At 43.8% G+C, this 72,089-nt stretch overlaps 1 protein-coding gene across 1 annotated transcript; it reads right to left on the bottom strand.

The window, feature by feature from the left end:
• Positions 1–46,998: 46,998 nt before the first annotated feature.
• Positions 46,999–66,305, bottom strand: LOC132427898 (uncharacterized). The gene is given in 4 exon segments (XM_060015422.1): positions 46,999–47,751; positions 47,754–51,357; positions 52,477–52,685; positions 66,233–66,305. Coding segments are annotated over 4 exon segments (3,939 nt in total). The 3' UTR covers positions 46,999–47,698.
• Positions 66,306–72,089: the final 5,784 nt, after the last annotated feature.

Genomic DNA, 72,089 nt, shown 5'->3' with positions numbered 1-72,089 from the left:
ATGGTTACCAAAGGGGAAGGGAGGGATAAGTTGGGAGTATGGGATTAACAGATGCACACTACTGTATATAAAATAGATAAGGAGCAAGGATTTACTGTATAGCACAGGGAACTATGTTCAATATCTTGCAATAAACTATAATGGAAAAGAATCAAAAATAAAATATAGATATATACGTATATATGTGTATAACCAAATCACTTTGCCATACACCTGAAACTAACACGATATTGTAAATCAACTATACATCAATTTAAAAAAATTACTAACACAGGAGTGTGTTCACATGAAGTCATTCATGACAACTCATGGGTAAGTACAGTTTTTGTCCATTAAACCACTTGAAAACCACTGATATTCTTGCTATTTAAAAGAACTTGAGAAAAAGCCTTAGTTAAGAAAAAGAGAATCATCTTGTAATACAAATTATGACTTCCTATCTCCTTTCTTCCCTGAATTATGGTTTCTGTACATGGGGTTTTCTTAAAGCAGTTATTAACTCGGATGGTTGAGTTATTAGTGCCAGTACCACTGCACTGTATCACCGTTACTAAGATCTATAACATTAGACACAGCGTGCTGAAGTTTACGTGTGATTAAGCCCCCTCTCCTCTTGGTGAAGGCTCTACACCCACTGGAACTGGCCCATCAAGTCTAGGGAATGTACACCTCTTTAGAATTCTAATCCTCTCCTCACTGTCATATTAAAATAGTCGCCCTGAGACACTGGGACACTGGATTCTTTTAGTTCTATAACTGAGTTTTATTTGTCCAAACAGAAGCAGCCTTTAATTCTCAAGAGGACTCCCACAGGAAGAAAACGTAGGTGTGCTCTGAGCCTGCTGGTGATCAAAGAGAGAAACCAACTTTTGTGCCAGCAGCTCTTGATTATTCAGGGGTGGTTGATCCAATTTGTGGATTAGCTGGGCCTCTTGGCCTTTCCTGATTTCACTGATCATTAGCCCATGCCCCACCTCGGGCCAGGAAGATAAAAGGAGTGCCAGGCAAAGCGGTCCAGTGGCTTCTTGGCGGGTCCCGTAAAAGGGGGCAGGGCAGAGAGGCAGTCATAGGCAATGGGGAAAATGAGGTTTAGGGATTATCCGGATTTCAATGAGCTGGTTTCTCCATAGCTCCCTGGCCCCCCACCTGAGCGCCTAACTCTGGATAATGGATAGTTTACCTTGGATGAGGTGGAGCATGGAAATGGCCCAGTGGATTCTGAAAGTGATATTTCAAGTGCCCTGGGGGGCAGGGCTGTGAAGCTGCCCTTTACAAGGCGATCATCAGAGCATCAGGTTCCTCCCCGTTTCAGGGCAGGCATGGGGAGATGGGGTTGTTGGCTTTTATACAGGACATTTCTGCACCAGAACAGCACTGCTTTTAACCCTAGAAGGGGGAGTGTTCATCCTCTTACAAAGCACTTTCTAGGATTCCAAAACTTCCCAAGGAGGGTGGGAGGGGAGAGAGAAAGAGAAGGAGGGAGGAAAAAAAGGAGGAGGGAGGAGGAAGAAGAGAAAGAAATAAAGAGAGAAGGATGGAGGTAAGGGAAGAAGGCATGTGGTGGAGGGGAGGGGTAGGAGAAACTGCAGTCCAGCCTGGAGGGGTTTTGATTCCAAAAGTTCTAGAACAAAACCTTCTCAATGATCAGATCAGACTGATGAACAAGAGCCATGGGGATTGTAAATCCGGCCCCTCCACAAAGTCGAGCCAGGAAAGAGGGCTAGAGGGATTTGGCAGAAGCAGAGAGGGAGGTCTTCAGAGGCCGGATCTGCCACTTAGCCACTGCGTCTTTGGGTGAGTTACCCTCGAAGCGTCAATTTCCACATGTGAACATTAAGGATAATATGAGTGTAATTCCTTCATACTGAGATGCCTAAGTGCAGGTACCAGCCCAATAGGGGACACATGGAAAGCACTGGAGTTCCAGAAGGGGTGTGAGCCTCAGTCCTTACAGAGATGCCCACATCCTCAACACTCACATCCTGTTCCTGGCACCTGAGTGTGTGGCTAGCTCCATCACCCCGTGGCGTTTCAGCTGTTGATGGTAGGAAGGCATCCAGGACACCACTGGGCTCATTTATGGATTGTCCTAGACCCACAGTCTTGGGACAAGGAGTCTGGTCTGGGCATTTGAGATTCAAGTCTTGGATGATACTGGCTTGTTCTGTGATATTGAAAAGTCATATGCTTTCTCTTATTTCTGTGTTGCTTTTCTTTAAATGGGAACAAGAATTCCTCCTGACTCTATGAGGAGTTGAATAGTGTGAACTAAAGAGTGAAAAGCGCCATAAATGAAAGAATGATGCAGGAGAGTTAGAAACAAAAATTTTTAGTTACTCAAAATGACTTCCTATTTTTCAAAGTTTTTAGCGAATATTTATAGTCTAACAAAGGAACTCTATGGAGCCAGATGCCCAGAGAGTAACCTCAGGCCTCCCTCCTTGCCCCGAAGACAAGAAATTACAGGCAGTCCTCACAGGACACTCACTGACCCAGCGCCAGCAGCGAGCTCAACTCAGTGCCAGAAGCTGGAGATGCAGAGGTAAAGTCAACACTTTTCTTATCCAGAGGCAGAAGGACCAAGAGCTGCATGAACTTCTCAAACTTCCTGGTCTCAGTCTCCCTTTACATGCTTAAAAATTATAATGTGCTTACGTCTATTTATATTTATCACATCATAAGTTAAAACAAGTATTTAAAACACAAGAACACACAAGCACACGTTTCAACACCCATCAGAGGGATTCCATCCTCACAGGTCATGGAGCTTCTGGAAAATTCCCCCATACACTCGTGGGAGAATGGGAGTGAAAAAGGAAATACAGTTTTAGTATTAGTATGGAAATCGTTTTAACTTCTCAGACCCCCTGGAGGAATTTGGGGGATCTCCAAATTCCCTGGACCACACTCTAAGGGCCACTGCTCTGGGGGTGGTGTGGCTCAAATGTGCCGACACACCACCCTGGAATCATGTTAAATTGCAGATTCTGCAATTATACATACATACATACATACATATATATACTTTTCCATTATAATTTATTACGAGAGAGTGAATGTATTGGGTTGGCCAAAAAGTTCCTTCGGGCTTTTGCCCAACCCAATAGTTTCCTGAGCTATACAGTAGGTCCTTGTTGGTTATCTATTTTATATATAGTAGTGTTTATATGTTAATCCCAAACTCCTCATTTATCCTTCCTTCGCCTTTCCCCTTTGGTAATGGTGAGATTGTTTTCTATGTCTGTGAGTCTGTTTCTGTTTTGTAAATAAGTTCATGTGTATCATTTTTTTTAGATTCCACAAGGAAGTGATATCATATGATATTTGTCTTTCCCTGTATGACTTATTTCACTTAATATGATAATCTCTAGGTTCATCCATGTTGCTGTAAATGGCATTATTTCACTCTTTTTTATGACTAATATTCCAATGTATGTATATATACCACATCTTCTTTATCCATTCTTCTGTTGATGGACCCTTAGGTTTCTTTCATGTCTTGGCTATTGTAAATATTGCTACCACGAACACTGGGATATAAACTGAAGATTCTGATGGATAGGTCTGAGGTGGAGACCAAGACTCTGCATCGTTGCTGACAAGTCCCAAGGTGACACTGATGCTGCAGCACTTGGACCACACTTTGAGCAGCAAGGCCATACAAATCAGAGGAAGAAAAGTTCACCTTTGACTGAAGTGACCATAAATTGGGTCTTCCAAATTGGGCAATATCGTTCCAAATAGTGGGAATGGGTAGGAACGCCCTTCCAAGTCAAAGAAATGAAGTAAGTAAGTAAAGGCACAGATGTAGGAAGATGCAAGTTTGGCCAAAACATAGGGTCCATAAAACCTTTAAGTTGCCGAACACTCCCCCTCAAGGCCACAGCACTGTATGTAGCTTCTGGTCCAGGCAGAGAAGCAGTGGCCTGGGCATCTCAGTGTAGGAGTGTTAGACCTACTCCCACCCATCATTATCACCAATACATGTCTCCCGAGCACCAGTGAGAAGCAAGGAACTCCAGTGGACATTGACAGCCTTGCTTCCCCATCATCTAGCCCCATTTCAACATTCCCTTGAGATCCATCATTTTTCCACACTCAGTTTAAGCCGCTTGGGTGGGGCTGACCCAGGAGGAGCACATGATCCACGTCTGGCTCATGAGAGCACAGCCTCCCTCTGGCCACAGTGATTGGTTGAAGACTGGGCACAGGACCCAAGCAGGCCACTGATAGCTCCCCCCCAGGCTTCTGCTAGTTTTAGAAAAAGAACACGTGGGGAGACCACCTAGACAGAGATGCCCAAGGAGCCCCAGCCCTTAGTTTTCCCAGCCCAGACTCCAGACGCGTGAGTGAAGAGGACCTCAGCCCCAGAACCTTCTGACAACAATCATGTAAGGAACCCCAAGCAGGAAATACCTAGCTAAGCCCAGTCAATGCTCAGATTCATAAGCAAAATGAATGAGTCTTGCTTTAAGCCACAGTTTTTGGTGGTTATATATATATATAATAATATATATAATATATATTATTAATATAATATATAATATATAATAATATATATATAATAATATATATATAATAATAGGCAGACAGAACTGGTCTGCTTGGCTTACCTGTTAATTCCAGGGCTAAAAACACCGGGAAATGAATCAAAACTCAGGACAAGGAAACCACTGGACAGACAACAAGTTCTCCAACTGTCTTCACTTCGAACAAACATGGTATTTGTAGGTTTTGTCAACGGGCTCTCAGCCTTGGGTAACTGTCATTTGCTTAAGCATCTGCCATGGGGCCAGTCGTGTCAGGCAGTTCAAATGCTGTAAATGAAGTCTGAACAGAGACATATCATTACCCTATTTAGAGAGAAGAAAACTGAGGTGTAAAGAGATTAAGCACAGCTGGTAAATGATGGAGCCAAGACTTGAACCCAATGCCCATCTTCCCAGAATTCCAAGCTGTCTGTCCAGTGATTTCTTCTCTTTCCTGGGTACTTTAAACATTCCCCACATTATCAGCACTTTCTACTGTGAGGCAAAACTAGAAAACAATGAGACTCCTTTTCTGTTCAGCATGTCACAGGAGGTCTCATCACACCTGCAGATGCTGCGCTTTCCTATTTTCAGAGGTCTGTGTATCCCACTCTGACCCATGCATCATGCTGTTAAACACAGGAAGCTATGTGGTACCGGGAAGAACAGCAAGGCCTTGTGATCAGACGCCCTGATTAAAATCCTGGCTTTGCCACTTGCCAGCTGTGGGACTTCCAGGCAGTGACTGCAGCACTCTTTCTGGATCAACATCGTCCTCCCTAAAGAGGCACAGAGAGTGCCCCTTGCACAGGCTGGTCATGAGAGTTAAGCCCAATAGTCCAGGCTGCAGGGGGAATAAAGTGAACATCCTATAAAGTTTGGCTGTTTCCATTATGTTCTAGAACACTGCTCGCTCACTGATGCTTTACTGGTTTAGTCGGTTTCTTCATCTCAGATTGTGAAATCCTCACAGAATGAGACATTTCTAATATTTCTTCAGGGTCCCAAAGCCTGTGGTAGTGTATGAGACATGTGTTGGGTGCGTGGTTAACATTGAAACCTGGTAAGTCGACAGTTTGCCTGGTTTAAATCTCAGCCTTTATATTTCACATGGCAAGACCATGGAAGGCCACAAAGACCATGGAAGGCCACACAGGCCAAAAGGGTCCTTTGAGGGCTTCCCTGGTGGCGCAGCGGTTGAGAGTCCGCCTGCCGATGCAGGGGACACGGGTTCGTGCCCCAGTCCGGGAAGATCCCACGTGCCGCAGAGCGGCTGGGCCCATGAGCCATGGCCACTGAGCCTGCACGTCCAGAGCCTGTGTTCCGCAATGGGAGAGGCCACAGCAGTGAGAGGCCCGCGTACTGCACAAAAAAAAAAAAAAAAAAGTGTCCTTTGACAATATAGATGGTAAAAGCGTACAAGAGATGTTGTGCAAGGAGGGGAGACAGTGGGCAACATTTGTGTGACTTCCCCAGGCCTTAGAGAACATGGAGTTGGAGTTGACAGACATGGGTTCAAATCCTGACTCAGCCATCAGCAAGCAGGAAGCATTCAGGGAGTCTCCAGCCCTGCTAGTCTCAGCTTTCTGATCTGTAAAGTGGGTCTAACAATACCTACAAGGCACTGTGGTGGTTAAATGAGACATTTCATGTAAGGCATATGTTGGTATGTGTAGGCTCCATGAAAAGAAATGATTATCATTAGCTGTACCTTTGGGGATAAAATCCCTGGCTTACTCACTTGACATGGCAGTTTTGTGGATCAAGGGAGACTAGATGGCATGATGCTTTCAAAATATTTATAAAGTTCAATGCAAATGAAGTTATTAAAATCCAGAATAAAGTCTAAATCATCCAATATAAATATCCTTTCTGTTTGCACATGCAAAGCGGAGTACAGTATATAAGGAAGAAAGTGCTGGAGAAGGAGTCGCATCCATTGGTCTGGAGCTGAAAAGGACCTTCGAGATCATTCTATGTACCACATTTTTCAGGTTGGGAAACCAGGCCCAGATAGTGCCACCATACGGCCGAGCTCACACAGCCTGCTTGGAATAACCAGGAAGGGAACTCTGGACCCAGATGCCTAGTCCAGTGCCCTTTCACTATTTTCCATCCGTCTGGCTTGCATTGGCTGCATGATTATCCTGATATCTGCCCTCTGGAACATTTTGAAGCAAACATTGGATGCAACTGAAAAATAAGTAAATAAATGCAGATCAGTTTTAACACCAGAACATTTATTTCCTCCTGACGGGGAGTTGCAGAGAATATACCTCTGGGATATCGTTCTCTAACTTCCTTTCTCAGTAATGGTATAAAAATTGAAATGAGTGCTAAAAAAAGAATAATGCGTCTTGGGGAAAATATGCTTTCTACAAGCTGCTTCTCTGTCCGCCCCACAAAGACGCCGAGCTCTGAGATCCTGGCTTTAGGTCGCACTGACATTCAGCCTTGAGGCCAAGTGTTTGGCTTTGACAAAGAGAGTTCTTCAATGTTGGAAAAAACTCATCAGTGTCGGTATCTGGGTTCCTCTGTGGTCCTGAAGCTCTCAATATTTTAAACACTCTGTTTGTAATGCTGGATTTAAATGTTATTTTAATTCCTTGCACATAACGAGGCTGCCTTTTTTCCCTGGTCATCCAGGCTTGAAGGTCCTGTCACCTCTGACCTATCTCCCTGTTTTGAGCTCTACATCCGTCCAATTCTTACACAGTCATTTCTTCTTTCCATGCTCATGCCACTGGCCGGCAGCAGCCCTCACCCCTCATGCCTCCCACAGCCTGCCCACTGGGATCTCAGAGCCCACGTCTTCCCACAATCCCAAACCCTACCTGCATCAGCCCTAGATTCACCCCTGGATCTGTCACTTCAGAGCTCCCCTTGTCCACAGGCTCAAGTCCAAAAGTCCCAGCCAGGCAGCAGCTGTCTCCTCTTTCATTCCTGCCTTATCTCCTTCCATCCCTTGAAAAACTAACTGGCTGTTGCCTTGTGATGGCAAAAGCCTGCTGTTCTCCGCATCTTCTGTGTCCTCTCCCACCTCTACTTACCAAAATCTCACTCAGCTTCCAGCTCCTAGGAATCCCAGTGCTACTTCTTCCAGGAAGTCTCTGCTGGTTACTCTGGCCAGACATCCCATGTTCCCTTGTCAGAGCTGCTCTTCCTGCAGCCTCAGCCCAAGCCACCATGCCCCTGCACCCATGCCCCCGCACCCATGCCCTTGTTTGTCGAAGTGCCCGGAGAATAAGAGACGTATTCTCTCAGACTCAGGACCACATTCCATTGTTGACCCCTCACAACGCAAAGCACTTTGTCTTCCACATCCTAGGTGCTCAATAATTATCTTTCGATTGAACAAAAGGGAAAACAAACAATAAAAACCCTCACTCTTTAAACTCATTGCCTTCTAAGACACCCAGCAGAATTCAATAGGCTGAGAATTAAATTCACCAATTCCGATTTCTTCTCTGGATATGAATTTGAAAGTTCACTGGCTGCCCTGTGCCTCAGTTTCCCCATCTGTGACCACATGACAAAAACATTTCTTCCTAACCTACTTCAACCAGGCTATTTATTTTCACCCAAAAGGTGGCAATGTCACGCTTGTTTTGTTTTGTGTTCTGTTTTCTTTTTAAACAGGCTTAGTACACAGAGACCTGGAGGGCTCTGTTTGGAAGAGAAAGACCCTGGGCCCATTGCCTGGAGTTCAGTGCCAGCCCACAGAGGTCCTCTCACCAACCAGAAAGGAAACAGCTGTGGTGACAGATGTTGGTGGCGCTGATTATTCCAGGGTTGTTTGCATTCAGATTTCCCAGGCAGTCTCGGTTTTTTGAAGTCAGTCTCCTTTGACGGGTTTCCCCAGGTCTGGGGGTGGAAACAAACCACCCCTCTGCCCCATGCATTGCATTTGTTTCCTCTCTCTACTCCACAAGCACACAGATAAGGGACATCCACCCACCATGAGCGGTCCTCGTGCCACGTAACTTCGTTTTGAACATGAGCAGTGGCCTGGGGGAGAGAAACCTTTTCACTCCTCCTTAGGTCGCTTTGTGTTTTGGTTGGTGTTTGGGTTGGTGGGGGATGGTGTGGGGGTGGGCATGTCTGGCTAACCCTCACCCAAGGCCAGTTTCTCCAAAGATGTGCAAACTTCTGATCCCACTAGGGACTTCAACTGAATACCAAAAAGGGGTGTCTTTGTTCCCTTGAAACGGAGTATTTACTTTAGGCTGGTAAAATGAATTAATGAAAGGAAATGACACCTTCAGCTTCTGGGGGAGGGGCGGTAAGTGAAATCAGGAAGGAGGGGAGAGGTCCTTCCCTCCCCTCACATAAAGGGGGAGATGGGCAGATGAGGATGGAGGCTGGTGAGGGAGGGTGGATCCCATAGGGTTCTCTGAAACAGCCTCGGCTAGAAAACAGGTTACTCTTTTCTGGGATTAAAAATTGCCTCATAATACTGTAAGGCCCATGTATATGCAAGCAGTTGGCAGTCATTACAGGCCTAAAATAGGAAACCATTCGCTTGATCTTTTGCTTCAATCCTATTAAGGGCCCCCTGGAGCTCCAGAGAGATACCAGCCTGTCATGTCCCTGTTGCTGTGACGACCCCTTCTTTATAGAACAAGAAAGAGAAATGGTAGTGATTGGCAGACCTTGCTTGCCCCCGTATGTAACACAAAGGGCGACAAAATGAAGAGGAAGTGAGGCCCTTCTCCGAGGTCTGCGGCTTCTTAACCCCACACCACCTTCCACCTGGACCAAAGCGACCCCCACGTCAGCCCGCCTCTTCCAAGGGAAGGCGGGCGGGGGGAGGGGGAACCACCGACCTAATGTTGAGTGCTGAGGACCAAAGATCACGAGTTAACGTTTTTGTGTAATCGCGAGTAATACCGTAAGGTAAAAAATATATATACATAAAAGCCCGTCTTCTATCAACTTCTTCTGGAAGCGAGGACAGCAGCGGATGAGGCGTTCCCAGCCCAGGGCTAGGCCGGTGACATTGTCAGCCGGGCACTCTTTGCCCTACTTTGGGGCGGGGGGGTGGCGGCTCGGGGGCTGGAGGCAGCCCGGGCCTGATAAATCCCACCATATGGTGCCAGACTCCGGCTCGCCGGCCATAAATCACAGCCTCCCTTTTCGGGGTTTCTAGCCCGGTTCCTCCGTCCGATTCCCGCTCAAGTGGAGAAGTGCAAAAGGCCGTCTGCGCCCGTTTTCTCCGCGGCCTGCGCCTGGAGGGGGCGGGCGTCCGGCCCGTGGCCCCGAGACCGCGCGGACAAAGGCCCTGCCCGCCGCCCGGTCCCATCGGGGCCCGCGGTGGCAGAAGGGAAGCCAGCTGACCCCAGAAGCGAAGGCATCGGCGTCCGGCCTGTTCCGCACTATAGGTCCGGGTGCCCGGGCCCGACGCGGCCCGGCCGGGGTCCGGCCCCGTATGCCCCCGTAGCCCAGGCGCCGGCTCCGCGGCCGCGTCCCGCCGGCACGCTCGCCTCGCTCGGCTCCGCCGCCAGCCCCGGGTCCGCTCGGCCGCTCCCTCCAGCCGCAACCAGTTTGCAGCCTCATCCAGGAAAACTAAACCCAGAACCGTCGCCGAGGCCCCGGGTTGCCCTGAAATGTACACCGATTAGGAGTCCAAGATGCTTTCCGTGGGGGGAGAGGGAGAAGCTTTGTGCTCAGTCCTCGTCTCCCTGACTCTCTGATGGGGGAGAGGAGGGAGAAAAGGAAAAGAGAAAAAAAGAAAAAGAAAAGTTTCTTTCGGGGGAAGCAGTGCAATAGGAAATGAAGATCCGCTCTGTAGTTTAGCTGAAAGGAAACGCTGTCTAATCCTGACACGTATCGCATTTAAAATAAAACTCTTTTATCTTCAGGCGTGCCGAGCCCCCCAAACATTGTTCGGACTCCTAGAGGGGGAAGGACGTCATAAAATGAAAATTTGTTTCATTGTGGGTCTCTCTGCCAACAAGAGGCTTTTAAAGGAACGCCAAACAAAGCGGGTGCCAGGAGGGGGCCTTCCCAGGTGAGCCGGAGAAGGGCTCGCAGCTCCCGTCCGGTCCAGGCGAACGCCCGGGAAGAAGTTGGGGAATAAACTCTTCCTCCTCGTAAACCCCCCAGTTTCCTTTCCAAGACCCCGTCCCTCTCCCAAATAAATTACAAGCGACCGTCTTCCTACGCCAAGATCCCTTGACTTCACAATAAGCACCGAAGATTTTTAAGAAAAGATGTTGAGGTTTGGAAATGGGGAAAGCGGGACGTGGGACACGCCGCTGCCCTGGGTACAGTGTTGTCGGTTCCTTTTCCGCCAGGCGGGTTAAAGGAAAATATTTTAACTGCATCCGAGAAGCTTGTTTTTAATTCTTTGTTTTCCCCCCACCCTTTTTCTACTTTTTTTTTTTTTTTTTCCTTCCGAGAAACAGATCAAGAAAAACTAATTACAAGACACGGCACCGAAGTTAAATGAAAATGTAATCCGGCAATACAGAGAGCAAATTAATTTTTTAAAAAATAGATTTTAGTTAGGAAAAGGAAAATACATTGTTCTCCCTGGTAACATTTGTTAAAACTAGACTCGATTTGGGGCTGAAAAATCAGTACTAACCCAGAACTCTGAGGTCATTCTCTGAGTACGTTGTCTTTAGAAATTCTAATTTGAAAATGTTCAAGCTTTTCTTTTGGGTCTTTGTTTTGGTTTCTATATGGAACGGTTTGGGGTTTTTTTGTTTTGTTTGTTTTGATTCAAAATACTCCCTTTCTGTTTAGAATGAGGGGTCTTGGAAGCTGGGAAGATTTAGGAAAGGATTTTTTGAAAGTGCCCCAATTGATATTTTACTGAAATAAAAAAAAAATTTTTTTTCCCTTCCAGGTGGATGTCACATCTCTAAAAATGCTCTTGACTACTGGAAAAGTGGGCACCAGCCGTACATCTGATAAGTTGTTCTAAACTAGGGCTGGCTTCCAGCGGCTCCCCTCGCACCAAATGAGCAGGGTTTTATTATTTCTGCCGTCAATGATGGATTTTTTGTTTTCATTTTTGTTTTTGTGTGTTTGTTAAACACTCTTTTTGTGTTTTCTTCATCCTATGTTATCTTCCCAGGGGAAAGTTTAATTTTCATTTCAAAAATGCACAAGCTGCCACACAAAGAGGAAATCACAGTGCTTCTTCCTAAAGATATTGTTAAATGTCCAAATATTAAAATACGATAAGGAATATTTTCAAACGGAATGAAATGTATGCCCGACTTCTTGGCTGTTTGTTAGAATCTCCTACACGTTTCCTTCATGTAGTGTTTGTCTGAAGCCATTACAAACTCCATCTTGTTAATTTTCTTACATTAAGATATTAAAAATTATATTCCTCAAATCTTCATCCCATGTTTGTTTTGTTTTGTTTCGTAGTTTGACTCACATCAAACTGAGTTTGGCAACAAATTAGTTGACAGATGTTATACGAGTTATTTGGGTTTTTTTAAGGATGAAATTTTAAGCCTGTTTAATTTATTATTAAATATGGGACTCCCCACCCCTCCACCCCCCCGTTTTACTGTACTTGTACAGAGCAGGGCTGTAAAAGAAAAGAAAGCCACGTCCTCCTTTACTGTATTGGTAGTGAATCTGCGCCACCTTCTGGTAGGTTAGAGAAAGACGAAAACACTGCTGCTTCCATAAAAGAATGCTTTTATTCCCCCTGCTTCTGTGAACATTGTCCTTTTTGTATCTGGACTCACAGCACCAGTGAGCTTCTGTGAGAATTCGCAGCAGATCTCCTACAGCCTGATTTTATAAAGATTCTTTGAACCAGGAAACCATTTCTTTATCACATTCTTAAAAGAGCTCACAAATTCCCTTACTGGCCCCTGCATGTTAATTTACTGAAATGCCTGGCAGGGAAGTAAAGGATGGCTATAGAAGAGTCCTATTCTATTTTGGCTTTCCGCAGTAGAGTGCTTGAAAACAAATCGGAAGCTATAACTGTAACAGCAGAGAAACAAACGCTTCTCTTTCTTGGGTTCATAAGACCCTCATTACCCACAATTAATCATAATGACATGCCGTATTCAGGCTTCTTGCTGGGGTCTGGCGAGGAGCACACAGATGTGGCTTTTGCTGTTGATTTCAATCCCTTCTGCAATATGGATTTCAGAATAAAAAGCTTGTTAGTACACATTACCAGCTCCCGGGGTCTGCTCTTTCTCTCAAAAGTGCTGGTCAGCCCTAGCTTGCCAAGGGTTTTGTGGCCTTCATATAGGGAGCATTTTGTTCATGGCCTTCCTGCCTGGTGAAAACGGCCACGCAGTCCAAAGGTTGATACTCTTTCCTCAAATCTAAGCTATATTTTTGAAAATAGAATGTCTGTTCAATTCTATGCATATGTGTATATCTGTGTGTTATATCCATCTTCTCATGTGAGAGTCTCTTATTCAAAAAGAAAATGAACTTTATGATGAGCTTTAAAGAGTGTTGAGAAAATTAAGACCCTGTTCCAGTAGGGAAGTGCTGAAATGTTTTGCCTGCATAACTGAGTTCATAGAGAGAGAGCTGTGCAATTGGATGAAATTAGCGAAATCATTGGTGAATGGTTCATCTTATGTTAACCTGTAAGTATTCCCGAGCTCCTGGCATGTGCCAGGTCTGTGAGCTGAAACAGCCGTGGCTGGCTGTCACAGGCTAGTTACCCAGCAGGTAATATTGTCTTCACCTGGATTAGCAGGGGCTTTCCTGCAAAACTGTGTTTGAGGTGTCTACCCAGACAAGGCTGTTTTGTTATTTGCACAGCATTAAGACAACCCCATTAAGGGAGACCAAAAATTTTTTTGTCATCAGCATAATATCTTTACTACAAAGTTAACAAGTTTTCAAAGAAGGTATACAGAGAAAACTACAAACTTTCTTGAGGGATATTCCAAAATAGGATTGTTGTTGGGAAAATATGCTATCCATTTGTCAAAAAGGTTTAGCAAAAAATAAACTGCATATTGCGAAAGATTTATATGCAAAGATTAAATCAAAAAAATAAAATGAGAAAAAGACACAAACAGCCACCTTACAGCAGAGGAAACACACGAGCCAATAATACAAGAAAAGACCAGGCCACGCAAAGCAATTACATAATGAGATACCATTTTATATCCAATACCTATCCTGATGCTATATTATAGATACCATAACACTATTCATGTGACAAAAAAGTTTAAAAGTCTAGTGACACCAAGTGCTGGAGAAGATGAAGTTACACAATCTTTTAAACAATACTTCTTGAAGGAAAAGATATATAACCACATTGGAAAACATTTTGGCACATAATACATATAACTCAACAATTCTACTTCTTCGTGTATATCCAACAGAAACCTTTTAACCTGTACACTAGGGGAAAAAAATGTAAAAGTGGAAGGCAGACAGCAAAAGCAAGAAGAACTACAATCCTGCAGACTGTGGAACAAAACTCATATTCACAGAAAGATAGACAAGATGAAAAGGCAGAGGGCTATGTACCAGATGAAGGAACAAGATAAAACCCAAGAAAAACAACTAAATGAAATGGAGATAGGCAATCTTCCAGAAAAAGAATTCAGAAAAATGACACTGAAGATGATCCAGGACCTCAGAAAAAGAATGGAGGAAAAGACCAGAAAATGCAAGAAATGTTTAACAAAGATCTAGAAGAATTAAAGAACAAAAAACCAGAGATGAATGATGCAATAACTGAAATGAAAAATACACTAGAAGGAATCAATAGCAGAATAACTGAGGCAGAAGAACAGATAAGTGACCTGGAAGACAGAATGGGGGAATTCACTGCTGTGAAACAGAATAAAGAAAAAAGACTGAAAAGAAATGAAGACAGTCTAAGAGACCTCTGGGACAACATTAAATGGAACAACATTCGCATTATAGGGCTCCCAGGAGAAGAAGACAGAGAGAGGGGACCTGAAAAAATATTTGAGGAGATTATAGTAAAAAACTTCCCTAATATGGGAAAGAAAATAGCCACCCAAGTCCAGGAAGTGCAGAGAGTCCCATACAGGATAAACCCAAGGAGAAACACTCTGAGACACATAGTAATCAAATTGGCAAAAATTAAAGACAAAGAAAAATTATTGAAAGCAACAAGGGAAAAATGACAAATAACATACAAGGGAACTCCCATAATGTTAACAGCTGATTTCTCAGCAGAAACTCTACAAGCCAGAAGGGAGTGGCATGATATACTTAAAGTGATGAAAGGGAAGAATGTACAACCAAGATTAATCTACCCAGCAAGGATCTCATTCAGATTCAATGGAGAAATCAAAAGTTTTACAGACAAGCAAAAGCTAAGAGAACTCAGCACCACCAAACCAGCTCTACAACAAATGCCAAAGGAACTTCTCTAAGTGGGAAACACAAGAGAAGAAAAGGATCTACAAAAACAAACCCAAGACAATTAAGAAAATGGTTATAGGAACATACATATCGTAATTACCTTAAACGTGAATGGATCAAATGCTCCAACCAAAAGACACAGGCTTGCTGAATGGATACAAAAACAAGACCCATATATATGCTGTCTAAAAGAAACCCACTTCAGACCTAGGGACACATACAGACTGAAAGGGAGGAGATGGAAAAAGATATTCCATGCAAATGGAAATCAAAAGAAAGCTGAGTAGCAATACTCATATCAGATAAAATAGACTTTAAAATAAAGAATGTTATAAGAGACAAAGAAGGAGACTACATAATGATCAAGGGATCAATCCAAGAGGAAGCTATAACAATTATAAATATATATGCACCCAACATAGGAGCACCTCAATACATAAGGAAACTGCTAACAGCTCTAAAAAGAAGAAATTGACAGTAACACAATAATAGTGGGGCACTTTAACACCTCACTTACACCAATGGACAGATCATCCAAACAGAAAATTAATAAGGGAACACAAGCTTTAAATGACACAATAGATCAGATAGATTTAATTGATATTTATTGGACATTCCATCCAAAAACAGCAGAGTACACTTTCTTCCCAAGTGTGCACAGAACATTCTCCAGGATAGATTCCATCTTGGGTCACAAATCAAGCCTCAGTAAATTTAAGAAAATTGAAATCATATCAAGCATCTTTTCTGATCTCAACGTTATGAGACTAGATATCAATTATAGGGGAAAAAACATAAAAAGCACAAACACATGGAGGCTAAACAATACATTACTAAATAGCCAAGAGATCACTGAAGAAATCAAAGAGGAAATCATAAAATACCTAGAGACAAATGCCAAGGAAAACACGACGATCCATAACCTATAGGATGCAGTAAAAGTAGTTTTAAGAGGGAAGTTTATAGCTATACAAACCTACCTCAAGAAACAAGAAAAATCTCAAATAAACAATCTAACCTTACACCTAAAGAAACTAGAGAAAGAAGAACAAACAAAACCCAAAGTTAGCAGAAGGAAAGAAATCATAAAGATCAGAGCAGAAATAAATGAAATAGAAACAAAGAAAACAATAGCAAAGAGCAATAAAACTAAAACGTGGTTCTTTGAGAAGATAAACAAAATTGATAAACCATTAACCATGCTCATCAAGAAAAACAGGGAGAGGACTCAAACCAATAAAATTAGAAATGAAAAAAGAGAAGTTACAACAGACACCACAGAAATACAAAGAATCCTAAGAGACTACTACAAGCAACTCTATGCCAATAAAATGGACAACCGGGAAGAAATGGACAAATTCTTAGAAAGGTATAAACTTCCAACACTGAACCAGGAAGAAATAGAAAATATGAACAGACCAATCACAAGTAATGAAATTGAAACTTTGCTTAAAAATCTTCCAACAAACAAATGTCCAGGACCAGATGGCTTCACAGGTGAATTCTATCAAACATTTAGAGAAGAGCTAACACCCAACCTTCTCAAATTCTTCCAAAAAATTACAGGGGAAGGAAAACTCCCAAACTCATTCTGTGAGGCCACCATCACCGTGATAACAAAATGAAAGATACTACAAAAAGAGAAAATTACAGACCAATATCACTGATGAATATAAATGCAAAAATCCTCAACAAAATACTAGCAAACAGAAAACAACAGCACATTAGAAGGATCACACAGCATGATCAAGTGGGATTTATCCCAGAGATGCAAGGATTCTTCAATATACGTGAATCAATCAATGTGATATATCATATTAACAAATTAAAGAATAAAAAGCATATGATCATCTCAATAGATGCAGAAAAAGCTTTTGACAAAATTCAACACCCATTTATGATAAAAACTCTCCAGAAAGTGGGCATAGAGGGAACCTACTTCAACATAATAAAGACCATATACAACAAAACCCACAGAGAACATTATTTCCAATGGTGAAAAACTGAAAGCATTTCCTCTAAGATCAGGAACAAGACAAGGATGTCCACTCTCACCATTATTATTCAACATAGTTTTGGAAGTCCTAGCCATGGCCATCAGAGAAGAAAAAGAAATAAAAGGAACACAAATTGGAAAAGAAGAAGTAAAACTGTCACTCTTTGCAGATGGCATGATACTTTACATAGAGAATCCTAAAGATGCCACCAGAAAACTACTAGAACTAATCAATGAATTTGGTAAGGTTGCTGGATACAAAATTAATGCACAGAAATCTCTTGCATTCTTATACACAAATGATGAAAAATCTGAAAGAGAAATTAAGGAAACACTCCCATTTAACACTGCAACAAAAAGAATAAAATACCTAGGAATAAACCTACCTAGGGAGACAAAAGACCTGTATGCAGAAAACTATAAGACACTGATGAAAGAAATTAAAGATGACACCAACAGATGGAGAGATATACCAACTTCTTGGATTGAAAGAATCAATGTTGTGAAAATGACTATATTACCCAAAGCAATCTACAGACTCAATGCAATCCCTATCAAATTACCAATGGCATTTTTTACAGAACTAGAACCAATAATCTTAAAATTTGTATGGACACACAAAAGACCCAAATAGCAAAAGCAGTCTTGAGGGAAAAAAAAGGAGCTGGAGGAATCAGACTCCCTGACTTCAGACTACACTACAAAGCTACAGTAATCAAGACAATATGGTACTGGCACAAAAACAGAAACATAAATCAATGGAACAGGACAGAAAGCCCAGAGTTAAACCCACACACATATGGTCAACTAATCTATGACAAAGGAGGCAAGGATATACAATGGAGAAAAGACAGTCTCTTCAATAAGTGGTGCTGGGAAAACTGGACAGCTACATGTAAAAGAATGAAATTAGAACACTCCCTAACACCATACACAAAAATAAACTCAAAATGGATTAGAGACCTAAATTTAATACCAGGCACTATAAAACTCTTAGAGGAAAACATAGGAAGAACACCCATTGACATAAATCACAGCAAGATCTTTTTTGATCCACCTCCTAGAGTAATGGAAATAAAAACAAAAATAAACAAATGGGACCCAATGAAACTTAAAAGCTTTTGCACAGCAAAGGAAACCATAAACAAGACAAAAAGACAACCCTCAGAATGGGAGAAAATATTTGCAAAGGAATCATCGGACAAAGGATTAATCTCCAAAATATGTAAACAGCTCATGCAGCTCAATATTTTTTTTAATATTATCCAACCCAATCCAAAAATAGGCAGAAGACCTAAATAGACATTTCTCAAATGAAGACATACAGATGGTCAAGAAGCACATGAAAGGCTGCTCAACATCACTAATTTTTAGAGAAATGCAAATCAAAACTACAATGAGGTATCACCTCACACCAGTTAGAATGGGCATCATCAGAAAATCTACAAACAACAAATGCTGGAGAGAGTGTGGAGGAAAGGGAACCCTCTTGCACTGTTGGTGTGAATGTAAATTGATACAACCACTATGGAGAACAGTATGGAAGTTCCTTAAAAATCTAAAAATAGAACTACCATATGACCCAGCAATCCCACCACTGGGCATATACTCAGAGAAAACCATAATTCAAAAAGACACATGCACCCCAATGTTCATTGTAGCACTATTTACAATAGCCAGGTCATGGAAGCAGCCTAGATGACCATCGACAGATGAACGGATAAAGAAGATGTAGTACATATATACAATGGAATATTACTCAGCCATAAAAAGGAACGAACTTGGGTCATTTGTAGAGACATGGATGCATCTAGAGACTGTCATACAGAGTGAAGTAAGTCAGAAAGAGAAAAACAAATATCATATATTAACGCATATATGTGGAACCTAGTAAATGGTACAAATGAACTGGTTTTCAGAGCAGAGATTGAGACACAGAAGTATAGAACAAATGTATGGACACCAATGGGGGAAAGTGGCAGGGGGATGGGGGTGGTGGTGTGATGTATTGGGAGATTGGCATTGACATGTATACACTGATGTGTATAAAATGGATGACTAATAAAGAATAAATAAATAAAAAGTAAACATTAAAAAACTGACCAAAAAAATACATACGTGTATTCAGAACACTGCTAGGCATAATAGTGATGTAAATGTTTATAGAGGAGTGTAGGAAAAACACAGTGGTGTAGGAACACAACTGAGTGTGTACAGCCATCAAAGTGTATACAGGGAGACACAGTTACAATGATCAATTTGAGCAGTGTAATGTTAAAAGAGAAAAAAATAGTGCCAGAAGATTACATGTGGAATAATACTCTTTTTTATTAGAATTAAAACAATTCAAATACAATATATATGTCTTCCGAAGTCATGTAGATAGGATGAAGTTATGAAAAAAGAAAGGCTCAGCACAGACTTCTAGGTTTTCTAAAGCAGAAGGAGGAAGGAGGATAGAGTGAAGGCAGATCACAAGGAAGAATGTAAGTTATTTCAATATTCTAGTTATAATATTGTGTGGTGGGCTCATGGGTGCTTCTTACAGTCTTAAAATCAAAGGAATGAAGGCATATTAGAGGATCATGCACTCAGCCATGATAAGAGTGTATCATGAACAAGCAATTATTTTCACTCAAGGTTCAATAAAAATTAAAGCAAATAAAACAGGAAAAAATAAAGGTGTTTGTACAATTTTCTTATGAGAAAAGTTCTTCCAGACATAACACTGACACCAAAATCCATAAAGAAATTACTGGTAAATATGACTACCTTTTAAAATTTTGTATAAGGAAACAAACAAATTCATAGAAAAGAAATTAGATTTGTGGTTACCAGAGGTGGGGATAGGGAAAAGGGAATTGGACGAAGGTGGTCAAAAGGCATAAACTTCCAGTTATAAGATAAGTACTAGGGATGTAATGTGCAACATGAGAAATCTAATGAACGCTGCTGAATATTATATATGAAAGTTAAGAGAGTAAATCTCAAGAATTCTCATCACAAGAATTTTTTCTTTAATCTTGTATCTATATGAGATGATAGATGTTCACTAAACTTACTGTGGTAATCACTTCATGATGTATATAAATCAAATCATTGTGCTATATATCTTAAACTTAGTGCTATAGTTAATTATATCTCAATAAAACCGGAAGAAAAAAAAAACACAAAAAGAAACATAATTTAGAGTGTTAAAAGCTGAACAAGTTAGTAAAGATATTTCACCACATATGAAAATGAGTTAATAACCTTACTATATGAAAATTCCTTCAAAGCAACAAAGATATATCCAAATTGAGAAAAGGACAAGGGATATAAACAGTCGAAACACAGAAGAATATATACAAATGGCCAATAAATTCACAAAAAACGTGTTCCAGATCATTAGTAATCTAAGAAATGCAAATTAAAATAACAATGAAACATGGCAAAGTTGGATGTGGTTGGTAATGCCTGGTTCTGGCTTCTCGTACAGGCAGGTGTAAATCGTTGCATCATTTGTGGATTCCAGACATCATAATCAAAATGGCAACTAACATTTATTGAGCCTTTATTATATGCCAAACACTCTATCAAGTGCTTTCCATGTGTTTAATTCCCACAACCATCCCAGAAGATAGGTACTATTATTATCCACATTTTTTTTTTTTTTTTTGCGGTACGCGGGCCTCTCACTGCTATGGCCTCCCCTGTCGCGGAGCACAGGCTCTGGACACGCAGTCTCAGCGGCCATGGCTCACGGGCCCAGCCGCTCCGTGGCACGCGGGATTCTCCCGGACCAGGGCACGAACACGTGTCCCCTGAACCGGTAGGCAGACTCTCAACCACTGCGCCACCAGGGAAGACCTATCCACATTTTTTTTAATGAAAAAGTCTTGAAATGTGTATCAAAAGTCTTTAAAATGTGCTTAGTGTGCTGTATTAGCAACCTCCTAAGCTTAAATCGCTCAAGATTAAAATAGAGAGGACTGGTCTCTTTTTAACATTTTTTTTTTTGTGTTCACATCTTGAATGCTCACATAAGTTCAGTGCTTCCCAATATTGAATCTTTCTATACTTTGGATGCAATGAGGTTCTGAAGGTGTGAAAGAAAAGACATAGCCTTTGACCAGCAATTCCTTTCTAGGGATATACTATAAGAAAATGCATAAAGATAAGTGCTAAAATTTAGCTGCAAGGGAATTCATACCAGTGCTTTCTGAAATAAGAAAATTATAATAACCTGAATGCAAGACACTAAGAAATTGGCTGAATAAATTGCAGTATATTCATAGGTTGCAATATTCTGCAGTTTTTTTAACCTATCAAATTGTTTTTAATTAAACTTTTTTATTTTGAGATAATTGTCGATTCACAGGAAGTTGTAAAAAGTAATACAGAGACAACCCATACACCCTTTATCCAGTTTCTCTCCATGGCACATCTTGCAAAACTGTAGAACAATATCGCAAGACAGAACATTTCCAACACCACGAGGATGTTCATGTTGCCCTTTGACAGCCACACCTGCTACCCTCCCACATTTTTTCCTCCTTAATCTTTGGCAACCACTAACCACTCCCTTTCTGTAATTTTGTCATTTCAAGAATGTTATGTAAACGGAACTATACAGTATACAAGCTATTGGGCTTTACTGGCTTTTTTTTCACTCAGCTTAATACTCTGGAGGTTCATCGAAGCTGTTGCATGTATCAGGAGTTTGTTCCTTTTTATTGCTGTAGAGTATTCAATGGTACAGATGTACCACAATTTATTTACCCACTCACCCACTGAAGGACAGCTGGGTCATAACCAGTTAGGGGCTATTAGAAGTAAAGCTGCTATAAATCATTTTTCTACGGGATTTTGTATGAACATATAAGTCTTCATTTCTCCGGAATAAATGCCCAGGAGTGAATTGTTGGACTATATGGTAGTTTCACGTTTAGTTTTTAAAGAACTGCCACCCTGTTTTCCAAAGTGTCTCTACCATTTTATGTTCCCACCAGCAATGGACTTCCGATAGGAGTATAGTGATACGTCATTGTAGTTTTTTGTTTTTTTGTTTTTTTGTGTGGTACGCGGGCCTGTCACTGGTGTGGCCTCTTCCATTGCGGAGCACAGGCTCCGGACGCGCAGTCTCAGCAGCCATGGCTCACGGGCCCAGCTGCACCGCGGCATGTGGGGTCCTCCCGGACCGGGGCACGAACCCGTGTCCCCTACATCGGCAGGCGGACTCTCAACCACTGTGCCACCAGGGGAGCCCCTGTCATTGTAGTTTTAATTTGCATTCCCCAGTGGCTAATTTAGATCTTGAATATATATTATTTAACTTTAAAGAGTCTTTATTTTTTAGAGCATTTTAGATTCACAGAAAAATTGAGAAGAAAGTACAGAATTTCTATATGCCCCCTGCCCCCAGGCATATGGCATCTTACACCAGAATGGTACATTCGTTACAATCTATGGACCTACATTGGCACATCACCACCTAAAGCCCATAGTTCACATTACATGATTTACACCCAAAGCCCATAGATCATGCTTAGTATTGTACATTCTATGGGTTTTGACAAATACATAATGACATGTAGCCACGAATTACAGTATCATACAGAATAGTTTCACTGCCCTAAACATTCTCTGTGCTCTGCCTATTCTCCCTCTCCCCACTAAGTCCTGGAAAACATTGATCTTTTGACCATCTCCATAGTTTTGCATTTTCCAGGTCATTGAGTTGGAATCATACAGTATATAGCCTTTTCAGATTGGCTTCTTTCACTTCGCAACATGCATTTCAGGTTCCTCCATATCTTTTCATGGCTTAATAGTTCTTTTTTTAAAGCACTGAATATTATTCTATTGTCTGGATATATCACAGTTTATTTATCCATCCACCTACTGAAGGACATCCTGGTTGCTTCCAATTTGGGGCAATTAGAATAAAGCTGCTATAAACATACGTGTTCAGGCTTTTTTATGGAATAAGTTTTCAACTCCTTTGGGTAAACACCGAGGAGCTTGATTACTGAATCATATATTAAGAGTATGTTTAGTCTTGTAAGAAACTGGCAAACTGTCTTCCAAAGTAGCTGTACCATTTTGCATTCCCACCAGCAATGAGAGTTCTTGTTGCTCCACATCTTCACCAGCATTTGATGTTGTCGGTGTTTTAGATTTTGGCCGTTCTAATTGGTGTGAAGCGGTATCTCACTGTTGTTTTAAATTGCATTTCCTCAATGACATAGGATGTGGAGCAATTTTTTATACGCTTATTTGCCATCTGTATATTTTCTTTGGTGAGATGCCTTTTCAGGTCTTTTGTCCATTTCTAATTGGATTATTTGTGTTTTTACTGTTGAGTTTTGAGAATCCTTTATATATCCTACATACTTTTGGATTTGTGGTTTGCAAATGTTTTCTCTTACTCTGTAGCCTGTCTTTTCATTCTCTTAAGATCTTTCAGAGAACAGAAGTTTTAAATTTTGATGAAGTACAATTTACCTATATTTTCAGGTATCATGCTTTTGATGTCAAGTCTAAGAACACTTTGCCTAACCATAGATCCAGAAGAATCTGTCCTGCTTCTTTAAAAAAGCTTACTACTCCATCTTCCCCAAAGTAGAAGAGCTCTGCAGTCCTTTCAAATAATATAAGAATGTAATTACTGATGGAAATTTCCTCATAATATGTTGTTGAGTCAATGAAAAAGCAAGTTGAAAACATGATCTTTATATTTTTACAAATAGAATATGTAGCAAAAGTCTAGCAGAGTGTCTCAATTTGTTATCAATGATTTACCTCCATATGTAGGTATCATCACTGAGTTTTTCTTTTTATTTATCTGATTTTTAACATGATAATTACTTAAATTGATAAAGAATTTGAAAGCATAAATAGGAATTTTGAGGCATTTGAATGTATTAGGAATAATTATTATAATATTAGCTACTATTAATTGAGCAGCAGCTATTATGTGTCAGATAAAACACTAGGTGCTTTATATGCACTATCATACTTTTTTTTTAACATCTTTATTGGGGTATAATTGCTTTACAATGGTGTGTTAGTTTCTGCTTTATAACAAAGTGAATCAGTTATACCTACACATATGTTCCCATATCTCTTCCCTCTTGCATCTTCTTCCCTCCCACCCTCCCTATCCCACCCCTGCACTATCATACTTAATCCTGACCTCTATGAGGTAGGCTTTACCTGCACCCATCTTACAGGTCAGGAGACAGGTTCAGAGAGGTTAAGTCACTTGATTGTGTTTACAAAGCTAGTAAGAGCTAGGATGCTAACTTAGGATTAACCAGTTTCCTACCACCTCACAAAAATCACTGACCTATTTGTCGTGCTTTATGGTTTACAAAGCACTTTTCACATGTGTTCCCATTTAATCTTTTCTTTTTAATTTCATTGAAGTATAGTTGATTTACAATGTTGTGTTAATTTCTTCTGTACAGCAAAGTGACTCAGTGATACATATATTTATATATTCTTTTTCTTATTATTTTCCATTATGGTTTGTTACAGGATACTGAACATAGTTCCCTGTGATATACAGTAGGGCCTTGTTGTTTATCCATCCTATATATAATAGTTTGTCTCGGCTAATCACAGACTCCCATTCCTTTCCTCCCCTACCCTCCCTCAATGGAATATTACTCAGCCATCAAAAAGAATGAAATAATGCCATATGCAGCAACGTGGTTGGACCTAGAGATGATCATACTGATCAAAGTAAGTCAGAAAGAGAAAGACAACTACCACATGATATGACTTATATGTGGAATCTAAAATACGACACAAATGAGCTTATCTACAAAACAGAAACAGACTCACATTTAATCTTTTCAGTAACCCAGAGGTGAAGTTGAAAAGGGCACTGAAACTTGACTTTGCAAGATCTGATTTTAGTCTGTGCCCTCCATGAGATGTGAGATGTCACAAAATGAAAATCTGAACCAGATAGTGTCTCTCCAACTTATTTTGCCCAACTCTGTTTGGTGATGCCCTCTGGAAACTTTCCATCCAAAAGACTATACACAGGGACTTGGACAACCTGTGGCCCCTCCCTGAGTGAAGACAGAGCAAACTCAGCAGATAGATATAGAAAACATCCTCCAAGGATCACTGGATAGCTATTAGGGGGAAGAGAGGGGTCTGGGGTCTGGGACCCCTCCCCACCTATGAGTGAAAACATGTCACTCAGGATTCAGATTCAGCCATGAGCCCCCTTCCTCTCCATTTTTCCCCATCCCAAGCTTCAGCAGGAGAAATTCTGCAAAGTCAGTCTTAAAAGGAAGAGCTGGAATAAGTACATACACCTTTGGAAGTAGTCAAGTTGGTCTTCTGAGTTCTCCCACTTCCTTTTCTTTACCCACTTACTTTTTTTTTTTTTTTTTTGTGGTACACGGGCCTCTCACTCTTGTGGCCTCTCCCGTTGCAGAGCACAGGCTCCAGATGCGCAGGCTCAGCGGCCATGGCTCACGGGCCCAGCTGCTCCACGGCATGTGGGATCTTCCCAGACCAGGGCACGAACCCGCGTCCCATGCATCGGCAGGCAGACTCTCAACCACTGCGCCACCAGGGAAGCCCTACCCACTCACTTTTGTGTCCCCTTTTGCCTCACTGATTAGACTCAGGCAGGCTTTTGATTGTCTGGTGTCCTCTCCCTACTCTGCCTCCCCACCCAGAACCTAAGACAGATTTCTTCCCCCTTCCTGAACTTGTCTTCGCACAGGCCATTTGGTCTCCACCCATGTTTTGTTTGGCTTACATGGTCTTTGTTAAATAGTTGGGCTTTAGTAGGCTAGCTAGTTTAATATCAACTAGTTTAACTGTCAACATTTGAAAATCAAAAGATTTCAAAGAACTCATTTTCCGGACTCTCTTAAAAGGTTGGAAAATCTGGCAATATTGGGCCACATTGCTCCATAGACCAACAGGCTAGAGCTGAGTCTAATTTTAATGGGGACACATTTTCTCCAGTTTATGACTAGTTACAGTTCACTGATTACATTCCCTACCAAACAGCATGATTTTGTATACACTGCTATAACTTATTCTCCCTCTATTCCCTGCCTCTATAAAGCACCATTTCTTTTTCAGACTGACCCCAGGTCTTCAGAGGTAAGCAATCTGATTAAACGTACTGACACTACAGAAACTTGCTATTGAACTGTGCTCCCCAGACGAGCAGTGTGAGCATTACCTGGAAGCCTGCTATAAATGCAGAATTCCAGGATCCACCCCAGACTTACTTAATCAGAATTTGCATTTTTGATAACATCCCTGGGTCATTCAACTGCACATTGAAGTTTAAGATGTGTTGCTATAGAGTAATCATCCCATGGTGCCCTTTGCCCGTCCATCTCACCCAGGAGTTATGGATTAAAGACCTAAATGTAAGACTGGACACTATAAAACTCTTAGAGGAAAACATAGGAAGAACACTCTTTGATATAAATCACAGCAAGATCTCTTTTGACCCACCTGCTAAAGTAATGGAAATAAAAATAAACTAATGGGACCTAATGAAACCTAAAAGCTTCTGCACAGCAAAGGAAACCATAAACAAGACAAAAAGACAACCCTCAGAATGGGAGAAAATATTTGCAAACAAATCAATGGACAAAGGATTAATCTCCAAAATATACAAACAGCTCATGGCGCTCAATATCAAAAAACAAAAGTCCCAATCAAAAAATGGGCAGAAGACCTAAACAGACATTTCTCCAAAGAAGACATGCAGATGGACAAGATGCACATGAAAAGCTGCTCAGCATCACTAATTATTAGAGAAATGCAAATCAGAACTACAATGAGCTATCACCTCACACCAGTCAGAATGGCAATCATCAAAAAATCTACAAACAGTAAATGCTGGAGAGGGTGTGGAGAAAAGGGAACCCTCCCACTCTGCTGGTGGGAATGTAAATTGGTGCAGCCACTATGGAGAACAGTATGGAGGGTCCTTAAAAAATTAAAAATAGAATTACCATATGATCCAGCAATCCCACTACCGGGCATATATCCAGAGAAAACCATAACTCACAAAGACGCATGCACCCCAATGTTCATTGCAGCACTATTTACAATAGCCAGGTCATAGAAGCAATCTAAATGCCCATCAACGGACGAATGGATAAAGAAAATGTGGTAATATATACAATGGAATATTATTAAGCCATAAAAGGAACGAAATGGGGTCATTTGTAGGGATGTGGATGGACATAGAGACTGTCATAGAGAGTGAAGTTAAGTCAGAAAGAGAAAAACAAATATCATATATTAACGCATGTATGTGGAATCTAGAAAAGTGGTATAGATGAACCTGTTTGCAAGGCAGAAATAGAGACACAGACATAGAGAACAAATGTATGGATACCAAGGGGAAAGAGGGGGCAGGATGAATTGGGAGATGGGGATTGACATATACACATTAATATGTATAAAATAGATAACTAATGAGAACCTGCCATATAACACAGGGAACTCCACTTCGCTGTACAGTAGAAACTAACATAACATTATAAAACAACTATAGCCCAATAAAAATAAAATAAAATAAAGAGAAAGGTTCATAAAACTGATCAATGAGATTTTAATGTGAATAAGTGAAACGGAAGATATTTCATAGATTTTAAGAGAGTTATTTTCAGATTCACTCTCTTTTAGATCTAGAAGATCTAAATTCTCTTATTTTGTGGCTAAATCTTGGAAGCTGAGATGGGGGAACTATCTTGTCCAAAATCAAAAGCTAGTGGGCCAGCTAAGAGGAAAACAGAGAGGAGGCTTCCTCACAATGTTGCCAGAGGGAGAGGAATGACCTGGTCCCTGGGTTGTGATCTCATGTTATTTTGGAGGATTTCCAAGCAGCTTGGATTTGCCTTGGTCCTGCTTCATCTAGAGCAGTGATTCTCAGCCTCAATGTGTAGAAGAATCACTTGAAGGGCTTGGCAGACAGAGCGCTGGACCACGTGACCATGTATGTGGATACCCCAGGCCTCACGTCAGCTCCGTCTGTGCTTCCCATAATCACCTCAGCCAAGGCTCAAGGCCTGGAGGTGAATATCTGGGTGGCACAGTATACCCTTGGAAGGATGATTTAGAAAAGAGGGCCATGCAGGTCTTGAATGAGGGCTTAGAGCCATTCAAGAAGGGAATCTCTGGGTCTGAGCACCTAGAGTATGGCCAAGAAGATGGGTGGCATGGCCTCTACATGGTCTAAGGACCCCCCAAGACTCCTCACGAGTTGGGAGAGGTATAGCCGGAAAGCCAGCACAGGGTCTCTAAGCTTTGCTACTCAAAAAGTAGGCCAACCCAGTAGTCTCAGCATCACTCTGGAGCTTGTCAGAAATGCAGGATCTATATACATATGTGTGTATTTATATAGATGTACATATGTATGTATAAAGAGTCCTATCTATTGATGCATCTGTCTATCTCCCTAAATAAATTGACAAAGCCATGTTGGTTTCGTAAGAGTAGATTAATGTACTGGGGCATGTTCAGAAACACCAATTAGAGAGGACCTGCCCCTCACTAATATCCAGTGACACACTGGGCTGGGGGTCCCATGGGACTGACCGATCACATCTTCCCTGGTGCTTTTCCCCAAGTTAGTTCTTATATTTCTTTCCTGACACTGGCTCAACTTAGAAGAAAAGTGTTAAACCTCCTACTCTCTCCCTATGCAGAACAGAAGGGATTTGGGCTCCCTGAACAGCATGATTACAACCAGGGGGAACTAAGTGTATGGAGTACTTGGGAGATGAATAGTTTGAATGGAAAATAAGACATGAATAATTAATGGGATTAAGAAAAAGGAGTACCTACATTTATTTCAAGGTGCCTCTGGGAGCTCCTGGGGGCTTTAAAAATCCTCAGGACTTTAAGGATGCACCATCTCTGTGGAAAGTAACACCAGCTTTTCATGTATTAGTTCAACTCCAGAAGTCCCGAAATAACTGACAACATGTCTGACTTTTAGGGTGGAAAATACAAGTGCTGAATCTTTGGCATTTTAGATACCACTGTTAAGGACACATTGCAGAAAAACACACCAGAGCTGCAGGGCACCTCAGAGAAGCAGCTGTTGTGGAAATGGCAGAGACTTGAAATGCAATCAATCCTGACCTTGCTCTTAACCAGCCAGTGCCATAGGCAAGTCACTTCCTCTCTGTGGACTTCATGTACTGTGTCTACAGTAAGAAGATTGGACCAGAAGAATCTTGGGTTCCTCCTAATTCCAACCTCCCTCTGACTCTGCTCAATCATGGGATGGTAGACTGGAGTATGATCCCCCAAATATCCTGGTCTAAAACCCAGAACCTGAGAATGTTACTTTATATAGGAAAAGAGGGCTTTGAAGATATAATTAATGATATTGAGATGGGGCAATGATCCTGGGCCTTAATTGTAATCACAAGGGTCATTATAGAGGGAGACTAAGAGAGATTTGACACAAAAGAGGAGAAGGCTGTGTGATCACAAGCCAGAGACGGGAGTGATGGGGCCACAAGCCAACAGGCTGGAAGCGGTAAGGAACACATTCTACACCAGAGCCTCAAGGAGAAGCCAGCCCTGCCGACACTCTGATGTTAGTCCTGAAGTCTCTGCTCAGACATCTGGCTGCCAAAACTCTAAGAGGACACATTTCTGTTGTTTAAAGCCACTAAGTTTGTGGTGATCTGCTACAGTGGCAACAGCAAAGGAGTGCACACGTAGACACGCGCCTTCCAAGGGTTTCATGGGAATGGTGCCTGTTGCTTCCCACATGGTCTGCTCCATGCAGTAATGTTACCTGCCTGATTCCTGAGGGCAGCTGAGGTGGCAACCCCTGGAACCCCTCACTCAGCAGGACTCTGATGCCATCGCCACCCATTCATTTATTCACTCTTCATTCAGCTGCTGTTCATGGAGTACCTGTAGCCGGGCACTCTGCAAGTCCTGGGGCTGTACGACAGCACAGAGCACATCCCTCCCCTCCACAGTCTTGGGTGCCAGACAGGGAACAGAATGGGAGGTGGAAATATTCCAGGGCATTTGCCCACGTCACTGCCCATGGCCACAGTTGGGCAACAAATCTGACTCCAGGCCCAGACACCTTCGCACGGACCCTGGCCTCCACCACTATTATCTACCCAAGGACAGAACCCTCAGGTTAATCCACTGGCCTGTGCTTTCTCAGAATCCTGCCTCTCGGGGGTTCCAATCAGTGTTTTTCCAACTGGGGCCATGGCCCATTAGTGTGTTTGAGATCAAATTGATAGGTCACAACCAGCGTTTTTTTAAAGCAGGATAGAATTGAATAGGAAACAGAGTTTACTGCACACTGTCGGTGGAGATGCTAATTTGGAAAAGTTTAGTTTCAGAAGAAAATATTATATATCTGTATACAGGATCATGATGCAAAATGGATTTGTTACTATGGGGCTTGTATGAAATAGTTTGAAAGTCACTGATTTAATTACTTCAAAATGAGATTCACTGCCTTAACTCTTTTATGGAAAAAGGTGGGCAAGGGGTGGTAATACATACTGAACTGAGATAACTAGTGAACCTAACTGAGCTTACACAAACAGCCCAGCAAGTCCATGCTGTGCATCTTGCTGTGTAGATGGCACTGTCCTCGGTGGTCCAAAAGACACAATAACAAACAAAACTCAGAACTCAGTGCTTCCAGCTCTCAGAAGAGGTGAGCACACTTACTACTGATTCTGGGCAAGAAATGCATTACAAACACTGAACAGGTGCCTTGAAGACTTTCCAGCCCAGAAATTGTAGATGCCCTAATGGGGAGAGTGGTACTTGAGCTGTCCGTTACACTTGAGTTTGGTTTTAATTAAGTGAGATGTGTGAAAGGCATTCAGGAAGAGGGGCAGGAAAGTACAGGACTTCTCCAAGAATCAGAAAGTAATCTTTTTTGATTGAGCACATTATGAATAAGGGTAGGTAGGGCTTCTGCAGGAGGTAACACTGCAAAATAGATTAGGACCTCCATCGGGCACTGACACTCCTTAACCGTCAGTTTCTTCACTACCCAATGAAGTTAATGGTACTTACCCTACTCACCTTTCTAGTGGCACAAAATACTGAAAGAGAGAAGAAATGGGAAGATGCATTGAAGAATATTGCCCAATTCACCCACTCACGCAACAGACTTTCCTGAGCCCTGCTGGGTGGCCAGGGCCCGTCTGGAATACATTGATGAATGAGCAGTGCCCAGTCCTGTGGTGCACGCAGGAACTCAAAGAACAGCTCACCCCCTCTGCCTCGGAAAGTCAAAAAGTGTCACCAATGGCAGGACACAGGCTGAGTCGAGAGAGATGAGTTGGAATTTGCAAAGGAGACAGGAACTCTAGGCAGATGAAACAACACGTGTCAAGGTTATAGAGCTGTGAAAGGGGTTGATATGTCCATAGAATGGGGCTGGGGCTCAGGGGGCGTAGATAAGGCTGCCCTGTACAATTTTGCTCGTTAAACAGCCCGCCCTCCGTTCCCCCCCCCCCCCCCCCCCCCCCCACGCCTGGAACAAGGGCCCTCTGCTGAAGTCACGAAGGGAATCTAATTCAGTCAGTGCTGGGCTGACCAAGCCTTCTGCCATGGCTTTCCCAATTCACACAGAGGCGCCATCTGCTGGCCAAACTGTGTGCCTGCAGGGCAGGGCATGTATTTTTCTCATTTGCACCAAGGTTCTACACAGGTTAGAGAAGGCTTGCATTGATTGGCTGGACTCATGTGGAAGGCAGATGAGATTTAGAGGATAAAGGAAATTCACTTGGGCAGCAAAGTGAATGAGAGCAACTTCATTGTCAGTTCTCCTTGGTGTGGGCTTCAGGACTCTTCTCCGCATCCCCAACTTTGGCTCCCTAATCAGACTTTGAGCTCTAGCACAAATACTTAACTTCTCCCTTCTCGGACCACTCCGGACCATCCTCTTCTCCAGACTGCGGTATGCCCCTTTGCCACCTCCTCCAGACAGTCTTTCCAGATTCTCCCAGCAGGACTAATTGTTGCCTTTTATTCAGTCCTTCTCCTGCCCCCGCAGGTCTGTGCTTAAGCACGTCTCCTGCATGCAGGTGGCGTAGGCATCCCTGCATTTCAATCACTTGTGTTCCTCCTGTCTGCTCAGCCCATCAATCTCATGGGCACACCTTGAGGTCAGGGACCACATCGTTTGCCCCTTTACAATTCCACATGGCTGGAATAGCAAATAGTGGCTCAAAGGACCGTTTCTGATTTACTAAGGGAAAGGAAATAAATCTCAGGATGAGCAGTTGTCGGGTAGGTGCCACGAGCTGGATGTGGAGGCGTGCTCTTCAGGGAGGGCTTTCAGCTGCACCGAGTAGACACCTCTGCCTCCTACTACAGGCCCTCACCTCAGATACTCCCAAAGGAAAAAAGCCTTCCAGGGTCTAATCAGAGGTCAGACCAAGGAGTAGAATCCCAAGACTTCTCTTCGCATTAAGGGGTAGAGAACTGATAGCATCTTCTTTCTCTAGAGAGGCTTAGATACAGGTCAGGGAGCATGCAGACATGAAGTACCTAAAAGGAGAAAGGGGCACCATGAAAAGGAAAAGGGATTAAGAATATAAATAAAGAATGCATAGAGCCTAAACCAGCACACGAGGAGGGGAATTGGAACAGCAGCCTGGAGGTGCAGTGGATCCAGATCATCCCACAGGCTGTCCCCACAACATGGAGCTTCAGGCCCCCCACTTGCAGACATCAGCTACCCCTGCCAGTTCACTTCTTCACTATGTACAAACAACTACAGACTTTGGCTGGGGGAGAAGGAGGTTCTAGGAGAAGATGTGATGGAAACTAGCTGGGTCCAGGATTGAGAAAGGAGCCCGGGAGAGGAGGCCAGTGTGACCAAGGTCAACTTGTTGAATAGGGAGCAGAGGTGAGGTGTAATGGAAAGAACAAAGCTTTACAGAGCAGATGCCATGGGCTGAATGTTTGTGTCTCCCCATTTCACATGTTGAAGCCCTAATGCCCAATATGATGGTATTTGGAGGTGGAGCCTTTGGGAGATGATTAGGTCATGGGAGTGGGGCCCTCATGAATGGGATTAGTGCCCTTTGTAAGAAGAGCCACAAGAGGGATGATCTCTCTCTCCCCACCATGTGAGGATACAGCAAGAAGGCAGTCATCTACAAGAGAGCTCTCACCAAGAACCCAATCGGCTAGCACTCGATCTTGGACCTCCCAGCCTCCAGATCTGTGAGAAATAAATGGTGGTTGTTTAAGCCATCCAGTCTATGGTAATTTGTTACAGCAGCTCAAACAGACTAAGACAGCAGACAGAGCTGGACTCTCTTACCACATGTTGCTGCCCCTCCCAGGAGAATGTCTAGGCAGAAATACATGTGTGCTTGTGCACCCCAACACACACACACCAACAAGGAGCACTTGTCAGCCCCACACAGAATCCAGGGGAAGCCTGGCACTGTTGTGGACCTGAGAGCTACAAAAATGAATGCAGATAGATCTACATTTGAGAATCAATTAAACAATAATGTCCTTGCCTTAAAGAGCTCACTTGGGAGGCTGTTAGCCTTCACAGTAAATCATAGTGCAGAGGAGATTATAAATTATATGACAAAGCTATAAATAATGTAATGTGGGAATCTGGAGAAAAGCTGGATTCATTTGTGCAAGATTATATAGAAGCGTGAATGCATGGTTAGGCCTGTGGTCTGAGCAGGGACATGCTGAAGAAAGATCTATCATCTCAGCAACTGGAAGGCAGAGATCAGAGCTGGAAGACCAATTAGAAAGAAATCGCAATTAAAAATAACAGTTCCTAATCCTGAGCACATCCTTTGTTCCAGGCCCTGTTCTAAGGGCTTTATGCATGTGACCCATTTGCGCCCACAATGATGTGCAGTGGTATGAGTTGAATTGTGTCCCCCAGATATTCATATGTTGAAGCCCCAAACCCCAAAACCTCAGAATGTGACCTTTTTTGGAAATAAGGTCCTTGCGGATGTAATTAAGACGAGGTCATGGTGGAATAGAAAGGACCCCTACTTCACTGTGACTGGCGTCCTTTTAAAAAGGGAAAATTTGGACACAGACACACATACAGGGAGAACACCATGTGAAGATAAGGGCAGAGACAGAAGTTATGCATCTCCAAGCCAAGGAACTCCAAAGATTACCAGCAAACAACCTGAAGCCAGGAGAGAGGCCTGGAACAGATTGTCTCTCATGGTCCTTAGAAGGAACCAACCCTGGTGACAACCATGATCTCAGACTCTGGCCTCCAGAACTAAGAGGCAACACATTTCTGTTGCTTAAGCATCCAGTTTGTGGTACTTTGTTCCAGAAGCCCTGGCAAATGAATACAGTCTGTTATCAGCCCATGTTGAAAGGAGGAAGCTGAGGCACAGAGGTCAAGTAACCCCCAAGTCACACTGAACCAGAAAGCAGTAGGGCCTGGAGTTGGTGCAGGTGGCCTCCTTCCTGAGCCCACACACTCAGCCTCGTATTTTATATGTAGGAAGTCACACGGGCCTGAGCCAGGCCAACAGGGGTGAGAGGTGAGAGGGGAAATTCATGTGAGAGCCGTGCCCGAGAAAGAAGTCCAGGACTCCTGTTCAGATACGGCAGATGAGAAGGAAGCAGGTGTTCAAAATGGTGCTTTGGTTATTAAGGGTGGTGAAGTCTAGATATTATTGTAATTAAAGAATGATTTGGGCAATCGTGTGTTTAATATCTGTCTTCCCAACTACTGGAAGCTCATGAGGTCAGGGGCAATGAGTTGTACCCCCCAGTGTGTCTATGCCCACACTTATGCCTTGCCCACTGCCTGGCAGAGCACACTGGGTAAATATTGGTAAAAACAAATTGCTACTACCTTCCTTTATGCCCCAGAACACAAAAGAAGGAGGGGTGAGGCGTATCATGTAAACAGGTTTTCTTCCTGAAAGAAGTGCAGGCTGGGATCAGCCCCCTCTTCAGTGTGATAGGCCTGCTCCTCCCACAGCATCCCTCCTGGCGCACAGAGGCAGCTGTGTAAGTCACTGAACAGCTTGTGACTTTGTAGGAAACATGCACTAGTCCAGGTGGCTTATGAGCAAGAAACCGACCCTCATCAAACACTCACCAGCTCCTTTTCAAGGAGGCTGCAAAAGGAATTCTTCCTGCCACAAATTCTTCAGGTGGTAAATTTAGGAAAAAGTACCTGGAGTGGCATGTGCAGGCAGCAACCAGACTGAAATGGAAAACCACATCCACACTGTTCTCAGCACGTGCATGGCAATGAGAAGAAAGAAGGAAGGATTTATCACTTAGCCAAGCACAGTTCTCAGTGCTTCATAAAGTCAGGTAGAGATTGGTTGGGCCCCAGAATCGATTCTCTCCCTTCTTCCATAAATAAGGAATGTTCAGCAGGTCACATGGCCACCTGGATAAATAGTATATTTCTCAGGCTCCCTTGTAGCTGATGTGGCCATGTGACCCAGTTCTGGCTAATAGGATATAAGCAGAAGAGTGTGAAAGGGTCAGGGGACCTTCCTTAAAGGATGGTTTGTCCATGTCTCTTGTCCTTGATTTTTCACACCTTTCTCCAGCCTTCTGCTGGAACGTGGATGTGGATGCAATCATAGTAGACCATGAAGACAAGGACAAACTTTAGGAATGGTGGAGAAGTGAACAGAAAGAAAGTGGATTCTGAGAACCTTGCAGAGAAGAGCTTCCAGGCCAGCCAAGGCCACACAACTATAGACTTTTAAGCAGGAGAATTATCTGCTATCTCTTTAAGCACTGCCATTTGGGGTCTCAGTTACTCATAGCAAACCTAATACTACTGTCACACATATGTTGGCTCACATACATTGGCCAACAAATGAGGTAGGCTGTATATCCCAGTTTATGAATGAAGTAACTAAGGCCAAGGGAGCAACTCACCCAGTGTCACGCTGCTTATAAGATATGAACTCAGATCTGTCTGCCTTCAAATCGTTTGTCTTTCCTCCTGTATCAAGGACGCCTCCGCACTTGGGAATTTCCAGGACACTGTGAACATTGTGAAGTTGTACAGCTTTGGGCAATTTCCTGATGTGGTTCACATACCAGGTCAGTAAGGCCTCAGACTGGTTTACAAAAGCCAGATGCCTTAGCTCCAATCCAGGGTCAAGGCTGGACAGCTGCCAGCAGCCAGGAGCCTCAGAAGTATGCTTGTGGTCACAAAGGGAAACCAGGCTCAGAGAGTGTGTATGGATCTGTGAAAGCCATCCCACTTCCAGCAAAGTAAACCCCGGCCTTCCTCCTACTATCGACGGTTTTCTAAGAGTACTGCCGCTCTGCCTTAATATGCACAGACCAGGGGCAACCACTTGTCATGGTCATCTTACCCTGTACATGCAGCATTACTCACGATGTCCTCTTCTCGAAGGGCAGACTGACTCAGTGGTTTCCTGCAGGGGATGAAGAGAAGCAGAGGCTTTGGACAGGAGGCAGGGCTAGATCAGAGGCTTCCAAGGGCTGGATCAGGAAGTGGGGGCCACGGCAAGTGCAATGCAGAGGGTTTTTTATGTACAAATTCTATAAAATTGGGGATTTTTTTCAGAGAAAATATATAAATCCAATGGTAAAATCTGGAGGATTCAGGAGAAGAAAACCTTCCCTAGGCTCCCTTAGAAAATATTTTAAACACAGCTACCTTTGGAAAGTCTAAGCTTCTTATGATGCTAGGGATTCTTAAGGGGGAAGAAAGATTGGTGTTTTATTCATTTGTTTGTTTGTTGGATGGGATGTTTTCTGTTTGTGGTTTTGTTTGGTTAGTGGATGAGTTTTGTTTTTTCTTATCTCTAGTGCTAAGATCTCATCATTGCACTAACTAGTGCACATGAGCTTTTAGGGCTGTGAGTCACGAATGTAAACATTCTCAAGGTCCAGAACTTGTTTTTGGAGAAAGATGCACAGGTCTGGAGCAACCACTCGTCTCTTCTCACATCCCTGGCAGACATTGCTAATCAATCACTGTGTGCTTTCTCAAGGCTTATGATGGAACCTCAGATCTCTGAGCCAACCAAGTGGAGTTTCATTCTTATCTTGAAAACCTTCTCCACACCTGCTCTTTGAAGACAGGGGCTGCAGGTTACACTCAGTTCTGCATTTCCAACATTTAATGAGACCTTGCATACAGTAGGTCCTTGGGACACATTTGAGGAAGAGAGGGACAGAAGAGACAGGAGGAGCCATTAAGAGAGTCATGTTGCAGGGGACCCAGTGGATAGTGACAAAGGTTGGATCTCATGCCTGATCATCCTCAGAGGCCGGTGCCCTTTTCTATCCACCTTGTGCATGTAACCCCACCCCTCCCCCCCGGGCACTGGGGAGCTCCTTATATGCTGGGGGTTATATGCAGACACATAACTGCTGAGGTGGAAAGAGCACTAACTCAGGTGCCGGAGCACTGGGATCCTATCCCAGCACAACCACTCACCTGCTGAGGGATCTTGAGCAAGAAGTAGCTGGCACCACCCTCTGGACTGCTCCCTTTGTGGACAACGAGAGCCTTATGTCAAAAGGCTGCTGTCAATCAATCCTTCTCTCCCCAAATCTGCAGGGGTCCACTGCTGTTGTCCTACTTCCAGTGGGACTGGAGGGGGCTTCAGCCCTCTCACTCACGCTCCTGCCTCAACAGCAGCTCTCCTCAGAAGCCTTTCCTGGGTATCCCAGCCCATGGAGTGCACCTTCCTTCCTCAGAGCCCCTCACACTGATGGTCTGCCCCTCTATGGGCCTGAACCTATATTTAGTTTCTGTTGTTGGTGATCCATCTCCCATGGGTGTGTACTCTTTCTCCAACTAGGTAGGAGATTTCTTGAGAGCTGAGAATGTGTGCTTTATATTTCTGTGGTACCTCTCACAAGACTAAAAGCAAAATGAGAGATAATATAACAACAAAGATGATGAAGATGATAGTGATGATAATGGTGATGATGATGGTGATGGTGATGATGATGGTGGTGATGATTATGGTGATGGTGATGGTGATGGTGATGATGATGCTGGTGATGATTATGGTGATGGTGATGGTGATGATGATGATGGTGATGACGATGGTGATGAAGATGGTGATGGTGATGATGATGATTATGGTGATGGTGATGATGATAATGATGATGGTGATGATGGTGATGGTGATGGTGATGATGGTTGATACCCTTTGCTGAGCATTTTACACACACATGCTCATCTTTTCCTGATAACTACTCTGAGGAGTGTTATCTTTCTAATTTTGCAATGTGAAAGCTTAGGCACAAAGAGTTTATAGCATTTGCCCAAGGATGCCAAGAAGAAAAGTTTGGAGTGTGGGTGTCTCTGGCCCAGAACCCATGTGTTTAAGAACATGTGCCAAGCCTGAAAATCTTGGCAAGGTGCTGTTCTTGCTGTACACCCATGTCCACACACGTGGCTGTTAAAACACCTTCAGTTTGTGACACTTCTGTCTAGTTCATCTCTGTATTCCCAGTGTCTTGCATAATATTCAGTATGTGAATGTCTGAATGAATGGAGATGTTCTAAAAGAAAGGTCACCCACAACCCCAGGCCTTACCAGTCATTCACTGGTTCAATACTGCTTATCCATCCATGGCCCCAACCTCCTACCCCCAAGCACATTACATACCCATAAGCCTATTAGAACAAGCTAAGGAAGACCCACTCATTTAAAATTATCTCCTCAAATGGTATTTACCTAGCACTCTCTCTAGCCCTGCATAAGCAATTCATCTTTCACATTTCCTTTTAGCACATTTTAGGACTTCTTAATAAACTCTGGGCAGTTAATGAACTTACATATCTGATGTCCCAAAATGCACATTTACACAGCAGCTTCTAGAGATAACTTACCCCCAAAGTCTTCAGTTACTACCTGCTAAATCATTTCACTTTTCAGTGGAAACAGAGACTTAGACAGGATTGAAATCCATCCCCTTCTATCTGCAATGCCACTGCCCCATGCTAGTTCAGTCCCGACCTTTCCAAGAGTCTCCCAATGCAGTGTGGTTACACATCACCCAAGGACCTTGTTAAAATGCTGACTCTGATTCAGTTGGTCTATAGAGGAGATAAAGAGTCTGTATTTCTAACAAGCTCTCAGGTTATATAGATGCTTCTGGTCCCTGGACCACATGTGAGAAGCAATTTTCTACCTTTCTCCGAGCTTCAGCAGAACCCCTCCCCACACTCCCAAGTCCATCCTCTATCCTCCCAGTAATCGAACACACAAAGGTGATCTCACCACTTTCCTCCTGGCAGCTCATGGGATCCTGTCCACACTCCTTGGCCTGACTCTAGTCCTGGAGCTCATCTCGGAGCTCAACCTGTATCTTTGCCTCACCTCCCTTCATTTACTCCATCATACTACTTACTCTTCCCCAATACACCCAGGGTGTTTCTCCCTCCTCTCTGTGGTGCAGTTATCTCTGTTCTTCAACAAAGCCTTCCCTGACCTCTCTTTTCTTCTTCTACCACTCCTCAAGCCTGATACAAAGCCCCTTCCCTCTGACTCCATAACACCCTCTGGGTACTTCTACCAGAGCATAGGTGTATTGATCCAGGTTGGCGTCCCCACCAGACCAAGACTTTTTGGAGGGCAGGGACCAACTGTATCTTGCTAATCTCCACATCCTCTGTGGCTCAGCAAATATTTATGATAGAATGAACAGATGAGAACCTCTCTGAAGAATTCTTTGACACATGAAGGTGGACAGTTAATAGAATTTCTAGAAGGAAGAATAGCTCCTTTGCTGTTAATACAAATCATTGCTACGTGTGTAAACTAACTTTTCAAGGCTAATAAGATGTTTGCTTATATTAATATATTTGACTGTGTCATTTGCTTTGCAAAGTTCAGGTAAAAATTCTAAATGCTGACTGGCCTTAAACAAGTCTTTAAAGAGGCAGTGAGCAAATTAAATGTATTTCATTCATAATCTGCACAGGGGAAAATGCTCCTTGAAGTGTCTGCGGCACATTTTTATTCTGTCTTGGAGCCATTGTTTTGTGAAGAATGATTTACTCAGAAATTATAATGGAAATCACTAGGGATATTTCACTAGAGATAGGTAGACAGACAGATAGATAATGCTGATGATTTCACACAGCATTAAGAATAAAAATAACAACCACAAAAATAATAGCTATAGTTTATTAGGCATTTACTCAGTACCAGGCATAGGGCTCACTCTTCACATCTGTGATTTCCCCACACTAACCCTGGGAGATAGTCTCCATTATCCCCATTGAACCAACGGGAATACTGAGGCTCAGAGGGATTCATCCGTGGGTTCCCGTTCAGTGTCGGAGGCTTCTTTCCATGCTCATAACCACTAAGCAAGACTGCCTCTGTCAAACGTTTACAGTGGTCAGGTGTTCAAAGACAAGTGTCAAGTGGCCACATGGCATGAGATGCAAAGAAAGTGTAACAGAGCCTCCATTCTCTGTGAGCTGCCAGCTTTAAACCAAAGCAGCTCCCTCCCTCCCACCTTCCCTATCCCACCCCTCTAGGTGGTCACAAAGCACCAAGCTGATCTCCCTGTGCTATGCGGCTGCTTCCCACCAGCTATCTACCTTACCTTTGGTAGTGTATATATGTCCATGCCACTCATATGTTTATGTATAACTGATTCACTTTGTTATGTTGCAGAAACTAACACACCATTGTAAAGCAATTATACTCCAATAAAGATGTTAAAAAAAAAGTATTTGCTATAAAAAGGGAAAATGGAGTACGATGGGGTTAAAAAAATGTATAGACCAACTTTATATTTAATATTTTAGCTCTGCAAATGATCAACTTTGTTAATGATTAAATGCATGTAAAATAAAGCATCTTAAAAATCTGCTAACACATATTGTGTTATCAGAAGTGAACCAAAACAATAAAACTCAATGTTGGCAAAAAAAACAAACAAACAAACAAAAACAGTGCAACACCCAAGATAGCCAAGTTAGCAGAAGAGATGCACAGCAAATTTATCCTTGATGGAACCCCACTTGTAGTGGGGAGTATGAGACGAACTAATTATTTTTATGAGATGAACTAGATTATTTTCACTAATCTAAGTGAAAATGTAGTAATTAGGCATGGAACCCATAACAGCTGCAAGGAGTTAAATCAAACAGGTGTCACCCGGGAGCAGCCTATATCGGGGATCGAGGTGGCGAGAATGACCGGGAAGGAGAGAGGTAAACATCTAGGAGAGCCCGATGTGGGCCAGATCTTGTCCCACTCCTTCACACATGTCATTTCATTCACTCCCCAAGGTGTCCCTTTGATGCCTTTATAGTTGCCACCATTTTACAGATGCAAAGACTGAGGCTCACGGAGATTCAGGAATTGGGTGGACGGTCTTTTGAACTCAGGTCTGTCTGTGTTTTCTATGTAGATTTGTAGAGATAGGCTTACCGCCCCCCCAACCCCAGTCCCTACAATGCTGCCATTCTTAATGGATTTTTATTTTAAGTTATCTAAAAAGTCACTTGCTGGTAGATTCAGCCTGAGGCTATGGCAAACGCCAGCCCTCAGCAGAGGAAAGCGACTTGAAATTTCAGGAAATCATGGAAAAATTAGTAACTTGAGAGCATTGAGACTTACTGAAAGGGCAGGAGATTAAGAAAAAAGCAATTTCATTTTATTACTGGAAACTTGAAGAGATGAAAATATGACCTTTTTCTGCCTCCCCCGCTTCTAAAAAGTGACAAAAGTGTTTCATATTCCTACAAGCTATATTAGGAAAAGTACCTCCAAGTGTGTGCTGCCTCCTGGGAGCTCAAAGTTTCAATCTCTTTTTTCTTCTTTGGCAAGAAGAAAAGAGATGCTGTTTTAGGACAGGAGTGTCCATATGGTTTTGATCTGGGCCAGCCCTTGCCTAAACAAAGCTGTAACCCAGCCTGTTCCTCAAACCATATCTGCCCCCCGACTCAGAGATGCACTTTCCCACCTAACCGCTAGGTCCTACCCAGACATCTGCCAAACACTAAAGAGAATCCCCAGATCAGTGACCCCAGAGCTCAGGCTCCATCCCGGAGGACAGCAGACCACAGGGTGCCAGGAGGTGTCTTTCACTCACTCTTACTTCTCTGAGCCTTAACTTCCATATCTGTGAAATGGGGAGACTTTTTCCCCTCCATGGAGTTTTGTGGGGAGCAAAAAACATTACACAGTGTTTTAACTAGGCGTTAGTTTTAATTAGTATTAACCAGGCACTTAATAAAAGAAGCTATACGTATGATTGCCATCCTCTACAATAATATTAAAGCAGAAAGGTCGTCCAATGAGGGTAGCCTTCAAGGGACATGAGGTTAGGAGGTACTCTTTCCTCCCACTACTGTGAAGGTGGAGGCCACTGTCAGAGGACAGCATGTCTACCGGGGTGCAGGTGGCACTGTCACCCTGGAGAGGAGCTATGCATGCCTCACTGCAGCTCTATGGCCATGGAGCAGGCCAAGGGCAAGGACTTCTTTAACAGGAGAAGCCTGGGCGACTTCAACAGGCAAAGGGAGTCAGACCAGTGCCCGGGCAGCCTGCACTGCATCCTGGCCTCCTTTTACAGCATAACACACACGCTGTGCAGTGTGCCCTGCACCAGAGCCAAGGAGAGAAATGAGGTCTGAAAGCCAGCCCTGCCCTCCACTGGGCAAGCCCGTCCGCTGACTGGAGGAAGGCATCCAGCTGAATTTGCATCCAGCTGTGTAGGGGCCAGTGGTGGCCACCTACATCCAGTGACGTTCATAAGACCAACTTCGTATCATAACGAGTCCTTCCTGCTCTCCTTCCTTCCACCAACCCTTTCCAAGTCTCCCCTATTTGCTCGCTCACTGAGTCCCTGCCTCAAGGGGCCCAGAATCTGATGGGGGACAGACACAGAGGTGAATGACTACAGAACAGGACGACATGGCCAGGAAAGCTGCCCCTGACCAGAGAGAAGGGGCACCTGCCCAAAGAGGTAAGGAACTGACCCCAGATCACACGACTCCCTGTCATCGGGCAGAACCCACATGAGAAAACTTAGTGAAAAGGGCAGAACACGCAGCTAAATGCAGAGAGGACGTGGGAAAGAGAGCGCAGGAGGAAGGGAATTAAAGCCATATTAGAAAATCGTGAGATGGAAGTGAATAGACAAAGAGCCTGGCTGGGAGGCAGAAGCCTGTGACCGTGCGTGTGCATACATGTGTCTGCCTTTGTGTGTGTTTACACCAGAGAGAAACACATAGGGGTTTGGTGCACTCTGTATGAGGCATTGAGATGGTCACTTTACAGACACTGTCTCCTTGAATTCTTGTGGCAATCTTGTAAGGTGGTCTTTGTTATTCCCATTTGACAGATAAGGAACTTGGAATTCACAGAGATGAACCCCAAGTAACCCCAGTTGATATACACAGAGCCCACGCTGTCTGCAGGGCAGCATAGGAGAAGCAGAGCTGTGCTTCACGGCTGGGGTCGCAGTCCCTCCCGTGTACCCCTCTTCACCTTCCCCCCGTGGCAGCTATAGGCTCAAGGCAGCAGCAGCCCGGGGTCCCAGAAGCTCTGGCCTGGCCACACAGCCGGGACCTCAAACGCCACAAGCAGATGAGGTTAAGGTGTCTAGCATGGAACCAAAGCTGCCATCAGCAGCGTCCAGAAAGCATCTGGGGAGCTCTGTCCCTCTCAGCCCAGGCACATGAGACCACCTAGTTATATTAATTAAATTAATCATGGAAATGAACTGACCCTGGTGATGGGCACGGCGCTCAGCCTCAAGTTCCTGGTGACTTTCAGAAAATCCAATTAAAGCTGAGCCAGCCATTCTCCGGAAAGATCACTGGGGGCAAGGATAGGAGCTAAGGAGAAGCTAAGAAAAGAAATCCTATCTTCACATCCATTAAATCAACCTCCCTCTTAAGCAATACCTCTTGTGCCAGGGAGATTCCAGGAGGCATCTGAAAGAGAATTAAATGGAAGGAAGGATCAGTCTTTTCCCCCTTTTGCCATTTTCCTGGGGTTATGGCTGGGAGGCATGTGGTGGGCACGAGACACGCAGGCCTGTGTGTCATCTAGAGAGCGCTGGTCTAGGAGTGCAGGGGCCCAGGATTCAAGTCTGGGCTGGGCTCCATCAGTAGTGAGCCATTTGACCTTCGGCATTGAACTCACTGAGCCTTAATAAAATGGAACGCTAGAAATGGACCAAAGCCACCTCACAGGGTGGCTTCAGAGACCCAGGGGGATCATGGATATACAGGAGTTTGAGAAAGTAAGATCTGCTAACAAGCTTGTCACAGTGCGCTTGTGTTTTGCATAATGAAACAGCAAAGAGAAAATACTGGTGAAGCTGTTTAAGAGGGCAGGGAGAGTATGTATTCTTCCTTGCATCCATCCATTCCAAATGGATTGAGCCTCTGTATGTCCCAGGTTACAGAATAGAACACGGTAGCCTGACACAGAGAACCTTTTAAACGTATGCCAGGAGAGGAGGTGCTGTGTCTGTTTTTCTTCCCATTATATCCCAATAATACTTAACAGGAGTTAATACTTAGAGTACATACTCAACAAATATTTGTTGATTGAATGAGTGAACTACCAAGTTTGTAGGGCTTCAAAACAAATAAACAGATATTTCAATAAAGCATGATAAAGCTAGGGGATTGATAAAGGGGCCCTGGAAATTCCATGAAAGGTATCTCAGCCGCTGGGGAGGGGAACGAGGGAGCGTTAGGCTGGGCCCTGGGAACAGTGGGCTGGGAGGGAGGAGTTAGGGAAAACAGACCAAAGCAGGGCTGGTGGGCCAGAGACACTCCCGGGGCCCTCCATCCGCCTTCTGGAAGGAGGACCCAAGGATGGGGGAGTCAGACCGTAGCCTTACAAAGATACTCTGGACATGTTCAGCCAGGTGAGAGAGAAGCCAGCAGGAAGGGAAGCTGGAAACGTGAGTGAGATTTGGTTTAAGCCAGAAGAATGGGCTGCGCCAGGGACCAGAAACTAAAGTGGAGAGCTCCGGAGGGCACGGCTGGAGAGGAAGGGCGAGGATTTGAGAATGACGGTGGGTGTGACTTATGGGGATGGAGACAGGGAAATTGGCGGGGTGGGTGGGCGGGGAATGAGCGCAGGCGTGTGTGTGCGTGTGTGTGTGCGCGCGCGCGCACAGAGATGCGCGCACATAAAACTCCAGCTGATAAAACTGACAAAGGCGACGGCGCCTCGCGTCCCCCGCGGCCACCGAGCTGGCGCGGCCAATGGTGCCCGAGGCGAGGGGGAGGGACCAATGGAGCGCCGGGCAGAGCCAGACCCAAGCAAAAACAAAGCCGTCTCTCTGAAACAAAAACGAAACAGACGTGGCCGGGTAAAGCCAAATGTTTGTGAGATGATGTGAACAAAGGGGAAAAGTCAATCCAGGCAAGTTTGAATGTCTGCTTGGAGCTTTCGGCGGCTCTGATCGCTGAATACTTTATGAGAACGTCCTTTGCCCCTTCTCTCCCTCTCCCCCGGAAGGAAAATAAATCCTTGGCCAAATGAGACTTGACGGCACGAAAAGAAGACCGTCTCCAGACTGTCCCAGCTGGCTTTGGAGAGACCGGGCCAGAGGTGCCGCGTGGATATCATTGTCGCCGGTGGCTCAATACTGTCACCCCCCCCCCCCCCGCAAACGCCCACCACCTCCCGTGGTGCAGAGAACGTGGCCCTCCGCAGAGCTGGGACAGGCGCAGCGCCAAGGAAACCTTTGTTTTTCTCTCTAGCCCTTCTTGCCAACCGGCGATGTACCTCCTTGGTATTTCTACCGTATAAAATTGCTCTTCGTACCCCGATTCGCTGCACTGCAGCCTCTCAGCCTCACTCCACCTTCCACCGGGAGTCACCGCCCCTCTCCCTTCTTCAAACCACAGCAGCATCGCACGGCACAGCGAGGCCCTTTTGCGGTTACCCATAAATGCAAAGTCAAGGAGCCACCAATACCTGTTTGAGGAGCTGGCATTTTAATTAACACACTCCAGCTGCCATAAACGCCGACTAGTGTCCCACCTCTCCTCCTCCCAGGGCCCTCTCCCAACCTCCCTGCTCACCCCCATCTATGTAAAAAAGCCATAAAGCCTTTCTCCAATCGCCTTCTTGGAGTTTATGCAACCCCCAGAACACAGGTTGACTGGAAAGGTCTCTCTCCTGGATAACAACAATTCAATGTGCCTTGACATTTTAATAGCCTGCCATCCTGGTGAACACAATCGAGCAAGGCAGTGAAGCAAAAATCATTAGGTAAGCAAGATAATCTAAGCGGGATCTTCCTCCTGCACGCTGGCATCTGGGGGTAGGCTGCACAGCCGGGGCAGTCCGCAAAGCTGGCCTCATCCTGCTCTGCAGAGCTCTGTATGTGTGCTCCCACGTATACCCTTGTTCAGCTACAGACACTCACCCCTGCAAACAGGTTTGGGGAGATAAACATACTCAGGCAAGTACAGGCTCCTTGAAGCCCCAATATGAGATAGCTTGAGAGTATACATTGTTAGACCTGCGCGGTCTCCTAGGAGTTTCGACTCGCCCAGGAAACAACAAGAGTCGGAAGTCGATGCAAAACGCAAGAGGTTTATTGAAGGCCGGTGCACCGGGGTTCCTTGGTCCTCACGCAGGAGGTCGAAGAAGGAACCCTTTTGGGCGCGAATATGTCAGTTTTATAGGTTCCCACTTCCCCGTATGTAAATTATAGATTTGGTTGTGTTCTCCTGCTGATTGGTCCCGGCTTAGGCTCGGACCAGAGAGGGAACTTGTCCCCAGCTGCCTGATTGGTCTTTGACAGACACCTTTTTTACATTTTGTTATCTCCCTCCTCGGAAGGGGGCCGGACATCCTGGAAATTCACCCATTGTCTAAGAAGCCCCTATTGTCTGGAGAGTTCTTAATCATTAGCTGGAACAATGTCCCTCGAGTCCCACATTCCCCCCTTTTTCTTGTGACTATTGATTCCAATCATGGAATCTCAACCTTCTGTATCCCAATAAGGTGCTCCTATAGCCAATTTACAAACATCAGGAAAAAGATCTGGCCACCAGGTCCAGGGGGGTGCAGTATGACTAATGGACCAGGTTACATCTCCAGCCTGAGAAATTACCTGCCAAGTTAAACGTTGGGGGAGGTGAGGGCTAAAATCACTTACAGTCAGTAAAGGCAGTAAAACCAAAATTATAAGTCTTAGGTTCGTAGAAGCTTGAGTTTGAGCGGGTTGTCGGTTCTTTGGGCCCGCCATCCTGATGATGCCGTCGCTGGTGCAGCCTTCACATGTGAAGCATGGATCCAGGCAGCGATGCCGTCCACTTTTATGGCCGTTGGGGTGGTGAGGAGGACGGTGTATGGTCCTTTCCATCGAGGTTCCAACATCTGGGTTCGATGCCGATGGACGTATACGGAGTCTCCGACTTGGAAAGGATGAGTTTCTCCCGGTGTTCCCGGTTGGTAGGCCTTGGCGAGTTGGGACCATTTCTTTCTGGACCAATTGGAGTCCCAGTAGCCTAGCATATAAGTCAGTGTTATTTTGACAATCAGGTTTTATTTCTTTTCCTAAAGTGAGGAGGGGAGGCGGGGCACCATATAATATTTCAAAAGGAGTAAGATGGTATCGGGAAGGTGTATTTCTAACCCGGAATAGGGCCAAAGGAAGGAGCACCATCCAATCGGTACCGCCAGTCTCCAAGGACAATTTAGTTAGGGTCTCTTTTAGAGTCCTATTCATTCTTTCTACCTGACCTAAACTTTGGGGTCTATAGGCACAATGTAATTTCCAATCAGTCCCCAAATATCTGGCCACATCCTGACTTACCTGGGCGACGAAGGCTGGACCATTATCAGACCCTATTACCTTTGATGCTCCAAATCGAGGAAAAATTTCTTCTAAAATCTTCTTGGCTACTACAGCAGCTGTTTCTTTCTTTGTTGGGAAAGCCTCTATCCATCCTGAAAAAGTGTCTACAAAAACTAAAAGGTATTTATTACCGTACCTTCCAGGACGCACTTCGGTAAAGTCCACTTCCCAGTAAGTTCCTGGGCGGTCCCCCCTGAGTCTCTTTCCAGTTTCAAGTTTCCCTTTGCGAGCATTTACCTGTTGACATGGGACGCATTCCTGCACAATTTGTTCAGCTAATTTTGTCATTCCAGGGGTTTCGTACCCGGCTTTTTGTAACAAGGCTACCATCTTTTTAGTCCCCAAATGTGTCCATCTGTGCATCTGTTGTAACATGGATTCTGCTTGCTGAGGGGACAAAGTTCCTTTTGTTGTGGCCGGGATGATTTCTTCATCGCGGCCTGGTTTTTCAGGAACTTTATGTGACAGTCCTAAAATGACTTCTCCCGATGCTATTTCTCGGGCCACTTGGTCAGCCATATTATTTCCCCTAATTATTGGGGTATTTCCTTTTTGATGTCCAGGGCAGTGGATGATACTGACTTTAGTAGGAAGCATGAGTGCAGTCAACAAAGCCACGATTTCGTCTTTGTTTTTAATTTCTTTGCCACCTGAAGTTAGTAGCCCTCTCTGTTGGTAAATGGCACCGTGGATATGAGCGGTAGCAAACGCATATCTACTGTCTGTGTAGATGTTTACTTTTTTATTCTCTGCCATCTCTAATGCCCTCGTCAGGGCAATTAATTCAGCTCGTTGGGCTGAGGTCCCTTGTGGTAGTGCCGCTGCCCATATGACTTGTTTTCCGTCTACCACGGCTGCCCCAGTTCGACGCTTACCTTCCTCCAGGAAATTGCTCCCATCCGTGAACCAGGTGAAATCAGCATCAGGGAGGGGCAGGTCCATCAGATCTGGCCTACTGCCGTGTGCTGCGGCTAGTACTTCCTGACAATCATGTATGATGGTGGAGCCTTCCAAGTCAGGATCAGGTAGCAAGGTGGCTGGATTGAGTCCTGTGGCTGGAGCAAACTTGATGCGATCTGAGTTTAGCAACAGGGTTTGGTAATGGGTCATCCTGGCATTAGTTAGCCACCTATCCGGTGGTTGACGGACTACATTTTCCAGGGCATGAGGAGCTGTTATCGTTAGATTTTGTCCTAAAGTTAGTTTGTCAGCATCTTTGACTAGAACGGCCACTGCAGCGATTATCTTTAAACAGGTGGGCCATCCTGATGCCACAGGGTCCAATTTTTTTGACAAATAAGCAACTGGGCGATTCCAGGGACCCAATTTCTGAGTCAATACTCCTTTTGCAATGCCCTTATTTTCGGCCACATATAAATGAAAAGGTTTGGTTACATCTGGCAGTCCTAGGGCTGGAGCTGAAAGTAAAGCTCGTTTGATTTGGTCAAAAGCCCGTTGTTCCTTATCACCCCAAACGAAAGGAGTGCTGTTTTTGGTTAGGGGGTACAATGGGGCTGCCAGCTCAGCAAACCCTGGAATCCATAGTCTACAGAATCCGGCCGTCCCCAAAAATTCTCTAACCTGCCTGGCGTTTTTGGGAGCCGGAATTTGGGCCACCGTATCCTTTCTGCTCTCCGTGAGCCATCTTTGCCCCCCTTTTAATAGATACCCCAGGTAACTGACCTGTTGTTGGCATATTTGTGCTTTCTTGGCTGAGGCTCTATATCCCAGGGTTCCAAGTTCCGTTAACAGTTTTTCAGTACCCTTGATACAATCTTCTTGGGTCTCAGCAGCTAATAAAATATCATCAACGTATTGGAGTAATGTTACCTGGGGATTTGATTCTCTATATAATGCCAAATCCTGATGGAGGGCTTCATCAAAGATGGTCGGGGAGTTCTTAAATCCCTGAGATAGCCGTGTCCATGTCAGCTGACCAGACATTCCCGATGTTGGATCTTTCCATTCGAAGGCAAAGTAGGGTTGGCTCAGGGGAGAGAGTCTTAAACAGAAAAAAACATCTTTAAGGTCCAAAACAGTATACCACGTATGTTGAGGTGGAAGAGTGCTCAGGAGGTTGTAAGGGTTTGGAACTGTGGGGTGGAGGTCTGCCACCCGTTTGTTTACCTCTCGTAGATCCTGCACCGGCCGATAATCATTTGTTCCTGGTTTCTTTACCGGCAGGAGAGGGGTGTTCCATGCTGATTGACATCTTATTAAGATGCCCAAGTCTAGTAGCCTCTGTATATGGGGACGGATACCGTCTTTGGCTTCTCTACTCATGGGGTATTGACGGACTGTTATTGGGGTGGCAGTTGCCTTGAGTTCCACTAGCACCGGGGGCCGATTTTTGGCCATCCCCATTCCGGCAGTTTCTGCCCAGGCTTGAGGGAACCGAGTTACCCAATTAGTAACATTAACTCGTGAGGATGAAGGCTGCTCGTATAATTTATATTCATCTTCTAATTTCATAGTCAATATTTGAAGTAACCTTCCCTTATTATCAGTTATGGTGGGACCTTCTGGCTGAAAGTGGATTTGAGCCCCTACTTTGGAGAGTAAATCTCTTCCCAGCAAAGGATAGGGGCATTCCGGAATAATCAAAAATGAATGGGTTACTCGTCCAATCCCAAGATCTACTGTCCTTCATGTGGTCCATGAATATTGTTTATTCCCAGTGGCTCCTTGTACCCATGACCTTTTAGCTGAGATAGGACCTTTTGAGTGGAGAAGGACGGAGTGCTGGGCTCCGGTATCTACCAAAAATTGAACAGGTTCCCACTCCACTTTAAGAGTTGCCCGGGGCTCGGGGAGAGGGTTCGAGCCCTGACTTTCCTAGTCTTCTTCTTTCAATGTTAAGATTTTGTTTTTGGTTGGCCTTCCTCCATTCTTTTTCTTAGGGCATTCTCTCGCCCAATGTCCTTTTTCTTTACAGTAGGCACATTGGTCCTTGTCTAATGGCTGCCTTCTGTCTGCCGTTCGCCCTTCCTGCCTATTTCTATCCTCTATATTTCTTCCTCCAACCACAGTGGCCAGTATCTTACTTAAATTCCTCTCCTGTCTCTTATCCCGTCTTATTTCACGGGCTTCCTGCTCTTTCTGCTTTCTTTCTTTCTTCTCTTCCTCTGTTTCTCTTTTGTTATATACTTTATCTGCCTCTTTTACTAACTCTTGAAGCGAAAATCCCTGCAAGCCATCCAGCCTCCGTAATTTCTTCTTAATATCAGGGGCCGCTTGATCTATGAAAGCCATTGCTATAGTAGCCCTATGTCCCTCCGAAGTTGGATCATAAGGGGTAAAGCGTCTAAAGGCTTCCATTAAACGTTCCAGGAACACAGTTGGCGATTCCTGGGGCCCCTGAGTTACTTCCCTTACCTTAGCCAAATTAGTGGGCCGTCTGGCCGCTCCATGGAGACCTGCCACCAGAGCCTGGCGATACATTTTCAGGCGCTCCCTACCTTTCGGGGCATTGAAATCCCAGTTTGGCCTGACGAGTGGGAAACCAGCATCAATCTCGTTAGGCAGCTGGGTAGGTTGCCCATTGATGCCTAATACATTTTTTCTGGCTTCCAAAAGAACCCGTTGCCTCTCCTCAGTCGTTAGGAGAGTCTGGAGCAGCTGCTGACAATCATCCCATGTGGGCTGGTGGGAGAAAACGAGATTCTATTAAAGCGGTAAGGGCCTGTGGATTTTCGGAAAAAGTTGGGTTATGCATTTTTCAATTATAAAGATCTGCAGAGGAAAAGGGCCAATATTGGAGAGGTCTATTCCCTTGGCCATCAGGGGGGCCATATTCTCTAAGAGGTAGGGCAGTGGAGTCCGGGGAGATTGCCCTCCGGCTCCTAGTGCCCACTGAGGGACCCCTTTCTTCTTCCATCATGGATGGTTCCCTCAGTGCCGAGGGCAGTGGAGCTGGGGGTCCTCTAGGTGGTAGGGGATTCGGGGCCGGAGGATAAGGGGGTGGGGAATCCAAAAGAAGCAAATCGGACTGCGGGTCAGGATAAATCGCCTTCGGTAGATCCGGGGCGTCGGGTAGCTTCTCCGTGTTGGGGTTTTTCTTTAAGGCTAATATCTCCGACGCTGCTGATGTATGCGCGGATGTACCTGTTGAGGAAACAAAGGGCCGGACCCACGGAGGTGGGGAGAGAATTAAATCTTCCCAGACCAAGACATATGGTACTTGGTCTGGATGTCCGTGGGGATCTATATTAAATATCTTAGATTTCAGCAGCTTAATCTTGTCTAATAAAAAGGATCCTTCGGGGGGCCATCCTATCTGAAATGTTGGCCATTCAGAGGCACACAAAGTCTGCCACTTTCCTTTCTTTACCTCTACCGAAAAATTATGGGCTCTGGCCCGAACTTCGGTCCAATAGCTTAGGGTAAGGGAAAGAGGAGTCGTCATAGTTTGTCCCATTGTCGTCCGTCAGAGAAGAATAGACCACAATACAGAAACAGTTAAAACTCCACGAAACACATATACGTATGGGCCACCGCGAGCTCGCTTCAAAACCGAAACTTCTTCAGATGGCAGTTACCACCAAGGGAACTGCCGAAACCGAGTGAAGGGGAGACAGAGTTTGCCTCTCCTTCCAGATGAGCCACTAGGGCGTCCCCTAGGGCTCATGGACGCCGGCTATTAGCACGTCTGCCTAGCCAGAGGTCCGATACAGATTCCATAATAAGCCGATTCTTACGGCTTTCCTCCGATAATGGCCCACAAAGAACAAGGGACAAACAGACAATCAAGCTCGAGCTTACCTGGTACCTCCAACTCCCGGTGTTCTTGTGGTCCGGGGCGAGTGGAATCCCGGACGAGCCCCCAAATGTTAGACCTGCGCGGTCTCCTAGGAGTTTCGACTCGCCCAGGAAACAACAAGAGTCGGAAGTCGATGCAAAACGCAAGAGGTTTATTGAAGGCCGGTGCACCGGGGTTCCTTGGTCCTCACGCAGGAGGTCGAAGAAGGAACCCTTTTGGGCGCGAATATGTCAGTTTTATAGGTTCCCACTTCCCCGTATGTAAATTATAGATTTGGTTGTGTTCTCCTGCTGATTGGTCCCGGCTTAGGCTCGGACCAGAGAGGGAACTTGTCCCCAGCTGCCTGATTGGTCTTTGACAGACACCTTTTTTACATTTTGTTATCTCCCTCCTCGGAAGGGGGCCGGACATCCTGGAAATTCACCCATTGTCTAAGAAGCCCCTATTGTCTGGAGAGTTCTTAATCATTAGCTGGAACAATGTCCCTCGAGTCCCACAACATATTTACAAATGAATCAAAATAGCTGCCACTCCTCCAAACAACCACCAAATTAAACTCCCTGCCCTCAGTTCAGGTGTTGTTGTATCACTGAGAGTGAGGCAACTATTGGCTGGGATTCCTAATGTCAACCATCTAAAGGCTGATTATTTCCATGCATATGTACATATTTATATAAAGATTTTGAATGTAATGCCATGGCTAATTATACACTTTAAACATAAATATGTAATATAAAACATTTATGCTTACTGTATGCACGGTAATATTATAAATGTTTCGCATCTATTAAGTCATTGAATCCTTGAAACATAGGTACTATTATCCCCATTTCAGAGATGAGGTAACTGAGGCACATGTAGTTGAAGCAACTTGTCCAAAGCCATCTTCTAGTAAGTGGCATAGAACGAGGATTTGAATTCAAGCAGTCTGGCCCTAGAGTACAGGCTGTCATCTTGCACTATGCTGTCTCCTAGAAAGTAAATCACACAAATAAATGAAACATGTGTTACACGCCTTTCTAAGGTCTGTGCATTCCTTCATGAATGTGTATATTTGCACACACAACACATACGTTTAGATGGACACTTAAATTTGCAAAGCATTATGACTAAAGCAGTATGACTGACTGCCTTTCAACACAAACACCTGCATGTATGCATTCAGCCGTAGTCACATACTGAATATCTTGTGAGTCCCAGGATCGTATATTAGTACTGATGATACAACAATTCATTAGACACAACTGCCACCTCCTGTAGCTCATAGCCTACGGGAAAGTCAAACCAGCGAACAGATGCTTGGCCTTGCAGGCGACAGGCTACAGATGGGCACAGAGCTGCAGAGGCTCAGAGGACCTGCCCCGGCTGCCCCAATCTGCCTCACACGACCCTGTCCCGGGTTCTTCTTGGGAAGTCACACACCGATTCCCAAGAGGTTGCCATCACTCCAAACATGTGGAGTTCGCCATTTGGGGATCACCTTTAAAACGTTTTTACAAGCTGCCCAAGAAAATGAGTCTTGTTACTTAATAATTACATGTAACACACACGCTCACACCCCTTTCTTGGGAAGGAGGTAGAATTGACATCACAAAACCCAGCAAGGCCACAGATAACAGAAAATTCTCCTGTTGGATCCCAACCCTCCCAGATGGCCCATGCTCTTCCCTCTCTCCTCACACGGGATTCCCCAGCACAGACCTGTTTCCCTGGGTGCTGACTTGGCAAGCTCTTCACTTTATGAATATGACCCTCAGAGGGGAGAGCCCCTCTCAGCAGCCCCCGAACTATGTTATCACCGCTATTAAGGAGCTTAAAGAGGAGCTGGGAGGAGAGACACCACTGGAATTGCAGCCTGATTGTGATTGATGTGTTCCTATTAGCGTCTCAGTGTTATCTCTCTGGATGGCAAGAACAGCCAGTGGCTTGTAACACAACAGATTACCTGAGTTCTCAGCCTGAGAAGGATGTTTAAATAAAATATAGTCCCTCTTAGCTAGAGGCTCATTTTCTCCACGAGGCTCCCAGACTATTTCATGTCAGCTCTGATTCGCTGCGACTCTCCTCAGTAAACATGTCTTATCATTAATAATTCTTTACAAGCACAATCTCCAAGAGTCCTCTCCCTCTCTCTCTCTCTCTCTCTCTCTCTCTCTCTCTCTCTCTCTCTTTCTCTAGGTGGCTGGATCCAGACACATCACGTGCCAGTTTGGGTTCCAAGGTGCTTCCCTCTGAATTTTCACCTGCCTTGCCAAAAATGATTGATTACGCCGGGCCGACTGGGTGTCCAGCAATACCCAACAAATGACTTTGGCCCCTAACAGCAGGCCTTGGCCAGATAGAAATCAATATTTCACCATTAAAATCTATCAAAGAAGAGTTAAGGCACCATCTGTCCCTGCCGCCTCTCTATGGTGTGTGAACATTAAATCCGACACTTGTACTACATGGGTAATCAATATATAGTGGTTCACAGATCATTTGTGGTTCCCTTTTAGCAGTGATGGATGTCTGGAATCATTGTGATTCATTTTGTCAGACCATTAAACAAGATTCTGTCCAGTTCCTTCCTGATTTCATTTAGAGGATCATTCTTCACAGTTCATAAGAGGGAAACGTTTTTACCAATCTGCTTCTATTTCAATAAGTCACTTTATAGAGATTTTGTGTCCTCTAGACTGTAAAAATTCTGGAGAGATAGTACAAACAGACCTCTAAAACTATTCACTGCATGACATATGCATAAAGTGTGAAGAGAGGAATGTAAATATGTTTACCTCTTTATCTGCAAATGTTGGTTTTAACCCCCTCCTGGCTGGAGCGCTGGCCTGTGGGCACTCTGGTAATAGGGCCCACCACAGAGGGAGGAGGGTGGAGCTGGTGTCTGGAAGCTGATTTACAGAGGCGAGGGAAACCCCCATACCCTCCCTGGCATGGCTAAAAGTAATGGAAATGGCTTTTCCAGAGTTTGCATTTCAGACACTTTCATTTCTACAGTCGTGACGATCTGCCTTTGACCCACGTGATTGGCAAGGGCCCCTCTGCCACCCAGTGGAGCATGTAACCCGAGAGAAGAACCACTTGAGGGCTGGGTGTGGACAAACTGTATTTTATTGTTATTTTAAGTAAATCTGTAGCAGGATCACTAAATAATGCACTCTAAAACCGAACAGTTGATATTAAACTATTTTCTGTTTTTAGATTATTAGATAATTATATCACTGTAGCTGATACTAGTGTAGATAAACAGACGTTGATTTAAATATTAACAGATGTATATATACATATGTATACGTACAGATATATACACATATATTTTACATTTAATTATATAGTGCATGACAAATGTGTATAATTTTAAAGACTTTAGAGATAATTTAACTTTTCCTTCTTTCCTTTCCTTTTAATATAAAGTAACAGTCTCAAAAAGGATAAAATCTGGGGCTTCCCTGGTGGTGCAGTGGTTGAGAGTCCGCCTGCCGATGCAGGGGACACGGGTTCGTGCCCCGGTCCGGGAAGATCCCACGTGCCGTGGAGCGGCTGGGCCCGTGAGCCATGGCCACTGAGCCTGCGCGTCCGGGGCCTGTGCTCCGCAACGGGACAGGCCACAACAGTGAGAGGCCAAGTACCGCAAAAAAAAAAAAAAAAAAAAAAAGGATAAAATCTGGCCCTGGGACAGGAAGCTTTTTTCTTGACTTCCAAGTCAAAATATGATATCAAAAAATTATAAGTAATAGAGTGTTACTCAGTTATAATTTTTTGGTGATATATTTGTTGAGGGGACAACTGGGAGAGAGTGTGGTACCTATTTTACAGTTGAGCAGCAGGGAAAACCTCTAACTGCTCAGTGCACTAGCCACTCTGCCCTCCTGCCTCGAGGTGCTAACAGCAGAAGGTCAGGTAGGTCGCATCACTTCAGACCCCAGACCACCTGGCTAGAGCCATGTGGACAGCATCACCCGGGGAATTTCCAGGCAAGTGCACTTTTTTTTTTTTTTCTTTGCAGTACGCGGGCCTCTCACTGCTGTGGCCTCTCCCGTTGCGGAGCACAGGCTCCGGACGCGCAGGCTCAGCGGCCATGGCTCACGGGCCCAGCCGCTCCGCGGCATGTGGGATCCTCCCGGACCAGGGCACGAACCCATGTCCCCTGCATCGGCAGGCAGACTCTCAACCACTGCGCCACCAGGGAAGCCCACAAGTGCAGTTTTAGGAGGCACTTGGCACGGCAGAGAGAGCTTGGATTTAGGCTTCAGAAAGACTAGGCAAAAAGCCCATCTGTGCTGCTAATTAACTGTGTCACCTCAGATAAGTCTCTTCACCTCTCTAGGCATCTGTTTCCTCATCTGAGAGTGCCACCCAATCACACCTACCTCCCAGGGTAATCGTGGGGATTGAATGAGACCATGTAAGCTCCAGCAGAGGTCCCAGCACAGGATATGTTAGTTACCGGCCTTTTATTCCTTTCTTCTTCCCTTCCTTCCTCCTTGATGTCACTCCATAAATTTGTACTACACTATATTTCAGCCTCTAGTAAGAACTTATAATGGGATCTGCCACATAAGAATTTATCTAAGTCCTTCTTGATTCTAGAAACATAAAACCTAGGAATTAAAATGAGAACGGAGAGGTCTTTGGTGCAACCATTGACCCAGTGCAGGAATCACTCTCACCACCTGCCTGACAATTTGTTTTCAATGACCAGGAGTTCAGACGGTCACCAGGAAGTCTACCTCATCACTGGACAGTCTTTTAATGATAAATTTCCTGCTAGACCTGCCTCCATGTACATCCCACCCATTAGTCCCAGTAATAATTCCAATCCATAACTACCTCATGTTCCATATAATAATTTAATAGAATGAAAAGAAATGTTCCTGTTAATCTGTGTTAAAACGACCTTCTTGAAGCAGTTTATCAGACTGAAATGCAAGAGGTTTGTGACCGTGCTAAACCTGGCTTTATGCGTGTCTTTCAGTGTTAGCTCTGAGTACATCCCAGCTCATACTGAGTGTAGTCAAGGGTTGGGATTTTTTTTTCTTTTTCTTTTAATGAATCTTCCTAGGTCCTTGTCAATCTCCGGGTTTTCTCTGTCTCTGAAGTTCCGTTCTTGAGCACGAAACCCTGAACTGCACAGAACGCTCCTATTCAATTTTATACTTCAGGTTTCATCCATCCACTTCTTCCTTCGTTCTATCCACTTTTCCTCCATCTACCTGTCCTTCCATCCATCCATTCTTCCATCTCCAATATCCCAATCAAAGCAGGAGTGGGTCCGAACAATGCCCCTTAATAATGGGACACAAGAAACTCCAACCCTAATAGCAGTGCCAGCCTCAGGAGCTGTGGAAGCAGCAGCTGTTGCCCACATTCACCAATGATAGCAGGCATTGGCATAAGCCCCAGGTGGTCAGGCTACCGTCCCTGCCAGGGCCTCAGGGCATGTCACTGTCTCTCAATTCTTCCCACCATTTACACACAGCAAAATCACAGAATTAAATTCAACGATTCTATACTGCACATTTCTAAGAAAGTCACGCTGAGCTCTCAGGGTCTGTCTGGCTCATTCAAGCCAGAGCAGACCTCACGTAGGCCACCAGTGCTTTGCTCTGCCAGGTCTCCCAGTTCTATGATTACTTGCATTACTGTGGTTAATCCTGCACTTCCCACTCAGGTCCCGCTCCTTGCTAATGTATCATGCCCCAACTGTTAACATCTTGAAATGCCAGTATTGCTGCCAGGTCCTTGGTCTGTCTGCAGACCTCTGAATCCAGCATCTCTTGTCTCCTAAATCATGTCCTGGTATCTAAACTTCAATAATATTTGTTTTCTGATTTCACTTTCAACTCCTGCTCAAAGGGGCCCACGAAACTCTAAGACCCAAAGATAGGTGGGACACAAGACTTAAATCGCTCCTTTCAACTCGGAGCCACATGGGGACAGAGTATCAAGGAGAAGTCAGGGCATTTCATCTCTTCCCAGCCGTAAGACTCCTTGGCCAGAATGTGTCAGGTGAGGACTTGGGAGCCAGGCTGATAACGGCCGCCAGTGGTGAGAAAGGAAGGCGGTGGCTGGACCAGTCCTAGAAGATTGCACCTGCCAAGGGACTGTCAGCTCCACAGCAGAGCCTCAATCTTAGAGGCCGTTTGCAGGCAGGCAGTCTGACTCCTAGTGCCCCATGCTGGGGAAAGGGCTACAGGGAGCCATGAGCGATATTAGAACTAGGAACCCAACAGGGGTCCTCAACCGGAGTGGCAGCACACTGTCTCCTGGGGGCACTCAGAAGTGTGACAACGGGCTTCCCTGGTGGCGCAGTGGTTGGGGGTCCGCCTGCCGATGCAGGGGACACGGGTTCGTGCCCCGGTCCGGGAAGACCCCACATGCCACGGAGCGGCTGGGCCCGTGAGCCATGGCCGCTGAGCCTGCGCGTCCGGAGCCTGTGCTCCGCAACGGGAGAGGCCACAGCAGTGAGAGCCCCGCGTAACGCAAAAAAAAAAAAAGAAGTGTGACAGTGAGTTGTTGCAATGGCTGAGAGTGCTGTGGGCAATTAGTGGGCAGGACAAGCTATGCTAAATGTGCTCTAACAGATGAGACAGTCCCAAGTGATGAGAAATTGCCCCTTCAAAATGCCAGTGGTACTCCACTGACTGAGGCCAAATTCCTCACTTCCGTGTGAGGAAGGATTTGAGACCTAGAGAGAATTTTTGTTTCTGCCCATTGGTGTCAGTGTATATTCAGCTTCCCTGGGAGAAAACTTTCATGTAGGTATTTGCTTCTCCTTGAACTCATCAGTAGGGCCACAGTCCTTAGAAATGGGAAGGGAAGTGATATTCATTGAATATGCCACTCCTGCGTGAACTGCGATACTTAGCACAGATTATCTCATTTCCTCTCTGAGGTAAAAAGAAAAAACCGGAAATCAGGTGGTATTGAAGGAAAGGACACTCAGGCTCAATTAGTAATCAGCTCATTGAGTAAGCTGACCAAGGTCACACGGGTCATCCGTGGCAGAGGCAAGATTCCGATTCAACGCTTCCAGGCAGCAGAGTCCTTCCCTGGAGCCGCAGGAGAGCAGCAAGCTGGGTGCCCCGAATCATTCCTCTCTCTGGTACCTCAGGGATTCTGGAGGCTCCACCAGCCTGGAGCAAAAGTGGAGAAAAGCCACGTTCATCTTGGTGCCTTTCTCCTTCTCATACGGTTCCCTTAACCAAATCCCTTCACTACCGAAGTTAGCCAGTAGAAGCCGGTTATGAGTTACTGTTGCCAGGGAACTTTGCTTTTTATAAGAGTACCTGTGCAATGAGAAAAACGTGCAAATATAAGGAAGGAAGCTCCCATTGCAGAATGGGGATAGAGAGGGGCATTAGTGCTAAGGAGAAGTAGAGCTTCTCTCTAGAACTATTACCATTTCACAACTTTGCCGTACATAAACCAGCCTTTGAGACCCATTAAAGAAATGAATGGGCTTTGTCCTGGTGCTTCTGACTAACTGAGGGTTTGCCTTTTGTTTCTCATTGGCCTTGAACTATTCCATACAGGGAAGGGGGTGAGTGATAGTGAAGAGAGACACAGAGAAGATGAGGGAGCTGTTGCTTCAGTTCAGGCTTGAAGACCTTTAGAGAAACAAGAAAATAGAAAAAGAACAACAGTGCCAATAGCATAATGGCCCATCTCGGCCATTTTTAAAATCCTTATGTATCTACTCGGAGAATGAACCCACTGGGATCCCTATTCTCTCCCCAACTTTTAGCTTGTGATCTGGGCAAATGTCTTACCTTGGCTCAACCTCCAGATCCTCATTTGTATAAACAGGGGGTCATTTCCACCTCACACTGTTGTCATTAGGAATGAACCTGTAAATAAAGCACCTAGCACACAGTAGGCCTTCAGCCAGTAGAAGCAGTGAGGGCTGATTCACTCAGAACTGGAGTGAATGGGGTGGGTTTGAGGGAAAGGGTGCAGAAGAGCTCATCACCTCCAAAGCTCTGACTCTGCTATCATCAATCTCTTTTTCTCCTAAAGAGTGGGCAGGGGTGGGAGTAGCAAGGAGGGGAGTTTTCGGGGTAACAAGACTAATCAGGATTTCACCATCAAAGCAAATATATCCAATTAACAGCTATTAAAGAAGCATTTTCTGGCACTGTGCACAGTGAAGGCCATTCTGTCTAGTGGAAATTAATCTTAATTATTGGTACCTGCGTACATACATGCAAAGGGAAGCAACTCACATTAATCTACATTAAACTTAATAGCAGTCCGTGTATTATCTATTCTGAGTCAAAATTGACTGCTGGCCCCTGCATAGATATCTGCAGTGCTAACTCAAGTAATTACAGTGCAGTGGGTCTCAAAGACACAATTCGTTCCCTATATAATAAATCAGCGGCTAGAAGCTTTTTATAATTAAAAACCAAAAGGAAAAAAATAGAACTGTATAAGCAAATGTCATTCTCTTCTAAGGGAAATTAGGAGAAAGGAAAGTATGTCATCTTGTTGCCTCGTCTGAAAAGAGAGGGAAGCAGCCATCTCTGCTGGAATCCCAAACAGAGAAAGGAATACAGTGTTAGGTTTCAGAACTGTGGGAAAGAATGTTCTTCTAGCCTCAGATTTAAGGTTTCTGAGAGGCCTTAAGTTTATTTCCAAGGAGACTGGTAAGGCCATCTGAGAGAGATGGCTTACATGAACCGGAATTTTCAATAGCTTGGATCAGGGTGGAAGGCCAAGTTGATTTTTACTAAATCCCGCTGAGGCGGGACCCCTTCCATCAACCACGAGAAAAAGGGAAGGGTGATGTTCTCTTCCTCTCGGCTGCCCGAGGCCCTTCCTCTCAGGGCATCGTGCATTTATCCAACAAATCAAGTCTGAGGAGATGCCCTACTTTTCACAGATCTCCTTCCCGCTTGTCTTCTCCGTCTTCGGAAACCACAGGCCCTCCTGCCACCTCAACAACTCAAGTCAGCTAGGACTTTTCTTAGTTTCCTAGAATCGTACACCTCCTGTTGTTCTATGGCCTCTGAGGTCATCCATTGCCCCCCTCCAATCCAGCCAGCACTTCCTAAAGTGTGGCATGCCCACACCCCCTGGAACGGGCATGACTGAACCACGTGCGGATAACACAGCGACTTCATCTGCCCATTGCTGACCAGCAGACGCACCAAGGTCACACTCCACCTCAGGAGGACAGCTTGTGCCACCTCTGCAGTTGGGACACAAGCTCCCCCATGCCAGATTTTCCCAGACTGGCCACCTGTCCCCTCGTCATCGGGCCCCAGCTCACCCCAGTGCAGGACCCTTCCTAAGGCCCTGCCTCCCCACTGCCCATCCTCAACTGTCACTTCTGGGTCCCCTTAAGCCTGCCCTCACCCTGTGTCCAGCTACTGAGGTTGTGCCTATAACCGCAAACTGAAAGCTGCCCCCGGGACCGTGCAATTCAGTGGCCCTGGCGTCCGCGTGGGGTCCCACCCTCTTGCCTCAGGCTTAACTCCTCCCCGTGCCCCCTGCTCTCCAGCTTCCTCATTCTTTTTCCACAGGCGCTGCTCTGCTCTCAGCCTCCAGGGCTCCTTCTCGAGCCAAAGCCATTCCCTACCCCTCAACCCTTCACTGTAGAACATGGAGGTCAGTCTCTGATCCCACGTGTGAAACTGCCACCCCAATCCCTGGTCCAACCTTTTCCAACCAGGCTGAAACTCCCTCTTGGATCACAAAGGTCCCTCGAGGCCATGGTTCTTCCCATCTCTACTCTCAGTCTGTGTGGAGCTCTCACTACTTCCTCCTACCTCTTATACCTGTTTGCTTTATTCTCCATTATCCAATAATGTCACTGAACACAATTTTAAAATCAAAAACCATGTATATGTCCCCTGGACTAATTTTGGAAAATATAGAAAAATAAAGAAAGGCAGCCAAGGGGCTTCTCTGGTGGCACAGTGGTTGAGAGTCCGCCTGCCGATGCAGGGGACGCGGGTTCGTGCCCGGTCCGGGAAGATCCCACATGCCGCGGAGCGGCTGGGCCCGTGAGCCATGGCCGCTGAGCCTGAGCGTCCGGAGCCTGTGCTCCGCAGCGGGAGAGGCCACAACAGTGAGAGGCCCGCGTACCGCCAAAAAAAAAAAAGAAAGGCAGCCTCTTGGTGTTAGCCTCTCAAGTCTTCCTTCTGCAGACATATAGCATACATTCTAATATACAAAAGGGCACATGACTGATACTGAGTTTTTAAAATATTTCTCATTCTTTCAATTGTTTTGAGTCGGTAATATGTGCACTGAACTGTCAGTATCCCATTCCAGAGGCAATCAGCATTACCAGCTATTTTATAATTTGAAAATTTCTAGCAATAGGTGATAAATAAAAAATATATATATAAACCTATTCATATATATATGTATATATACGCATATATATCTTTTTACACAAGTGATGGGATCCATCACACTCTTTTACACCTTATTACTTTCTTTTGCTTAATAAATGTTAAAATGTTAGAGATAATTTACACTGTAAATGTTGATCTGCACTGGCCTTCTTTTAAAATATATCTCTTTAAAACAGTGACTAAATCATAACACGGTTGGGGTTGAGGTATAACAAAAATCATGAGAGGTATTTGAACAACTGAATCTCAGAACACACTGTTCTCCTATGTATATGAATTCTGCCACCTCCCCTGACCACCCAACCTTATCCATAAGTGGCCCTCTGGACCTGCTTGAATACCCCCAATGACGGGGAACTCACTTCCCCAGGAGGTAGCCTTAGGTGGTGAGGCTCTCATCCTGAGCCTTCCACTCTTCATCAAACTGAAGTATCTCCAGTTCCCCAGGTCCCTAAACCAGTGATCTCACCTTATAGGTATTGTTTAGAATTTAAAATCTATCCCACCCATTTGGATACTTAATAGCTACTGCTCGTCTGAGTTTCTTAACCATTTCATACGAGGTTGCCTTGCCCATTTAACTTCATTTTGAGTTTCCAAATGGCAGGGACCAAGACTTGGGCTTCTCTTGCATCCCCTCCCCGTGCCTGCCACAGTGCTTTCCAGACTACACCTGGATAATGTTTTCATATATCTTCCTCATCCCTACATCATTACTTCCTCCAGAGAGCCTTTCCTAACACTCCACTCCCCGAATTTTTTTAGTCATTGTAATTGTTTGTGATCTGTGTTCCCAGTGGATAATGCAAAACCTGTGGTTGTTTTTTGAATATATATATTTGGTGAATAAATAAAAGGACAAACGAATAATACTAAGAGGGGGATCAACTGTGGCTTTTTCTTGAGAAACAGTGATGACAGATTGGTTAGTATTAAATTTTTCAAAGGCATCTTGTAGAATCCAAATGCTAGAAACGGACTCCCCCAGGAGCCCCTGGGTGCTGACAGGGCTACCACTTGCTGTGTTTAGCAGCCCTGGAGCTCTGTTAACAAAGAACCCAATCATGACCAAGCTGCAGAAACATAAACCTGGATGCTAACTTTCTAGGCCATGCAAACTTCAGGAAACCAGGTGGAGTCTTGAAATCAACCCTAAAGAACACCCCTTTTTCCTAACCCTCTGCCCAGAATTTGCAGGCTCCTTTAAGTTGAAATTGTCAGTTAACTTACCAACAAGCATTTCCTGAGACCATACTAGTTAAGAAAAGACCGGTTCCATTGTCTCAACTCTCTAGGTAGCGATATACAATGAATTCACACAAACAGCTAAACAATACTGTAAACAAAACACCTCTAATAAAACATTCATTATTGTGGCTGGAGAAACACAGGGCTTAAAGGACAAACATTTGAATCCTGGCTTTGCTTCTCCTCAGCTGTGTGACCTCTGGAAGTTTACTTACCTCTCTGAACTTTATCTCTACAACAAAAGTAATAATGCTGCCTCACAATTGTCCTAAGCATTAAATGAAACTTGAAAAGATTGCATAAGTGCAGGTGGGCAGAAAATGCATGTGGACTTTAGAAGGTGATGGGTTGAAAGTGGGACACAGAAGAGAGACATGGAAAAGGAGGAAGGGGGTTGGCCACTGGCAGAGGGATATGTCATCTGTGTGGTATGATGGAGGACACTTGACACTTCCATAACTGCTCATTCATCCTGTCTTTCTTGTCACTCCACAAATATTCAGTGAGCATCTACGAATGGTGAATAAGTTAGACACAAGGCCTGCCCTCATGTAGCTTACAGTTTACCACGGATACAGATACACAAAGAAAGGACTTGAATTCAGTGAGTTATTTGCTCCAAGGTGGGAAGGAGACATGAGACATGGGAGTGGCTTCTAATCCAGACAGGTGAGTGAGGAGGACTTGTGAAAAGCAGGTGACATCTCAGCTTCCAGAGACAAGTGGTCGTCCAGGCTGGGGTGGGGCGGGGCAGAGGGAGTGGTAGTGGAAGAGTCTAGGAGAAGGTTGAGGCTCATGCTTACACTGTCTCAGAGAGTGCAAGGGAAGAAGTGACCAGACAACAGAGCTTCATAAATCACAGTAGTGAGCTTGGATCATACCATATGAGCCAATGTAGAATTTTAAGCAAGAGAGTGACACACATCATCAGATTTGCATTTTAGAAAGCAAAATGAGCTGTGGCAGGGCAAGATAGATACAGGGAGATAAGCTAGGAAAGAGCTGTAAGAACTTAGTTAATGGAGACATTATAGGGGACCAGAGAAAACAGAAAGATGTTTAGAGAATACGACTCATAGCATTTGTGAAACATTGGAGTAAAGATGAGGAAAGGAAGAAGTCAACAGTGGTTCCCAGGCTTACGCATCTAGGAAAAAATGTTCCACCATTGACTGATCTGAGGTTTTGAGGAAAGACATCGAAATTAACTTGGAGTATGTCAAGGTTGAGGTTCTTGGGTGATATCGAAGTGGAGTTGGGCAAGAGCAACTTAATACGTGGATTTCAAATCAGGAAAGTTCTGGACTAGAGACAGAAGTTTGGGAGTATATGGATGATAAACCACTGCTGGGCTTTCGATGAGATTTTCCAGAGACTAGGAGCAAAGGGGAAGACAGGAGAGCTGGCAGAGAACCCTCTAAGATGTGGGCAGAAGAAAGGGACTCAATACAAGAGACTGAAAGTCAGCTGGAGTGGTGGGAGGAAACCCCACAGAGAACACAGTGTTACAGAAGCCAAGGAAGGAGAGGGTGTTGTCAGGATGAGATAAGATTTGAGAAGTATTTATTGGATAGGGCAGTGGGAGTCTTGGTGACTTGGGCAAGTTCCAGGGGAATCCAGATTGCCAGTGTTGAGAGGCAGGTGGGATTTGGGGAGGAAGAGACAGCAAGTGTAGAAAAAACTCACCAAGAACTCACTATGACGGTTAAGATGAAAGATAGGGAAGTACCTGGAAGGGGATGGGATTGGGAATAGTTTTGGGAATGATGTTGTTTTTCAAGGTGGCAGAGATTTGAGCATGTCATAAGAAGAAGCCAATAGGAAAGAAAGGTTAAAAATATATAGAAGAGAGGAAGGAAACAATGATAGAGGAGAATCCTGAGGGAGATGGATGGAGATACGATCCAGAAGGTATTTCCCTGGAACAAGAATAAAACAAGATGTATATTTGTTAGATATCCTTTCAGGCCCAAATCCTGTAGGACTGTGACATGAACTCAGATCTTAGAAGTCAGGGAGTAGCTTTTTGCTACCATTAGTTAAGCAGCTTAGTGTTAGCAGGTCTCAGAATTAACAGCTCTGTGATTTGCTTCACTTTTGTCTCGTGGTTGCAAGATGGCTGTAATAGCGTTGAGGATCAAACCTGAGATGACAAATTCATAGTTAGGAAGCATGAGTTGGCACAGGGCAGAGAGTTTCTCCTCATATACCTCCATCTTAAATGAGAGAAAAATATTTTCCAGAAGGCCTCTAGAAGACTCCTTGATACGTCATATTACCTAAAGTTGGGACTGAAGCTTCGTCCCTGGAACAAGGCTAGACTCTCTTCTCTGAGATGAAGGCATCTCCACCCAACGCCCAAAGAAAATCAGGACTCCAAAGGCAAAGAAGAAGAAGTAGATAAGGTTGGTCAGTGAGTTTGGAAGCAGAAAGTTGAATGAACTCTCATCAAATGTCTATTTTCTCTGTCAGTTTGTCACCTGCTAAGAGTGAGAGGAAAGAGTTGGTAGGTTATGAGGTCTTACAGCAATGAAGATCTCCAAAATAACCACTGTGAAGAATGGGAGAGCAAACCAGTCAAGGAAACATCTAAAATTCCAAGGGCGTCCTCAGCAGGGAGAAAGCTTGGGGAGGAGATTATAGACCAAAGGAAAGAGGAGAGGGAGGGAAGCTCTGCCCCACGTGGTCACGTACACCAGGGTCTCCCAACCTCGGCACTATTGGCACTCTGGGCCTATTAGTTCTTTGTGGGGGGTTGTTCTGTGCACTGTAGGATGGTTAGCAGCACCCTGGCTTCTACTCACTAGATGCCAGCAGCACACACACACGCCCTTCAGTTGTGACAACCAAGAACATCTTCAAACATTACTGAATGTCCCCTGGGGGGCAAAGTGGTCTGACTTGAGACACTGCTATACACTATCTCATTTAATCACACAGTGCAGATATTGTGGTCCTGATTTCAGGGATGAGATTAAGTGCCCAAGGACACACAACTAAGAAGAAATGGAGTCAAAACTCAAATCAAGTTTATGGGAGACCTTCTTCCCTATGGCCCTGAGCTCCACAGCCTGCAATGTACCACCAGCATCACCACTAAATGGGAACTCTCAGCACCCTTGGTCCCGGCCTCAGCCTTCCCATCAGGGTCTACACCCCACAGAGTCACTTTGAGTAGTGATCTGTTTTTCCGGAAAGAATTAGAGAACCCATAAAAATTAAATCTTTACAAGGGCTCTACACGCTCTTTTCTAGGAAGTCAATCATTCCAGTAAAACATGTGGCAACATTTTCCCAAGGACTCGGAGAAGGAAACCACCATCCAGAAAGGAAAACCTTTCAAGCTGGAATGTGCTCTAGGCTGCCTCTTTAAATAAAAAAAAAATGTTATATGCCTGGGAAACATTATATCTGCCAAAGCAATACGAGGGACTCACTGTAATAACGACAGCTCAACTCCATGCTGCCTTTCATCCCCAAGACTCCAAGAAGGGCCTTAAAAGTGAAATTTTATACAAGTGCACACAAACACACACGATTGGAAGAATTCACACATATATCACTCTGTCCACCTCTCTAATGAAGGTGGAATGCAGTGGCAGATGTTTCCCAGCTGCCTGCCGCTCGCCCTCCAGCAGTTTAGGACAGGAAGCCGAGGACACTCGATCCAAGAGGAATTGCGGGGAGAATCCAGGGAGGTAAAATCCAATCCTGCCAATTGGGATTCGGCCAAATACACGAAGTACCCTCCACATCATTGCTTATGCCAAGAGACTGAATGAAGGAGAATGACAGGCATCTATCAGCATCAGAGAGGCCATGCTCTTCCCACAAAGATTTGGAACTACAAATGCTCCCTTACACTTGAGGCATAGGTGCTGTACCCACAGCCTGCACCCCAGCCCAATTAAGTCAATGTTATAGGTTTGGTCCCCAGTCCAGTCAGATATCTTTACTCTGCTGAATAGCCATTGGCTGCATCCCTATTGCAGAGATGGCTGCTGGTCCCATTACATGATAAGTCTTTTCATAAAGAATACCTCACTGATGTACATGGGGGGTAGGGGAAATGAGGGGTTGGAGGTGCATACAAAGTGGGGTGAAAGGAATTAACATCTATGGGGCATTCAGCTCAGGTGAGGCTCTGACCTAGGAATTTTACCTATGTCATCTCACTAATCCTTACTAGGTCTTAGTATCTGAACTTTACAAATGAAGAACCTGAGATTTTGGAGAGGTTAAGATATTCGTTGGGGTTATACCCCTAATAAGCCAGGATTCAAGCTCAGGTCTGCCAACCACAAAGCGAACATTTCATTTTACCACCATATCAAGCCAGAGAACATTTCTCACATGCCAGAAATCTCCTTGGTGCTTCCTCCAAGTCATAGGTACATTTCCAGGTAAACTTTGTTCTTGCTCTTATCACCATAGATTAAATTTTGCCTGTTTTTGAACTACATATAAATGGAATCATGTAGCATGTATTCTTTGATATCTCACTTCTTTCACTCAATAATTTATTTGTGAGATTCATCCATATTTTTGTGTTTGTTATTGTAACTTGTTGATTCCCATTACTATAGAGGATTCTACTCTGTGAATATGTTATTGCTTATTTCCCCATTCTATTGTTCATTGGCATTTGGCTTGTTCCATTTAGGAATATTATGTATGGATAATGCTGCTTCAGACTTTCTTGACATCTCTTTTGGTGCCCACGAGTTTGCATATCTATACCTAGGAGTAAAATTGTTGAATCATAAGATACAGATTTGTTCACTTTTAGTAAATAATGCCAAATAGTTTTCCAAAGTGTTGTACTAATTAATACTCTCACTAACAGTATGTGAAAGTACCATTTGCTCCACATTCTCCAAAAATTGGTATTTGAGTTTTGTTTTACATTTTAACCATTCTGGTGGCTGTATAGTTGTATCGCATCTTGTTTATAACTTCCTTGATAACAAATGAACTTGAAAATCTTTCCAAATACTTATGGCCATTTGGTCCATTCCTTCCTTTGAGAAGTGATGGTCTGTTTTTATATATTGATTTGCTGGAGATCTTTATATATATATTCTGTACATAAATTATTTGTTGGATGATTGTATTGCAGATACCTTCTCTCATGCTGTGGCTTGTCTGCTCACTCTCTCTGGTGTCTTTTCATTCTTAATCTTAATGATTCTAATAAAGTCCAATTTATCAATTGTTTGTCATGATTTTATGTATGATTTTAAAAATATTGAGCATGCAAGTTGATAAAGATATTCTCCTATGCAATATTTTGAATATTTATTGTCTACCTTCCATATTTGGATTTATAATCCACATGAAAAGAATTTCTGTGTATGATGTAAGATAGGAGTTAATTTTTTCCCCCTCTGAATGGGTATCAAATTAACCTCAAACCAGTTATTGACAAGACTATGCTTTTTACTGCACTGAAGCGGCAACTTATTCACAAGACAAACAACCATATATGTGTAGGTATGCTTCTGAATTCTTTATTCTGTTCCATTCATCTGTTTGTCTATCTTTTCACCCATTCCGCCTGCTTAAACAACATAGCTTTATATTAAGTCTTTATATAGTGTAAGTCCTCCAGCTTTGTTCTTCTTCCAGATTGTCTTCACTCCTTTTGACCCATGTTATTCATATTTTAGAATCAGCTTGTCACTTTTTTAAAAAATTATGCGATTTTGAATTGAATTGTATTGACCCCATAAATCAATTTTGAAAAAGTGGACATCTTTACAGAATTAAACCTTATGATCCACAAACACTGTGTATCCTTCCATTTATTTAGGTTTTCTTTAATTTCTCTCAAAAATGTTGTGTATTTGAAAGTGTGGAGGTCTAGCTATTTCTGTAGACATAGTCCAAAGTATTTGGTAATTTTAATCCATTATAAATTTTGGATTTTAATCCATTTTTAAAACTTTATTTTTGCATTATTTGTGAATAATTTTATATTGTTCTTGTAGCCAGTGTCTTTGCTGAATTAAGTTCTTAATTCTAATCATTTATCTATATATTGTTTTTGGATACTGTAAATACATAATCGTGATGTGTCTAAACGGTAATAGTGAGCATACTTGTCCCACTTCCAATATCAAAGGGAAAGCTTTCAATATTTCAGAATTAAATAGATACCCTTTACAAATTAAGATTCATTTAATCTTACATGGTTGAGAGTTTTAATAATGAACAGAGTTTTAATTTTATGAAGCACTTTTTCTGTATCTCTTGAGATGATTATATATTCCCTCCTTTATTCTGTTAATGTGGTGAATTATAATGATTGATTCTCTAAATGTAAGTTAACCTTCCATTCTTGGCATAAGTTCCATTTGGTCATGATGCATTCTTTTAGTTGTATATGACTAGGTTCGAATTTGTTTAGATCTTTGGGGTCTATTTTGATTTCTTTTCTGAGTCATGGGTTTAATTTACATATAGTTAAACTTCATTATAATCAGAGAATCTATTCTGGAATATGATATCCATCCTCTGAAGTTTCTTAAAACTTGTTTTATTGTTCAGTTAACAGTTTATTCTGGTAATTATTTTATAAGCACGTGAAAAGAAAATATATTCTGCAATTATAAGTTGCAGAGTTCTATGGATGTCAATTAGGTGGTTTGTTAATTGTATTGTTCACATTTTCTGTAATTCTGATATTTTATGTATTTACTTTATCAGTTACTGAAAGAGCTATGTTAAAATCTCACACTTTGTTAGTAAAATTTTCTATTTTTTCTGTAATCTGTCATTTTTTGCTTTATTTATTTGGAGGCTATTTTAAATATATAATTACTATATCTTCCTCAGAGGTTGACCCTTCTAAAGTTTTGAAATGTTCTAACATTTTGAATTGCTTCTTTTCCTAAAGTCTGCTTTGTTTGATTTTAGTATAGCTATACCAGTTATTTTGGCTAATGTTTTCTTGTATAGCTTGTTCTATCATTTTGCTTCCAATTTCTCTGTGCCCTTACATTTAAAATGTGTATTTTATTTAAGTATCATTTAGTTGAATTTTGCATTTTTATCCATTTGAACAATATTTTTTAACTGAATGTTTAATGCATTTATATTTAAAATAATTACAGATGCATGTGGTTTTAAAATCCGCCACTTTGTTTTCTAATTGTCCCATTTCTTCTCTCATCCGTTATTTTCCCTTTCTTTCTTCTTTTTGGACTAATCAAGAATTTCTATTATTCCATCCTCCCCTTATATTAATATTAGCTTGTTAGTTGTAAATTCTTTTATTATTCTTTCAGTGGTTATTCTAAAGTAGTGATTCTCAAACTTTAGCATGCATCAGAAACAGCTGGAAAGCATTTGAAAATTCAGGTTTCTGGGCTTTACCTCAGATTTTCTTCTCCAGCAGGTCTAGGGGGAAACCCAAGAATTTGCATTTCTACCAAGTTTTCAGGTGCTGCTGATCCAGTTGGTCCAGGAATCACACTTCAAAAAACACTGCCCTAGAGATTACATTACATGTCTTTTCTTTATTAGGATCTATTATAAATTGATACTTTTATTATTTCCCAGATAATGCAACAATCTCAGAATTCTTGAACTACATTTACCGTTATTTCTATTATGCATTTTAATTCTATGTTCTTTTAAAATCACAAGATATGATTTTGTGGTAGTTATACATAATAAACATTCATTTAATTTATACATGTTCATTAATTTGTGCATATACCTCTTGTACTGTTCATTTCTTCTTGCATTTCTGTATTTCTATCTGAGATTATTTTTCATTTGTCTAAAGAACTCTTTTTAGTATTCATCTTATTGTATCAATTGGTAGCAAATTCTCTCAACTTTTGCTTGTCTAAAATGTCTTCATTTTATCTTCATTTTTGAGGGATATTTTTGCTGGGTATAGAACTCTAGAATGGGAGAGATTTTCTTTCAGCTTGATAAATATATCTTTCCATTGTCTTTTTTGCTTCCAGCATTTCTGTTGAGACATCAAA

This window comes from Delphinus delphis, chromosome 7 (genome assembly GCF_949987515.2).
Source record: "Delphinus delphis chromosome 7, mDelDel1.2, whole genome shotgun sequence".
NCBI classification, from domain to species: domain Eukaryota; kingdom Metazoa; phylum Chordata; class Mammalia; order Artiodactyla; family Delphinidae; genus Delphinus; species Delphinus delphis.
This window is presented reverse-complemented; position numbering and strand designations above follow the sequence as displayed.